At 43.0% G+C, this 72,089-nt stretch overlaps 1 protein-coding gene and 1 pseudogene across 1 annotated transcript; both read left to right on the plus strand.

The window, feature by feature from the left end:
* The first annotated feature begins 7,829 nt into the window (after positions 1–7,829).
* Positions 7,830–16,586, plus strand: LOC124964007 (importin subunit alpha-3-like; annotated as a pseudogene).
* Positions 16,587–23,164: 6,578 nt separating this feature from the next.
* On the plus strand, positions 23,165–28,927 carry LOC124964052 (L-amino-acid oxidase-like). Its single transcript, XM_047524001.1, has 7 exons — positions 23,165–23,363; positions 24,570–24,784; positions 25,113–25,225; positions 26,330–26,531; positions 27,103–27,171; positions 27,393–27,529; positions 28,075–28,927. The coding sequence occupies exons 1-7, from the start codon at positions 23,165–23,167 to the stop codon at positions 28,925–28,927; spliced, it is 1,788 nt and encodes a 595-aa protein (XP_047379957.1).
* Positions 28,928–72,089: the final 43,162 nt, after the last annotated feature.

Raw genomic sequence — 72,089 nt, forward strand, 5'->3', positions numbered from 1 at the left:
TCCAGACGCAAAATCCTAAAAATTTGCCACCTATACATTATTGTAAAACCTGAATATGATCATGAAGAAACATCAAAGAAACCCAGATTGAGGAACATCCCAAGATATAAATTGCTAGTTTTTAATACTGAAAACAGGGGTCAGGATTGTGGCTCAGTGGCCTACCATGTGTGAGGCACTGGGTTCAATCCTTAGCACCATATAAAAATAAATAAAATAAAGGTATTGTGTCCATCTATAACTAAAAAATTTTAAAAATATCAACAGTGAAAAACAGCAATTGAAGAAAAAAATAATTTTCTTTTTGTTACTTCTTTGAAAACAAGAAACAAAGAAATGCTAAGAATCTATAATAGATGCAAAGAGAATGAAAAAAATAATGAAACATATAATCCTGAAAAGGAGAGTTGCTATAAATTACATTAGTATGACAATTGATAGGACTGGAAAATCCCTTGGATATATATTATATTATATTAAAGTATCATTTCAAGGTTAAATTTCCTAAGTTTGATAAATCTTATATAAAAGAATATCCTTATTCTTGGGAAATAGTTGCTGAAGTACTAAGAGGTAAAGGAACATGATATTTACATATTATTCTCAAATGATTCCAAAAATTATAACTACAATAATATACTTAAGTAGAGAGAAAGAAAGATGAAGTGTATGTGACCAAATGTTTAAAATTAATAAATGCAAGCATGGAACACACAGAATTTCTTTGAATTATTTTTTTCAACTTTTCTATAAGTTAGAAATTATTTTGAAATAAAAAGTTTTTTAAATTAAAAATATTTTAAATGTTTAAAAACATCAAAAAGTGAGATAATTTAAAGGGAGTCATTCAGGCAGAAAGAAAATGAAGAAACAAAAATGCAAAGGGGAATGAAGAGAACCTCAAGGAAAGGGCAAATAAATGGAAAATATAAGTTATGAATGAACATAACACAGTCATGAGGTCTCATGAGATTTAAAACAAAGGAAAATTAAAGGTCTTAACAACACAAGAAATGGAGGAAGTAATGGAGTTAGTCTAAATATTTAGCATAATTGGAAAGGTGGTAAAGCTAATCATTTGTATTGAACTGTGAAAAGTCAAAGATTCATGTGTTAATATGTAGAGAAATCATTAAGAACAAATAATGGGTATCTTGCTAACAAGCTATAGTTTTTTTAAAAGGGACTGATAAAAATATCTTTAACCTAAAACAATGCTCTTTTGAGATAGAGAGGTAAAACATTTAAACAGAAAATGGAAAACTGCTAAATACGACTTAAGAAAGTATGTAAGACCAGGCATGGTGGCACATGCCTGTAATCCCAACCACTTGGGAGGCTGAGGCAGGAGGATTGCGAGACTGAGGCCAATCTCAGCAATTTAGTGAGGCTCTGAGCAACTTAGCTAGACCATGTTTCAAAATAAAAAAGAAGGGGTTGGTTTGTAGCTTAGTGGTAGAGCACTTGCCTAGCACATCGAACCTAGTGAGGCACTGGGTTCGATCCTCAGTACCACATAAAAATAAATAAATAAAATAAAGGTATTGTGTCCAACTACAACTAAAAAAAGTTTTAAAAATTTAAATAAATAAAAAATAATAAGGGCTGGGGATGCAGCTCAGTGGTTAAGCACTCCTGGGTTCAATTTCTGGTACCCAAAAAAAGTATGTAATTAATTTGAATGCAAGTTGACTAATATTTTAATTAAGACACATTTATTTTTAAAGTAAGTAAAATTTAAAAACTTATGATACTTACAAGAACCACTCCCCCCACCCCAATGTTGGGGATCAAGCCCAAGGCTCCATGCACACTAGAAGAATCTCCCTTTAATATAAGGACATAAACACACTAGGAGGACAGAAGGGAAGAAAAATATCATGAGAATACCAACCAAAAGAAATATTGGCTTCATGAAACATTTACCAAATGTGACCATATGCTCCATCATAAATATAAGCTCTAAAAAATACAAAGGATGGAAATCCTTTGGAGTATATTCTCTCATGACAGTGAAATTTTCTAGAAATCACTATTAAAATAAATAGGGATGTACCTAATTCCTTGAAAATGAGCAATATACTTCTAAATAATGTATGGGGCAAAGAAAAATAAAAATAGAATTAGTATACATTGAACCAAATGATGATGGAAATAATACATATTGATTGCTGCTTAGAAATTTATAGCCTTAAGTGCAGATGTTAGAATAGAAGTAAGGCTGTAAATTAAACCACTAAATGTCCATCTCAAAAAGCCAGAAATAGAACTGTAAATCATGTCCCAAAAGAAGTTAATAAAGGAAATAATGAAGATTGGAGCAGAAAACGAAATGGCAAACTTGCAATAGAGAAAGCTCAGCAAAACCAAAAACTGATTCTTTGAAACGATTAATAAATTGGTAAGTCTTTAGCAAGACTCATGAAGAAAAAGAAATAAAACACAATTTTCCAACACCAAGTACGAAAAAGGAAACATTACCATATAGTCATTTAAAGATAATTCAAATAATTACAAAAAATTTTTATATTAGCAAGTTTGTCCATTTAAATGAAGTAGACAAATGTCTTTTAAAAAAACACAAATTACCAAAACTGACACAAGAAGAATAAAAATCAGAAAAATCAAATATCTTTTTAAAAATTGACTCTATAAAACTTTTCTAGAAAGGAACCAGGTCAAAGGAGGAGGGGAAGAAAAGGAAAGATATTGGGGAACAATACTGACCAAATTATACGGTTATATTTGTGAATGTGTGAATATGTAACATTGAATTCCACTATTATGTATAATTATCCTGAAATAAACACTATAAAAAATAAATAAATAAAAGTTTTCTAAAAAGAAAATTCCCAGATTAAGTGGTGAATTTGTCCAATATTCAAGAGAAGAAAAATGCTACTCAAGACGAAAGTTCCCAAAGAACATTCAAAAAAGTGAAAATATCTCAGTCCATGAGATGAGTACAAGCTTGATATCAGAAAATAACAAGGAGATTACAGGAAAAAAAACTTACAGACTAGTCTCTCTCACGAGCATTGTGGCAGAACCACTAAATGAAGTATTAGCAAATTCATTTCTGCAATATACGAATTGCAGAAATGAAATCAAATTTCAAATTGGGTTTCTTCCAGGAGTTCAGAGTTGGTTAGCACTCAAAAATCAAATACTATGATTCACCATATAATATAAAAAGGAGAAAAATTATACAACTATCTCAATAGATATGGAGAAAAAGCAACTGATAAAATTCAATAATCACTTATGATCGGAAATAAAATAAATCTCTTATCAAACTAGAAAAACTTCCTAAGGTGATAACAGTTATCTCTCATAAAAGGGAAAAAAAACCCTACAGCAAGGTCATACCTAGTGGCAAAATACTGACAACTTACTCCGTGACACTGGGGTGAAACCACGCTTCCTGTTACCATCTATGCCATTGTCCTGGTGGTCTTAGCCAGTGAAATAAGTCAATCCAAAGAAATAAAAGGCCAAGCGATTGGAAAAGGAGAAATAAAGCTGCCCATATCAGCAGACTACAAAATCAGTCAGTAACAAATTTCAAAAGAATCCAGATTAATACACAAGTTCACACAGACAATAATAACGTATAATTACATTTTTAAAATAAAATGATTGAAATAAATCTAATGAAGTATATGTAGATGAACACTGTTTAGCGAAATGATTGAAGACCTAAGGAAGTGGAGGGATACACCATGACCAGGGGTTGAACGCAAGGATGCAAGATGACTTATTGATTCCATGTCATTCCAGTCAAAATCCCAGACCTTTTGCTTTAGCTTTTTGCAGAAATTGACACCCTGGTCATAAAATTTGTCTAAAAATTTTGAAGAATCTCGAAGAAGAAGAAGAAGAAGAAAAAAGCAAGGTTGGAGGGGCTATTAGATAGCAAGGATTACTATAAAGCTACAATAATTAAGCAAGCACAAAGTGGACACAAGAACGAATAAATAGATCAAAGCAACAAAACAAACTGAAATAGACCCAGGCCTATGCACTCACCTAATATATGACAAAGTGCAGCCTACAATGCAGTAAGGAAAAAGGTGGTCTTTTCCAGACATGTTGCTGGACATTTCATACAAGTAAAAAGATGTTTGTTTACTCCTACCTCACACCGCACAGGAAAATCAATTCCAGACACACTCTAAAGAGATAAGTGCAAACTTTCAGAATCAAACACAGGAAAATATCTTGATCCTCTTGGGGTGAGCAGAGATGTCTTCAACAGAACACACAAAAAAGTGCTAACCATACAGAGAAAAGTGATAAACCAGGATGTATTAAAGAGAAGCACTCAAAAGATTTATATTCAGTATGAAGAACTCCTACAAATCAACAAGAAAACAAACTACCCAGTAGAATAATGGGCAAAAGATTTTAAAAGCAAGTTCAGAAAAGAGGCTATCGAAATAACCTTTAATTAAGTGAAAAGGTGCTCAATATCACTACTCAGCCAAGAATCACAGGTGGACACATGGCGTGACCCCATTACACACACACCAGAGTGGCTGCAGTGAAGAGGCCTCGTGTGCCAGGTGCAGGGTGCACACCTGTCTCCCCCAAGACTCAGGAGGCTGAGGCAGGAGGATCATAAGTTTAAGGCCATCTGGGCAATTTAGGAAGACCCTGACTTAAAATTTTAAAAAATAAAAATAAATGGATCTGGGGATGCAGCTCAGTGGCAGAGGCCCTGAGTTCAATCCCCAGTGCAGGGGGGAAAGAAATTCCTAAATGATTGCTGCCTGAAGATTTCTTCAGCCTCAGCACCCGACTGTCTCCTCCCATCTCATCTCTTTCCACACTGTCACAAATCTCCAGGCAAGTCCTCCTGGTACCCTGTGCATCTCTCTATTCCTCTCCCATCTTCAGGCCCCTGAAGACTACTCAGCATGGCAGAGGATCACCACCTACAATCAGTCACCCACACTCTGTGGCTTGTCCGATCCTGTTCCCACATCCAGGAAGTCTTCCCTGACCTGTCCTCCTCCCACTCCCAAACCTGGACTAGATACAGCCTCAATTCCTTGCCTACTCACAAGTTATAATCATAAAAATCCTAGATGGTTCTGGTATCAATTTTGAGACTCATTGATCTGGCAAAACATTTTTCCTCTTCTGCTAACTGAAATCCAGATAACAGAGATGGAACAGCCACAATAAAGACGGATATGCAGGCAAATTCACAATGTCATTTTCAGTAACAATTATAGCTAATATTTCATGAGCAATTTACATGTGCCTGGCATTGTTACACTAACTTTAGCTCAACCTTATAACAACCCTTTAAGAGAAGTATTTTGCCAACACTTTTTAAGTATAGAAAACTGAGGCATAGAGAGAACAAGTGTCCCAGATCGCACACTTGGGATTTGAATGGAGTCCATCTGAGCCATTCAGAGCCTACTCTTAATCATTCCTTTTCCTATTTCCAGCAAACAGGCTGTTAAATGGGAGAGGTGAAGAATGTGAATTTCCCCCATCTGCACATCAATTTGAGCTTATTAAGGTTTAGCTTGGGGTACTATAGAATTATGGCCTATGTGGAATTCACCATACAAGACAGGACCTGAAATGTTCTAAGACAAAGGGTCAAAATGGCAGGCACAAACTATTTCTCATGATCAGGTTTCCTCCAGCTGCTCCCATACTTGACCTGGGAAGCCATGGTGTTGGATTGAAAAGTAGAGGGAATCAATGGAACATCACTGTCCCTGTATGGCTAAGTCTCTCAGCCTTACTCAAAGTTCCCTGAGCTCAGGACATTGTATGATTCACTTCCTTATTCCTAATGCCTAGAACATGGCTTGACACAGAGAAATGATCAGTAAAATTTTATTAACTGAATAAAGAAGGAAGGAGGAACTAGGAAAGAGAAATGAAGAAAGGGGGATTGAGATGAGAGGTGGTGAGAAAAGTACACGGTACAATGGGGAAGGGGCTAGAGGAGAGTTGGATGGATGCACAGAGAGGACCTGGGGATGGGTGACCCAGCCACTCCTGACCTCCAGCCCCACAGGTGCCTGGAATCCCTCCCACACCCGCAAGCCCAGAGACCATCTCACCCCTCATGAATCCACAGAAATGTGTCCCTGAGATGCTGCCCCTGGCTCTTAAGAGAAAGAGACTAAACGGGAAGGCCCCTGGGCAACTGAGTCCAGGGAGCCAAGATTCCAGGCAGCTGAGTCTCCAGAAAATCCTCAGGTTTCTGAGAGGTTGGGAGCTGAGCCCCAGGCCTTCTCTCTGTGGTGCAGTTCTCTGTACCTAGCCAGGCCAACCCTGGCTCCTGAAAACTTTGCCCTGATAGGTTCTGGAAAGCAGATGAAGCTTAGTCAGCTTGTCCGGTGGGACAAGCTGTTGACATTTTATGGTCCTGCCTCCTCAGCAGGCCCTTCTGGGAGAACTGGGGAAGGGCCATCCCTGCCCCCCAGGGGGGATGCCAAGATGGGGTTCCACGAATGTTGTCAACAAGAATCTTATAAGGAAGAGTCCCTTGGGTACAGAGCAGGAGGAAGCAACCCCCACAGGGGGAAAGGTAGTGACCTATTTCCTTCTTAGAGATATGAGCAGCTTGGTAGACACATCAAGGACTGAAGTCTTTATTTCTGATTCCTCTTTTACTCTCCAAACCCCTGAATCCTGACTTGTCAATTAAACCATGTTTGAGTAACACCCTTACTCCTTCCTTAGCTACCTGGGGCAGATCAACGTCCTCCTTCATTCTCTACCAGCACAATACCATGGACAAGCTTTCCAACCTCTATGATGATAAATAAGAGTTGACCATCTAAAAAGATGGGGAAAAAAACATCTCACTCACATGGATTGTGTAAACAAGCAGGGGTTTCCAACCTCATATCAGAAAAAGTGGACTTCAAGTCAAAGTTAATCAGAAGGGACAAAGAAGAACATTTCATACTGCTTAAGGGAGTTATACATCAGCAAGACATAACAATTGTAAATATTTATGCCCCAAACAATGGCCCATCTATATACATCAAACAAACCTTTCTCAATTTCAAGAATCAAATAGACCACAACACAATAATACTAGGTGACTTTAACACACTTCTCTCACTACTGGATAGACCTTCCAAACAAAAACTAAACAAACTATAGAACTAAATAATACAATCAATAATTTAGACTTAATGAATATGTACAGAATATTTCATCCACTAATAAGTAAATATACTTTCTTCTCAGCAGCACATGGATCTTTCTCTAAAACAGATCATATCTTATGCCACAAAGTAACTCTTAGCAAATACAAAAAGTAGAGATATTACCCTGCATTCTATCAGCTCATAATGGAAATAAATTAGAAATCAATGATAAAATTAAAAATAGAAGCTACTCTATCACCTGACTAAATAATACACTATTAAATGATGAATGGATAGCAGAAGAAATCAGGGATTAAATAAAAAAAATATTTAGAAGTAAATGAGAAAACCGATACAACATATCAAAATCTCTGGGACACTATCAAGGCAGTACTAAGAGGAAAGTTCATTGTATTGAGCTCATTCATTAAAAGAATAGAAAGTTAACAAATAAATGACTTAACATTACATGTAAAGCCCTAGAAAAAGAACAAATCAACACCAAAAGCAGCAGAAGACAGGAAATAACTAAAATCAGAGATGAAATCAATGAAATTGAAACAAAAAATGGAAAAAAAATCAACAAAACAAAAAGTTGGTTCTTTGAAAAAGTAAATAAAATTGATAAACCCTTAGCCATGCTAACAAAGAGAGAGAAAACTCAAATTACTAAAATTCCTTTATGAAAAAGGAAATATGACAGACACTACTGAAATACAGAAGATAATCAGAAACTATTTTGAAAATTTATACTCCAATAAAATAGAAAACCTAGAAGACGATGACAAATTTCTAGAGACACATTACCTACCCAAACTGAATCAGGATGACATACACAACTTAAACAGCTCAATTTCAAGCAATGAAATAGAAGACATTATCAAAAGCCTACCAACCAAGAAAAACCCAGGACCAGATGGATTCTCAGTCGAGTTCTACAAGACCATCAAAGAATTATCACCAATACTCCTCAAATTATTCCATGAAATAGAAAAGGAGGGAACACTTCCAAATTCATTCACCCTGATACCAAAACCAGAAAAAGACACATCAAGGAAAGAAAACTTTGGACCAATATCCCTGATGAACATAGATGCAAAAAATTCTCAATAAAATTCTGGTAAATCATATACAAAAACATATTAAGAAGATAGTGCAAAACAATCAAGTGGGGTTCATCCCTGGAATGCAAGGTTGGTTCAACATATGGAAATCAATAAATGTGACTCATAACATTAATAGACTTAAAGACAAGAATAATATGATTATCTCAGTAGATGCAAAAAAATCATTTGACAAAATACAGCATCCCTTCATGTTCAAAACACTAGAAAAACTAGGGATAGTAGGAACATAGCTCAACATTTTAAAAGCTATATATATGCTAAACCCAAGGCCAACATCATTCTAAATGGAGAAAAGTTGAAAGCATTCCTTTTAAAAACTGGAACAAAACAAGAATGCCCTCTTTCACCACTTCTATTCAACATCATCCTGGAAACTCCAGCCAGAGCAATCAGACAGATGAAAGAAATTAAAAGGATACAAATAGGAAAAGAAGAAATCAATCACTATTTGCCAAAGACATGATTCTATATTTATGAGATCCAAAAATTTCCACCAGAAAACTTCTAGAACTAATAAATGAATTCAGCAAAGTAGCAGGATATAAAATCAATACCCATAAATCAAATGTATTCCTATACATCCATGATGAATCCACCAAAAGAAAAATTAGGAAAACTAACCCCCCTAAAAAAAAAAAAAAACTGCCTCAAAAAAAAAAAAAACTTGGAAATCAATATAACAAAAGAGGTGAAAGGCCTCTACAATGAAAACTACAGAGCACTAAATAAAGAAATTGAAGAAGACCTTGGAAGATAGAGAGATCTCTCCCATGCTCTTGGATAGGCTGAATTAACAAGTCAAAATGGCCATACTACCAAAAGCACTATACAGATTTAATGCAATTCCTATTAAAACCCCAACTTTCTTCATAGAGAGAAAGCAATTGTGGACAGCAGTGACAGAGGATGGGAGAGCAGTGATTGAGATTGGGGGTCTCTGATGACCTCATGGCTGTGGCATGCCCGGTGCCTGGGAATGTTTCTGTGCAAGGGCACAGGATACTTAACTGCAGTGGCAATGCCCTGCATGAGTAGGCTCTGTGCAAGAGCCCTATCAGCTCTGACCTTGATCTCAGGCACACAGCTCCTGGGAAGGAAGGAACTCTTATGCTAGACAACCACAATGATTCACCAGCTCCACTTCTCCAGTTCCTGCCTGACTCATAGTAACTTTTAACAATGGACTTTCTTGAGAGCTAAGCAAAGCTCCTAACATTGCACTTTGCAACCATGGAAAAGCTACATAGGATGTCCTAGTTTCTGTAACTTCCCTGAATACAAAGAATAGTGGTTGCATAGTCTTTAACCTGATAACGAGACACACATAAATAAAGATTGCTGGCATAACTCTTTAGATCTGCATCTCCATCAAAGAGCAGAGCTCCACCTGATCCCAGTTTAATCTTCAAAATCTGTGTCTGTGAATCTTTATTTTCCAATCCCCCTTCACCCCTCACAGGACCCAAGAGTTTGGTCACACTGGTCGCAGCAAGCAACCATGAAATTCATTTGGAAAAATAAGAGACCCAGAATAGCCAAGGCAATCCTTAGCAAGAAGAGTGAAGCAGGAGGCATCACAATACCAGACCTTAAACTATATTACAGAGCGATAGTAACAAAAATGGTATGGTATTGGCACCAAAACAGATACATAGACCAATCATACAGGATAGAAGACACAGAGACAAACCCACATAAATACAGTTAACTCATACTAGAAAAGGGTGCCAAAAACACACTGGAGAAAAGATAGCCTTTTTAACCTATGGTGCTGGGAAAATTGGAAATTCATAAATAGCAAAATGAAATTAAACCCCTATCTCTCACCCTGCACAGAACTCAACTCAAAGTGGATCAAGGACTTAGGGCACTAAAATAGAGACCCTGCACCTAATAGAAGAAAAAGTAGGCCCAAATCTTCATCATGTCAGCTTAGGATCTGACTTCTTTAATAAGACACCTAAAGCCAAGAAGTAAAATGAAAAATCAATAAATGGGTTGCTTTGGCTATTCTGGGTCTCTTATTTTTCCAAATTAATGTCATGATTGCTTTTTCTATTTCTATGAAGAATGTCATAGGAATTGCATTAAATCTATATAACACTTTTGGTACTACGACCATTTTGACAATGTTAATTCTGCCTATCCAAGAGCATGGGAGATCTTTCCATCTTCTAAGATCTTCTTCAATTTCTTTCTTTAGTGTTCTGTAGTTCTCATTGTGGAGGTCTTTCACCTCTTTTGTTAGTTTGATTCCCAAATATTTTATTTTGGGGGGGTTATTTATGGTGAATGGGGTAGTTTTCCTAGCAGGAGGCATCATGATACCAGACCTTAAACTATATTACAGAGAGATAGTAACAAAAATGGCATGATATTGGCACCAAATCAGATATGTAAACCTACAGTGCAGGATAGAAGACACAGAGACAAACCCACATAAATACAGTCATCTGCACTAGACAAAGGTGCCAAAAATGTACAGTGGAGAAAAGATAGCCTCTTTGGCAAATGATGCTGGGAAAACTGGAAATCCCTATATAGCAAAATGAAATTGAACCCCTATCTCTCACCCTGCACAAAAAATCAACTCAAAGTGGAACAAGGATTTAAGCACTAGAACAGAGACCCTGCACCTAATAGAAGAAAAAGTAGACCCAATATTCACCATGTCAGCTCAGGACTCCATGACTCCTTTAACAAGATTCCTAAAGTGCAAGAAGTAATGAAGAATCAATAAATGGAATGGAATCAAACTAAAAATCTTCACAGCAAAACAATCAATAATGTGAAGAAAGAGCCCACAGAATGGGAGAACATCCTTACCACATGCACCTCAGATAAAAGCATTAATCTCCAGGATATATAAAGAACCCAAAAATTTTAACAAGAAAATAATAATAATAATAACCTAATCAATAAGTGGGCTAAGTAATTGAACAGACACTTCAGAGAAGAAGAAATATAATCGATCCATAAATATATGAAAAAATGTTCAACATCTCTAGCAATTAGAGAAATGCAAATCAAAACTACACTTTGATTCCATCTCACACCAATCAGGATGGCAATCATCAAGAATACAAGCAACAATACGTGTTTGTGAGGATGTGGGGAAAAGGTACATTCATACATTGCTGGTGGGACTGCAAACTGCTGCTACCACTCTGAAAAGCAGTATGGAGATTCCTCAGAAAACTTGGAATGGATTCACCATTTGACCCACCTACCCCACTCCTTGGTTTACACCCAAAGGACTTAAAATCAGCACACTCCAGGGATGCAGCCACATCAATGTTTATAGCAGCTCAACTCACAATAGCTAAACTATGGAACCAATCTAAGTGCCCTTAGACAGATGAATGAATAAAGAAACTGTGGTATGTATACACAATGGAATATTACTTAAATAAGAATGAAATTATGGCATTTGCAGGTAAGTGGATGGAGCTAGAGAATATCATGCTAAGCAAAATAAGCCAAGCCCAAAGAACCAAAGGTCAAATGTTTTCTCTGATATGCAGATGCTAATTCACAATGAGAGGGCGTGGAGAATATAGGTACCTTAGACAGAGGGGAATGAAAGGAGGGGAGGGGTTTGTGGGGTAGGAAGGATAGTAGAGCAAATTGGACATTATTACCCTACATGCACATATGATTACACAACCAATGTGATTCTACATCATTGTACAATCATAAGAATGAGAAGTTATAGACCATTTATGTATAATGTGTCAAAATGTATTCTACTGTCATGTAGAACAAATTTAAAAATAAAATAAATGATTTATACTAAAAAAAAAAAAAAAAAAAAAAAAAAAAAGGAGCTGACTATGGCACCTACCCTACCAGATCTTGAACCAGGTCCTGGCAAACAGCATCTGGAAATAAGTAGTGTCAACCCCATACCACACAGAAGGATGTGAAGGCCCAATGGAGTGAGGGAACATACCCAGCAGCTCACAGCTTATAGGTACAGAACCAGAATTTGGATCCAGATCTACCAAGTTCTAGTATCTGTTCTCTTAATCTTGCTGTTGTTCTCCCTCAGTTGTATCCCCTTAAAGTGCTAATACCAACCTCTTCCCTTCTAGAGTTGGTGGGAGAATTAAATGAGATTTTGTCAAAAATCTGGCCCAAGCCATGACTGTTAGTGGCTGTCCCTATCTTCTGTGTGGGCCTTGGTCTCCCAGCCATTCAAAAGGAGAAGATTGGACTGTGAGGTCTTTCCTAGTCAGCTCCAGGCCACCAGAGTCAATTGTTAAAGTATTGTGAGCTGATTGTTAAAGACAGTCATTTTTAAAAAGCTAAATTATGTAACCATAATTAAATAAATTACATTAAAAGCAAAGATAATAAGTGCTCAAAAGTGTTCACATCCTAATTATTTGGTGACGTTTTACTGCCCTCTGTGTTCTAGAGATTGCTTAATGACATGCTACTGTGCACACCCAAACCTAGTTCAGTGACATCATGTTTCTAGCTTGACATTGGCCCTGATGGGTATATCTACACCATTGAAATTGGTGAAGAATACAAATCAGAACTGTCCCCCACCTTGGCCCCTTCCAGAATGGAGTATTAAGCTTTTATATCACACTACTGTCACTGACCCTTACTTCAGCTCTGAAGAGGTAATCTACTTCAGATAGGGATTCATCTCCCCATAGAATGGATGAGGAAACTGAGGTCCAGGCAAGTGCAGTGAGGCTGACTTGCCTGAGATCAGAATCAATGTAGGGTCATAGATAAGGTGAAACATGGGCCACCCCAGTTTTTCAAATGAAAGAATTACTTAAAGACTACCAAGCATGGTTCTACCTGCCTCATTCCCAGACACATGAACTGTGACCAGGTGGATGTGAGGGACTGGGCCACAGTCATGCAGCTAGAACCCATACTGGGCACTTGCCTTTGGGCGTGTTGGAGATGAATCTGTAACATCATGTGCTTAAGTACCTGAGTCCAAAGGAACGGCGGCACCTCAACCCCCAACTGAAATCCCTCCTACTGCCCTGAGAGAGCTGGTCAAGATTACCAGTGGAGACGGGGCCAGCCCAGAGGTTGGCCTGAGGGAGAAGACAGACTCCAAAGCCTTAATTCTGAACCAGTCAGGCGGCAAGGAGAAGATGGTGGTCTAGTGAGAAGAGGGAAGCTAGGAGCTGGCCTAACCACCCGGGACTCCCTAATTAGCCCCAGACTCAGCATGCCTCTGGGAGGGACCTTATGAGTACTCAGCTCATTGGTAGGTACTCCAGAGAGTGTTATGGGTTCATGTCCGGAGAGGGAAGCAGAAGGCAGTATCAGGAGGAGGTGATGATACTAATGATGGAGAACATCTTAATGGTCCCTCTGGAGGTCCTTATGGAACTTTACAGATTACAGAGCACTTTCACATGTATTGTCTCACTGGATCCTCCCAGCACCCTGGGAAGGAAGCCCTGTGGTCCCCACTTTACAGAGATGACGCTGGTAGTGGCAACAAGGATCACAGATGCTTACTGAGGACTCACGCGCCAAGCCTGAGGAAGTCAATGACACAGGTGACACAGTCTTTGCCACTCTCTGAGCCTGAAGAGGCCTTTAAAGCCAACACACCCAGCTCCCTACTCTTTCACAGTCATGGAAATGAGAGGCAGTAAAAGAAAAGTAATTCTGAGCCGGTTGGGTTAGTGTGGGAGATCAGAACCCAGATGTCCCCATTGCCCTCCCATTGCCCCCCCGATTGCCCTCTTCTACTTTGCTCAGGGGTAAGTTGTAAAGGAGGTGTCCATCCGCCCAGCAAAAACTGGCCCATGGCCGGGATCTGACCCCGCAGCCCTCAGCTCCTTGAGTCCTGGACTTGAGTCCTGCCCCAGGCCCAAAAATCTTGTGTGAGCCAACAGAGGCACGCAAGGGTCAGACGAGCTGAGAAGACAGGCACCCCAAGGGTAACAGAAACAGCAAAGGCAAGGTGACCGAGGCGGCAGCTGCCTCCCCCGCTCCGCCTGCAGGACATTCCGCACCGTGGTCCTGCGCTGGGGTTAGGGCGAGGAGAGCAGGCCGCTTACCGGGAGGGAGTCCGATGCAAAGTGGTGGCTGGGGCGGATCCTGCGGCCACGGGCGGGGGGAAGGAGTCCCGGGCCCGCCCAGCAGTGGCCGTGGCACAACCAATGGCTCAAGAATTTCAGGAACGAAGGTCGCAACTTGGAGGAGTCCACTTCTCCGTTGGAAAAAACACCCCCGCGAGGGAGGCCATCCAGGTGATGCTAAGAGCGCCTGCTTTCTGGTGGCCGGCTGTAGGCTACATACAGCTCATTGAAGATGCGGCTCACTACCAGGCGGCTTCCCCCAAAATATGGCCATGCTAACTCTGGGAACACAGAAGCATCAAATAAAGTGCATGCTATGAGAAAGTCAAGGAAACGAAGTTGTAGTTAAGGAAAGATAAAAGAAAAAGTGAACATCTCTTGAAAAGAATGGACCATACAGAGATATCTGTGAGGACCATCCAGATGGCCACGATGGAGTGCAAAAGCTCTCTCTAGAAGCTCTTGTTCAAAGTGCTTCTCGGGATAACCCAGGAATTCAATTAAGTGCAGTACAAGCTGCTGGGAAGCTTTTGTCTAGTGGCGGAAATCCAGCAATTGATGGCTTAATAAAATCTGGAATATCGCCTGTCATCGTCCATTGTCTTGAAAGAGGTGACAATTCTTTACAGTTCAAAGCTATATGGGCTTTGACAAACACTGGAACGGTGGAACAAACTCAAGCCTTGGTTCAGTCCAGTGCTGTGCCATTTTTCCGGAGGCTTCTCTGTTCTCCTCATTAGAATGTCTGTGAGAGAACAGTGTGGGCATTGGGAAATACCTAGGTGATGGCCCCGGTGTAGAGATTATGTCATCAATCGTAGAGATGTGAAACCTTTACTTTCATTCATAGGTCCATCTATTCCTGTAACATTCTTAATGTTACTTGGGTTATAGTCAGTCTATGTCATCACAAGGACCCCTCATCCCCAGTGGAAACCATTTGGGAGGTTCTTCCAGCCCTTTGCCTTTAAATCATCCCACAGACATAAATATGTTGGCAGATACAATTTGGGTCCTCTCTTATTTCACCGATGCTGGCAACTAAAAATACAGATGGTAACAGACTCTGAAATAGTTTCTCATTTTGTTTCTCTACTCAGCCACCAGGAAGTTAAAGTTCAGACTGCTGCACTTGAAGCTATGGGCAACATTGTTATAGGAACTGATGAGCAAACACAAGTAGTTCTGTTTTCTGTTCGTCTCTTTGCTTTTTAGAGCTTCATAGTTATAGATAGTAGTTCTCTTCATCCTGACAAACTCATGCATGGAAATATATTTCAGTTCATGATCCCCCCTTTTCCCTCCCCTTTTTAATCTCCTATTTTCCCTCCCCACTCCCATTCTCCTTCCTCTGTTCTACTTGACTTCCTTTCACTCATCTATTAATTTCTATTTGGTTGCTTCTTTATGTTATCCTTTATGTTATCCTCCCCCTTTCCTTTATTTTACTCTAGCTTCCACATATGAGAGAAAACATTCAACCTTTGGGTTTCTGAATTTGACTTATTTCTCTTAGCATGATATTCTCCATTTCCATCTATTTATTAGCAAATGCCCATAATTTCATTCTTTCTTATGGCTCAGTAGAATTCTGTTGTGTATATATAGTATATATATATATATATATATCACAATTTCTTAATCCATTCATCTATTGATGGGTCTCTGGGTTGATTCCATAATTTAGCTATTGAAACACAAGTAGTTTTGAACTATGATGCTCTTTCATACTTCCTAGCACTTCTGACACATCTCAAGGAGAAAATTAATAAAGAAGCAATGTGGTTCCTCTCTAACATCACTGCAGGAAATCAGGAGCAGGTGCAGGCAGTAACTAATGCCAATCTTGTACCAATGATAATACATCTTTGGATAAGGGGGATTTGGGTATTCAGAAAAGAAGCTTCTTGAGCCATGAGTAACTTAAAAATTAGTGGAAGAAAAGATCAAGTGACGTACCTTATCCAACAAAATGTTATCCCACCTTTTTGCAACTTACTGACTATAAAAGATGCACAAGTCATGCATGTAGTATCCAATAGACTGAGTAATATATTAAAAATGACTAAAGATGAGGCAGAAAGCATAGCCAATCTTATAGAAAAAAATGTGGATGGCCGGGGAAAATTGAACAACTTCAAAATCATGAAAAGGAAGATATCTACAAATTGATAACAGTACTTCACTTGAGGGAAAATGAAGTATTGTCATCTTCAAGCCTTATAAGCATGAAAGAGAATAGAGTGCCCATCTAAGTCAAGGAATATGAGCCCAGGCATTGCTATAAAGCAATTTGTGAATAGACAAGGTTGAATGAATGTCTGGCTCAAGGATAGAGAGCCAGGTCCAGCCTTCAAATCTGGGGCTCTTCACTTACAGCAGACTCCCCGTCCGGAGTGACTTAGGAGAGTGTGGTTGTACTGCTATATGTGAACTCATACAAGCTTGATTGGCCTTCAGGGGGCTAATAACAAACCTAGCAAATCATCCAAGCGAGATCACAGGTGTTAATGAACACTGGACATGAAAACAAGGACTTGTTTAGCAGCAGACATTGGTTTACGCTGCAGCTTGTGTTTTCTATTTCTCCTCTACCCTTTTCCCTCCCCGCATCCTACCCCACCTGACCCCACTTTTTCTTCAGTTTTTATTTACTTTACCTAATATGGCTTTTTTAGTCGCTTCTCCCATCAGAAAACTTTTCAGGAAGGTTTCCATGTACATTTGTACCAGATGAATGTTTGATACTATGAAAAGTTTTCCATAGCATCAAAACAAATTTGTGTAGATTTTTGCACAGAAAAAAATCATAAATTCCCCTCACAATAGACAGTGTTGAAGTACACAAGTTGCCATAATAGTATAAGTAAAATGTGCTTCAGAGGTCATTCTTTTCATTTTCAGAGATAACATGAAGACCTTTACATGAGGTAAATCTACAGCATGGTTCATTTTTAGATTTCCGATGAGTCCTGTAAAAAAGAAAAAAAAAAGTTTCAGTTGTGACAGAATTCTGTGCTATCTCTAAATGTTACTTCTTTCTGAACTTTTTTTCTATGAAAATTATATGGAAACATCTAAAATGGAATTTGGTGCACATACACTGCTGAATAAAGACCAATGAAGAGGTTTGAGTGGGTGTACAAATCAAGTAATGGTTTTAACACCTTTAACAATAAGCCTAATCTGTTCAATTGTTCTCTCTATACATCTTGGTACTGCAGATTGAACCCAGGGGTGCATAATCATTGAGCCACATCCCCAGTCCTTTCTATTTTTTATTTTGAAACAGGGTCTCATTAAGTTACTTAGGGCCTCACTAAGTTGCTGAGATCAGCTTTGAACTTGCAGTTCTCCTGCCTCAGCCTCCTGAGCCACTGGGATTAGAGGCATGAGCCACCAAACCTGGCTTAGAATCTTTTTATCTTAGCTGTAAGCAGCCATGAACAATCTATTGTGAGCCATTTTAGGGAAAAAAAATTTATTTTTAAAATGTGCATAAAAGTCACACAAGTGGTTTTATGAAGTGAAATAGTGTCTCATTTTTGAGGTTATACACACTAAATTAAATGCGATATGAATTATTTGTACAAACAGAAGTCTTTGAAAGGTGGCTCATTGTAAGAAGTCCTGTGCCCTCCCCTTTGGGCACAAGCATTTCATGAACAACAGTTTGCCCTAAGAAACATACCAGAGTAGCCACCATTAACACCTATATCTACTTTGTGTTTAAAATTCAGCTGATAATTCTGAAGCACTATAGAATGAATAAAAATGACTTTGTGATTATAACTCTTTGTTGGATTATAGTATTTTTGCAACAGTCTTTATCATCAGAAACATGGTTGAAATTTCAAACTAGAAGCAGCAGAAAACTAGCTTGTAAAATTTATCCAGATAGAATGCAGGCTAGGCTGTCTTGAGGAAAGGAACATTAAAACTGAAGGCAATATTTTACATGGAGGAAAAAAACAACATAATGATGATGGTGATGATAATAACAATAGCAAAATTCTTGCAGGGTGTTGTTTACGATTGCTCATTTAATATTCAAAGCATCCCTATGAAATATGATGTAATCTTCATCATTTTGCAGGTGATGAAATTGAGTTATAGAGAGTTAGCAATGAATCAATGTCCTAGAACCATTACTTGGCAGTCTAAGATTTAACAAGTAGTGGCGTGATGCTTTCTCCAGAAAGAAAGGAGGCAAAAAAAGAATGAAATCAAGCCCTTTTCAGCCACATCAGTCAAAGTCCGTATTTCTGAGTCCAGGCATAACTGATGAAGAAGAGAAAACCCAGGCCTTTTTACAGGTGATCTATGTGATGTGCAGACAGCATCTGAAAGTGAACAGCTGGAGCACAGTAGCCCCTTCCTGTTGCCATTTTATCCTGAGCCTACCAGGCAATGAGAGGAATCGCCAGGGAAAGAGGCTGCCTGGTATCCACAGACAGGGTCATCCTATCCACTTGATTATTAAAGTCCTCTTCAGCTAAGGGCACCCTTTGGTATGCATCCACGTGGAACAAAAGTATCTTCCAATTATTTTCTAATTCAAAGATGGCTATCCACCTCTCTCTCCCCAGCCTCCTTCTCACCAATTTTTCAGTCATATGCATCCAAGTCCTTGACAATCTGGTCAACCACTGGCTGCAGTGCCTTAATCAATTTAGACTCTTACCTCTAAGTCACTTCTCCTTCCAGACAGAAGGATGGATTGATGGGTTTCTCTTCACCACTGTTTTCAACGAAAGGGGCTACTGTGCTCCAGCTGTTCACTTTCAGATGCTGTCTGCACATCACATAGATCACCTGTAAAAAGGCCTGGGTTTTCTCTTCTTCATCAGTTAGTCATAGGGTACTCCCCAGGAGACAGTAGGATCAGGTTATGAAGGGTAATATCCTAGGAGTAGGCCACTTGGGCCGCTTCTTCATGCAACCTACTTGTGCCTTCAGGGACTGTTAAAGGTCAATTGTGTATGCACCACTTCCATTGGTTGAGGAAGAGCTACTGTGCCTGCCAACTTCACAACCTGATAAGTCAGATAACACATATTTCATGATGAGAGTTCAGGTTTCATGGTAGTTTTGTGGCTCATGGTTCATGGATCAGACTTGATACTGTCAAGATGTCAGTTTACCCTAAATTGATACAATTCAAATCTGTCAGAATCCTAACTGACATTTTTACAGAAATTGACAAACTGATCCTAAAATTCAAGAGGAAGTTCAAGGGACCCAGATTAGGCAAGACAATTTTGAAACAGAAGATGTGGGAAAAAATATACCTCCCAGTTTCAAAACCTACTAAAAAAGCTATAGCAACCAAAACGGTGTGGCACTGGTATAAGGTTGGCATGCAATTTAATAGGCTAAAATTGACAGTCCAGACTCAAACCCTAAAACTCATCATCAACTCATTTTTTTATAAGAATTCCAAGATCTTTCAATGGGGAAAGGAGAGTCCTTTCAATAAATGTTGCTGGGACAAGTGGATATCCACATGCAAAAAGATGAAACTGGGCCCCTATCACACATCACATACAAAATCACTTCAGAATGGATCAACCCTAAATAAATAAAGCCTTTCAAATATAGCATAGGCATAAATTTTTATGAACTTAGATCAGGTGATGTCTTCTTAGACCTTAACCCAAAAGTAATAAGAGAAAAAAATAATAGATAAATTGTATTGCATCTGCACTAAAAAGAACACCATCCACTTCACAGAAGAAATAATCAATCCACAAATATATGAAAAAATGTTCAACATTTCTAGCAATTAGAGAAATGCAAATCAAAACTACACTGAGATTCTATCTCACTCCAGTCAGAATGTCAATCATCAAGAATATAAGCAGCAATAAATGTTGGTGAGGTTGTGGAAAAAAAGTACACTCATACCTTGCTGGTGAGACTGAAAATTGGCGCAACTACTATGGAAAGCAGTATGGAGATTCCTCAGAAAACTTAGAATGGAACCATCATTTGATCCGGTCATCCCACTCCTTGGTATATACCCAAAAGACTTAAAATCAGCATACTACAGTGATGCAGTCACATCAATGTTTATAGCTGCTCAACCCACAATACCTAAACTATGGAATCAACCAAGGTGCCCTTCAACTGATGAATGGATATAGAAATTGTGGCATATATATACAGTGGAATACTACTCAGCCTTAAATAAGAATGAAATTATGACATTTGCCAGCAAATGAATAGAACTGGAGACTATCATGCCAAGTGAAATAAGCCAAGCCCAAAGAACCAAAGGCCAAATGTTTTCTCTGATATGTGGATGCTAATTCACAATAAGGTGGGGCGGGGGAGATTACAGGTGCTTTGGACTAGACAGAGGGAAGTAAAGGGAGGAGAGGTGGCATGGGGGTAGGAATGATAGTAGAATGAATCAGACATTATTACCCTATTGCATATATGATTACATGACCTGTGTAACTCTACATCATGTACAAGTAGTTATATTCCATTTATGTATGATGTGTCAAAATGCATTCTACTGTCATGTGTAACAAATTAAAACAAATTAAAAAAAAAAAAGAATACCATCTAGAAAATACAGCCAGGCATGGTGGCACACACCTGTAATCCCAGCAGCTCAGGAGACTGAGGCCGGAGGATCACAAGTTCAAAGCCAGCCTCGGCAACTTAGCAAGGCCCTAAGCAACTTAACAAGACCTTGTTTCAAAATAAAATATAAAATTTTATATTTTTATAAAAATGTGGAATGTGGCTCAGTGGTTAAGTACCCCTGAGTTCAATCCCGGTACCAAAAACATAAATAAATAAAAATACAACTCATAAGAGACAATAGTCACAAAACATATATCTGATAAAGAACTTGCATCTGTAGCATATAAAATATTCTTTAACTCACTAACTAAGAGAGAAATCAACAGTTGAAAAAGTTGACAAAGGAGCTGAATAGACATTTCTCCAAAGAAAATATAGAAATGGCCAATAAGCACATGAAAAGATCTTCAACATCAACAGCCATCAGTGAAACACAAATCAAAACCACAGTGAGGTACATTTTCAAACTCACAAGGCTGTAATAGAAACAACAGATAATAGTAACTGTTGGTGAGCAGAAACAGAAACTGAAACTCTCATTCACTGCTGTGAGAATGCAAGATGGTGCAGACACTTTCAAAACCAGTTCTTCTAAAGGTTAAATATAGAGTTATATAACCCCACAATTCCATCCCAACTATATACCCAAGAGAAATGAAAGTCTATGTCCACATGAAATCTTTCATGGGCATATTCAGATCAGCATGGTCCATAATAGTCAAAAATACAGGAAAAAAATTACCATCAACTAACTAATGAATAAACAATGTGGTATATCCATAAAATGGAATAATAGTTAGCCATAAAAAGGAATGCACACTGATACATGCTGTGACCTAGATGAACCTTGAAGACATTGTACTAAGTGAATGGAGCCATTTACAAAAGATCATTTTTTACTATTTTATTTATAAGAAACTTTCAAAATAGGGAGAGCCATAAAGAGAAAATAGATTAGCCACAGCCTAGGGTTGGGGATGAGGTGGGAAGAATTTCTTTTTTGTTGTTGTTTTGTTTGTGGTTTTGTTTTTGTTTTTGTTGTTTGGATGCCAAGGACTGAACCTAGGGGTTTTTAACCACTGAGCCACATCCCCAGCCTCTTTTATTTTTTATTTTGAGATAGAGTCTTGCTAAGCTGCTCAGGGCCTCACTAAGTTGCTGAGGACGGCCTGGAACTTGCAATCCTCCTGCCTCAGCCTCCCATGTCGCCAGGATTATAGGTGTGCACCACCATGCCTGGCTCCCATATTTCTTTTTGGTGTGTTGAAAATGTTCTAAAATTGACTGTGGTAATGATTGCACAACTCATTAAATACACTAAAAATGTTGATTTTTTTCCCTTTAAATGGAGTTGTGTGGTATGTGAATTGTATCTCAATAAAGCTATTATAAAAGTAAAAGGAAGCTGGGCACAATGACACACACCTGTAATTCCAGGAACTCAGGAGGCTGAGGTAGGAGGATTACAAGTTCTAGGCCAGCCTCAGCAACTGAGACCCTGTCAAAAAAAAAAGTAAAAGGAAGTGGCAACAGAAAGACAGGGAGAAAGAATCCAGCCTTTGACCAAAGCCCTGCAGTTCACACAGGAGTCTCATGTGTTATTTCACTGGATCTTCTCAGAAGACCTGTAGTGGAAGCGTGACCTCCATTTCAAAGATAGGATGGCTTTACGCAGCCTGGTCCAACCCAAACAGGAAAGAAGGGCAGCTTAGACAACTACCAAGAGCAAAGTGCTGTGTCGGGCTCTTCATGCACATCATCTCAGTTCATCCTGAGAACACCCGAGAAGAAAGGATATTACTGGTGGTGTTCCATGTAAGAAACACAGACTCAGAGAGGTGTGGACATAAACCCTTTGTCCCAAAGCACACAGCTACGACAGGACAAAGCAGGGTCTGAATCCAGTTTCGTCAAATTCCAGCTCGTGTCCTTTCCTGTCTGCCGCTCCTGGTGCCAGGATCCAGGTCCTGGGCCCTAGCTCCTGAGTGCCCCTACCTGCTCCCCCCCGGCCCCTGCCCAGCCCATGCAGCTCACTTGGTGCATGCTTTCTGCCAACTTCTCTTGCCAGCCAGCCTGCTGCCACCCACACTGTGCACAGAGAACAAAAGGTAGACTTGGCATGATCAGCCGGCCCTCTTCCTTAGAGGAAGGAGTTTTGGTGCCAGAGAAGCCCACCTGTGCCTAAGAAAGACCCAGAGGACCCAGAGGAAGGGGCAAAGAACTCTCTCAAGTACAAATGGGCCAGAACGGATACCTCTGCCAGGGAGCCCCTGAGAAGGACGAGGAGGGCATGGTCCTGCTCCAGGAGCTCCTGACCAGAATCCCCACCCTGGACAAGCTCACAGCAGAGCACAAGGCAGGAACAGCGGTGGGAAGAGAGACGTTCTCTACTGGGAGCCCAGACCCTGGAGGCCTGCTCCAGCCTTCACCCCTTCGTAGGAGGTGATCACAGCACATTTGGGATGGCCTGTCTCTCCTCCACTGGCACCGGGAGCGAGGGTCTGAACCAAGAGAAGGAGCTTCCCCTGGAAGGGAGGACGGTCAGCAGGAATGCAGGGATGCAGCAGATGAGGCTGAGGCTGGGGTCCGTCGCCATGGCCATCCTACCTGACAGGCCGGGCTTCAAGGGCAGGACTTTCCTGCTTGGCCCAGCCAATTGGGACAAGGACAGGCTGGTGAGACAAAAGCCAATTATTGCTGGAGTGGAGCCAGCTCCTCATAAGAAGAGGGAGAGCTGCTCAAGATTCAGTCGAGCTGCAGGGCCCTGGCCACCATGAGCGGTGAGTGGGGTCCCTCCTCTAGGTCTGAGAGGAAAGCCTAAGGAAGGGGTGTTGGACATGAAAAGGGGAGAGGAACCGGATCAGGGAAGGGGTCCCGGAGCTTGATGAGGGTCTGAGGACAAGTCTGAGTACAGGGCTATGAAAGGGGAAGGAGGTTGGGGACTGAGACAGGAACAGAGCTTAGCCAGGGGCTGGGGAGGGGTTGAGGAGTGGAAGGTGAGTCAGTTGAATGAAAACAGGTCTGGAGAATGAGTTTGGGGTTGGGTCCATTTAAGGGAAGGACATGGGGACTGAGACAGAATGGCAAAAGCTCAGAGAGATGGGAAAACTTGTCAGGGGTGGAGAATGGACTACAGCAGGTGGAAAGAGGAGAGGAGGCTTGGAGAGTCTCTCCCCTGGGTTTGGTCACCTGTCTCCTCTTTCCTGAGTTGTCCCAGTGGAAGGTTCTCTTGGCATTGAGAAGGGTCTGCACTGAAAGCCAGCTGGGTCTCCCACCGTCTTCAGGGAGTGGCCCCTGAAGATCACCTTCCTTCTGGGAACTTTGGTTTTCCCACAAGTACAAAGATTGCACTAAGGGGGTTCTCACCTGCCAAAAACAAAAACAAAAAAACCTAGAGCTAGCAGAAGAAGTACATTCACAACCACACACTAATCACACAACCACCACGACTCAAGTTCACACATTCACCACCTGACACAGACAGTCACAAATGCACATATCTGTGGCCACACACTCACCAGACACTGCCCTGACCTGACACTCTGCATCCATTCATGCAGCCAGGCTCATCTTGAGCCAGGCGGGCAGGACTCACAGAGCCTGGGCCCCAGCCAGGCCACACAATCGCTCTCTTCCCCCAGGTATCGTGGTCCTGGGACTCCTGCTGGCTACCTCCAGCTGCCTCGCCTACTATGAGGACTTGGCCAAGTGCTTTCAGGATCCGAATTATGAGTCCTTCCTTGTCACAGCCCAGGATGGACTCCACACCTCCCCACGGCCCAAGCGCATTGTAGTAGTGGGAGCTGGCATGTCAGGCCTGACGGCAGCCAAGACCCTGCAGGATGCCGGCCATCAGGTGAGGAGGTCGTGAACAACTGCACATAACCCATTGGGTCCTGGAACCCGTAACCGTTAATCATGGCTGACTTTCATTTGCATTCCTGTGGAAACAAAACCGAAGAGCTGTGCTAGCAGCCGAGAAGTGCCCTGCCTCCGCCCCCGGGAGCGCCTCAGGTTCACTAGCATCACTCAGGACCCTGCTGGAAGAGATGCCCAGTGAGGCTGCCACGCACACTGGGAGACATGCTGGGGATTCCTGGCCAGAGTGTGCAGAAGTGGGCGTGGGGCCTGGGGAGAAGGGACAACACATGTCTGGGAATGACAGCAGCTTCTCCGGACCCCAGGTAACCATCTTGGAGGCCAGCGACCATGTCGGGGGCCGAGTGGTCACGTTCAGGAGCAAGGAGGAGGACTGGTACTATGAATTGGGGCCCATGAGAATCCCAAAATCCCACAGGTAAGTCCCAGGAGAGAAATGGAGCCAAGGACAAGTAGGAGAGAAAGGGAGAGGTAGGAGGGGCCCCACTGCTATCCTGCCAAAGCCCTTTCGGGTTCACTGTGTCATATAATTCACCTCTGTAAGTCAAGATCGATGCTTATCTCCCACTTACCACAGGAAGACCAAGGCTCAGAGCCCAGGGTCACACAGAAAGTGGAAGATCCCAAACTAATGGTTATAATGGTTGCCATCAACTCATCAGGTTGTATGCTTTTATATGGGCAGTTTCTTAAATGTCAATCCTATTACTTTAAGCTCTGAAATTATAATAGTTATTATTAGCAATAGCTATTATTTGTTAAGCACTTATTTTGTGTCAGGCCCTGTACTAAACATTGTATTTACATTATTTGATTGATCATTGCAACTCTATAAATTAAAACTCTTATTATATCCATTTATAAATCAAGAATCTGGGCTCTGAAATATTGAGCAACTCACCCAAGTTTCTCCCAAGAGAAGCAACAAAATTCATTATCAAAATCAAGGAGGTACCTGGCATAAAAGCAGATGCTTGACCCTTAAACTATATCTGACTCCTGAGGTTTTCAAAACACAAAAATGATCCCCAGCATGGTACCCCATATGCTTCCACAAATATGACTTATTTTTTGCCTTTAACAAAAATTAAACACAAATTAAGTTAACATAAATTAAAACCCAGGTTTCTCTCCAAACTACCAAAAGCAAAAAAACAACTGAAACAGCCCGAACCTGGAGTCATTAGATTTGGCTTCACACTACTTAGAAGAGGCAAATGGAATTCCAAACACCGTCTGAAACAAAAGGCCTCTGTCTCTACTTTTGTGTCTCATAAACTGGGATTTCTCTAAGGGCCCTAATTCAGTGAAGGGTGAACTTCCCATCTCCTATATCCCCCAGGACAAAACAGAAGAAGAAGAATGAATGCCCACAGCAAGAAAACCCAGAGATTAGAGTTGAGGAAACAGTCTGGGCTTCCCTGGGTTCAAGAAGAAACTGGTTTTTCCTGGAAGTGGTTTACTGTGGAGTCAGTCAGCAAGAACAAGGATGGGGGCCAATTTATTACTGTGTCTCCTCCAGGTTGATCCACGCCTATGTCAAGAAGCTTGGCTTGAAACTGAACAAGTTTATCCAATATGATGGCAACACCTGGTACCTCATCAATGGACAACGACATCGCAGCTGGGAGGTCAAGGCTAACCCAGAGCTCCTGGGTTATTCCGTGAACCCCACAGAGAAGGGCAAGAGTGCTATGACTCTCTTCCACCAGTCCATTACCAAGGTGCCAACTGCCTTATCCCAGCTAGGTTTGGGAAGGAAAAGGGTCTGACCTAAGGCCACTTGGCAAGTTGTTAGATGGACTCAGATCATCTGACTCCTACCTGGTGCTCTTTTGATGGGCCCACCTTCCTTCTAACACCTGCTAACAGTCTACCACTCCCAATCCACCCTCGCCTCCTTTCTTCTCCTGTCCTTGGGTGGTCCAACGGCCTATTACTTCAGTGGAAGTGGGAGGAAAGGGACTCCTAGATCAGCCAGTCCTGGGCAATGGATCAATCCTCCTGGGTCACAGTGAAGGCCTTTGCCTTAAACATTAGTCTCCAAAGGGTCTTTAAATGAGGGGAGATGCTTAAAGAAAGAGCAGCAGGAGTTCCTGGAACTACTCTTCCCCTGGTCCTTCTACCACTCCCACCTCCTTGTCCCCACCCTCTTCAAGGACAGCCAGAGAACCCAGAAGTCCTGCCTCTAATTTAAAGGAATGCAGAGGCATCTGCCCCAGACCCCAGAAGCATGATGTCCCTGGTGTCCTGGAGGCCCAGTTTGATGGTGGTATCTCTCCTCCCCTTCTGCAGCTCAAAGGAAGTCTGAAAACATTCAACTGCAGCCACCTGATGTCCTTCTATGATTCTTACTCCACCAAGGTGAGAGCAGCAAAGAAGTTCTAGGATGGAGATGGGGTGGTGGACTCTGCCCAGCCTAGCCTCCTGGGTTGTCATCTGCTGACCAGAATGCTCTCTTCCCATTGCCAAAGCCTTCCTCTTGCTGGAGTCCAGTCCCACACTGCTCTGGGCCCAGGTCCCTGCTGGGTCTATGCACTGGGCCCTCCACCCCACATTTCCATCTGCCGCTTACCTCCTCACAGGCTTATCTGATGAAGAAAGGGATGCTGAGTGAAGGAGCGGTTCAGATGATCGGGGATGTGATGAATGAAAATGCGGGATACTACAAGTCCCTTCTGGAGTCCCTGAGGAATGCTGACATCTTCTCCAAAAGTGATGAGTAAGGTGGATCTGGGGCCAGGAGGGGAGTCCTCCCCCTCTGATTTACTGGGTGTTTACATGTACCAGGCACTCTGCTAAGCACTTTCCAAGAACTGTCATATTTAATCCTTAAGAGCCCCTATAAAGTAGATGGATTATTCAGAGCTATTCTGTGGGTGAAGATGCTGAGACTAGGGAACTTAGCCAAGTTCACGCAGCTTAGGCAAGGGCTGAATGAAGTCAGACTCCAAACCCAGGTCTGAAGGTTTCCACCTGAGAAGTAGAATTTCAGGGTAGCTGAATATCCATGGGCTCCAGCCCTAGGTTGCCTATGTGATCTTGGGAAAGTCACTTTGGGGCGTCAGTTTTCCAAACTATCAAATTAAGCAACAATCCCTCCATGACCAAGTGCTGCATATTAACTAAGTGCTGTCTATGAAGTGTTGCATACAGCCTGCAGGGAGCTAGTTCCCTCTTTTTTTATACCAGGAATGCTGAGGACAAGGAAGCACTTGGGCCTGAGGGGGCCTCCCCTCTCAGTCTTGGCTCTTTTCTCCCCTGCAGCTTTTATGAAATCACTGGGGGATTTGACCAGCTTCCCAGAGCCCTCAGTGCCAGCCTAAAACCTGGCACCATCCATTTGGAGTCCAAGGTGGAGATGGTGGTGAGGGATGGGCCTGAGGTCCGGGTTTTGTACCGCGAAGGCGGGCCCACCTCTGACCTGCGCAACCTCACTGCTGACTACGTCATCATCTCAGCCTCTGCCAGAGCCACGCGCCTCATTGCCTTCCAGCCACCCCTGTCCCCAGACAAGACAAACGCCCTGCGCTCGGTGCATTACACCAGTGCTACCAAGGTGGTTTTGGCCTGTGATGAGCGCTTCTGGGAACGCGATGGCATCCGAGGCGGAGTCTCCATCACTGATAGGCCATCACGCTACATTCACTACCCCAGCCACACCCTCCCCAGCGGCAAGGGTGTCCTGCTGGCTTCCTACACTGTGGATGACGATTCCATCTTCTTCACCGCCATGAAGCATGAGCAGGTGGTGGATATCGTCCTAGATGACCTGGCAGCGGTGCACCGAATACCCAAGGAGGAGCTACGCCGCATGTGCCCATCATCCGTGGTCAAGCACTGGTCTCTGGATCCCCTCGCTATCGGAGCCTTTGCTGAGTTCACACCCTACCAATTTGCAGACTATTCACACCAGCTCTTCCAGCCAGAAGGCCGTGTCCACTTTGCAGGGGAACACACCTGCCTGCCCCATGGCTGGATGGACACTGCCATCAAGTCAGGCCTCCGGGCTGCCAGGAACATCCAGGCTGCTGTGGACAAGGAGGTCACTCAGGGAAAGGCGCCTCTGCAGCAGCCCTTTGCCCATATCCAGGATAGTTTCTCCAAGAGTAATCCCTAAGGGAGTCTGCAGGAGGAAGCTGGCAGGTGGGAAGAGGAGGCAGAGATGCAGGAGAGAAGTTACCATCAGTCTCCCCCTGGCCCACAAGAACCCAATAACGCCAGACCAAAAAAAAAAAAAAAGAAAAAAAAGAAAGAAAAACAAACATGATTCCCTTTCCTGTTTCTCTCCCCTGCCAGACCTACAGAGGGAAGCAGCAGAGTCTGGGTTATGGAGGGATAAGGGAAGAATCAAGAGGGGAGAATGCTAAAGTCAGTCCTTAGACTAAGGAAATCATCTCCTGCTGCATAATAGTAACAAGAAAAAAAAGAAAAGGTCCAACAATACCTAATTTCTGCCACCTACAACCAGAAGTCCCTGAAGAAACAGACAAGCCCCAAACCACAGTAACATTAAACCACAAACTGACCACACATACACAACCACAACACACACAAACTCCATCATTGCATGCCTGAACAAGAGCCCCATATCTTAGCCCAGTGTGGAGTCCAGCCGGACAGAAGAGGGAAAAATTATTTTCTACTCTTTTTAGTATGTACAAGCAGGATCCTGGCCTCCAGGAGATGCCTCCTGGCTCACAGACTTTTAGTCTCTAGCCTCACATCCACATTGCTAACCAGAATCCCCCACCTCCACCTGCCCAGCCCACACCTCTTCCTGGAGAGCTCAAGAGCCTTCCCCACTCTTCTCTCCAAAACCCAGCCTGTCTTTTCACACTCCACTTAAGTTATTCCCCCTCCACAAAACTTCCCTTAACAACGCCCCAGCTCCCAGGGGCCTCTCTTCTTTGAACCTCAGTTCTTCCCCTTTAGAATGCTAACCATGTGGACTGCAGATCCTATTTTTCTGTCATGCAATTGCTTCATGGTGGTGTCTTATCTCCCCACCTACACAGAGAACCCCCAAGGGCTGAGATCATATCTTTCATGCTTTTGCGCATTTTCTTTGATAGCCACTAAACACACACTATTTCCTTCAGCCTGTCAACATTTATCAAACCTCTACTGTATGTCTGGTGCTGTGTGAAGAACCAGAAATATAGAGAATGAGCAGCATTACTAAACTGAATCAACCCTCCACTCTTCTTTGTGTCTCCATGCATCCAAAGATCAACTCCCAAACTGGCTCAAAAATTTTTTTTTCTCAAATTCTTGGAGAACAAGAACCACTCTGGGTATTTGGGTGCAAGTGGACAAAAGGAAAAGTAGATTAAGTCATAAACCCTCTCCCTGGAGAAGATCCCCACCAGGGAGACCCTGGGGAACCCTGGAGACCAGCACAGTAAGTACTGATATGGAGTGTCCTGTGCCAAGACTGACTTATGGTATGGGGGGAAGGAATAGAGAGTTTTCTAGGAAGTTTTCCTAAGAAACATCTATTTTTTTTTTAATGCAAGTTGGTCTATTGTTAAAACCCTGGAATTCTCTTTTTTAGTTTTCTGTTCATCACTATATTTGACCTTAGATTTAGTTCCCAGTGACAGAAATCAAACTCAAACTGACTTAAGGAAAAAGGACATGTTTGGGCTCACATATCTAAGAAGTTCAGGATGAAGCTGGCTTCACTCAGAGTGAGTGGGTTCAGGACTGAAAAGGCATCATTAAGGTCCAAACTCTTCCCACCCCTTGGTTCTACTTTCCACATATAGCTTCTGCATTGGATTGAATAGTTTCCCAAAAATTCATGCCCACCCAGAACTGATGAATGAGACCTTATTTTTTAAATATAATCTTTGTTGGCATAATCAAGTTAAAATGACATCAACTTGGATTAGCAATGACTGGTGTCCTGATAAGTAGAGAGAAATTTGAGCCCATGGGGAAGACAGCCAAGAAATGTCAAATATTTCCAGAAGCCACCAAAAACTAGGAAAGAGGCATGGTATAGATTTTCCCTCAGAATCCCTTAAGGGACTCAACCCTGCCAACACCTTGATTTTGAACTTTTAGCCTAGAACTGCAAGCAAAAAAATTTCTATTGTTTAAGCCATCCAGTTTTGTGATAATTTGTTATAGCACAGCCCTAGAAAACCACATCAGCTCCCTTCTTTCTTCTGCTTTTCTTCTGGCAAAGAACTAGTCAGAAGTCATTCCAGAATATAACTAATAAATCTAATAAATTTAAAAAAATAATAATAAATTAAAAATTAAAATCTTTTTAAAAGAAGTTATTCCAGAGTTATGTTTTCATAGGTTACCATGCAAAAGAAAAGAAAGGATTCCTTTCTTCCAGAGTCTTCATATGTGTTTCCATCCTAGCCATCCTTCTGCTTATTCAGGGGCCTATCGCTTGGCCTAGAAAGTGTATCTTGTGGCTGGCAGCCACAAGAAGTGGAAAAGGGGACAGCACCATATATACACTACGACTCCTCTAGACCTCAGGGTTGGGCTAAGAAATACAGTTGAGTCACTCCAGGGCTTGGGAAGGCTAGCTTACAATGTACATGGTGAACCAGAAGCCAATTAAACTACACCCCAGAACATGGCTCCCTCAAGAGAGAAGAGGGAGGAGTCTTTTTCCAAACTCTCTCCTGGGCTGTTTAGATTTGGTAGCCCTCTTAGTGTCTTGACAAAGGCCATCTCTTCCTTAAGACTCTCAGGGCCAGCCTGGGAGGAATTCTGACCCAGCAAGGTCTAATCAGAGAAAGGAACAGAAGCAGAAGCAGAGGAGAGGAAGGGGCCTGGTGAAGAGCCTAATGGGAATCACCATGAATTCCCAAGAACAGGGTCCTAAAGAAACAAGTCAGGGAGGAGGCAAGGCAAGGAACTGGGCAGCAGATCTACCAGAAACAACACCGTGCTGGTCTCTACCCATGGAATTAAAGTGAGGGGCTCAGAGAGAGCAGGGGACTCTCTCTGGGGACACAGAACTGCCACATGGGGTTCTCAGTTACAAACAACAGAAACAAAACCTGAGTCACTTAATTTGAAGAGGAAATTGAGGAAGAATATTAAGAAGTTCACAAAATTGATAGGAAGGCTCAAATCCAGTCTTGGGAAGTGGGCTGAATCCAAAGTAGACCACATGGCCTGCACCACAGCCAAGGGTGAGCTATAGGAGCAGCCTGACAGATGGCACTGTGGTCACTGAGCACCACAGGCCAGAAGATGCCCCCACTGCTACCAGAACTAACAATGGTCCACTGCTTCTTTGTGTCACTTGCCCCAGATTCAAAGTCCCAGATAGAAGCATTCAGTTGACTAAGTCCAGGTCAGTGCCCATGCCCTGGCTTCCAGGAGTCAGGGAGAACAAGGAACCAACCAACAACATTCCTTGGCTTTTGAATTGGGAAATGAAGCAGCTTCCCCCAAACCTCAGAGTAGTGGCTGTCCCAGGTGTAGAAAACAGGTGTTGATGCTGGCGGACCAAGGCAAGTTCCCAAAGAGGCTACCCCTGCCCTATTAGCCACTTAACTCTTCTAAGCCTCAGTTTGTCATCTGGACAGTAAGAAAAACATCCCATCATTTCATAGCTGAGGGAATTAGAGATCATGCACAAAACACGCCTGGAGATTATATGCATATAAAGGATGCAGTAGGTCCTTGACCCCTAATGGTCTGAGAGAGGAATTACTCACATTTATACATGGAGATGCACAAGCTTGATGGGGTTGAGCGACTTCCTGAAGGTTTGACAGTGAGAACCAGAGGGAAGATGTGCAGCCAGTAATGTCTGACTCAAAAGTCTAGCTGTTAGACTTTTGAGAAGGAGGAGAAAGGGAGGAAAAGAAGACATACCTGGGATTGAAATGGAGCAAACTAAGTTATCTGCATTTATGAATATGTTAAAATGAATCCTACTCTTATGCATAACTTTAAGGCACTAGTTAAAAAAAAAAAGTCTAACTCTTTACACAGCATGATGCTGTTAGTATACTTGGAGAAATGACTAACTTGAAAGAGATGGTGCAAATTCCAAGCTGAGCAGATGCTGAGATACCCAATACAGAATCTATGTGGGAAAAGCAGAGCCAAGGGGTGGGAAGAGAAAGAAACTTAATGATGGCTTTTCAGTCCTGAACCCACTCACTCTGAGTGAAGCCAGCTTCATCCTGAACTTCTTAGATATGTGAGCCCAAACATGTCCTTTTTCCTTAAGTCAGTTTGAGTTTGATTTCTGTCACTGGGAACTAAATCTAAGGTCAAATATAGTGATGAACAGAAAACTAAAAAAGAGAATTCCAGGGTTTTAACAATAGACCAACTTGCATTAAAAAAAAAATAGATGTTTCTTAGGAAAACTTCCTAGAAAACTCTCTATTCCTTCCCCCCATACCATAAGTCAGTCTTGGCACAGGACACTCCATATCAGTACTTACTGTGCTGGTCTCCAGGGTTCCCCAGGGTCTCCCTGGTGGGGATCTTCTCCAGGGAGAGGGTTTATGACTTAATCTACTTTTCCTTTTGTCCACTTGCACCCAAATACCCAGAGTGGTTCTTGTTCTCCAAGAATTTGAGAAAAAAAAATTTTTGAGCCAGTTTGGGAGTTGATCTTTGGATGCATGGAGACACAAAGAAGAGTGGAGGGTTGATTCAGTTTAGTAATGCTGCTCATTCTCTATATTTCTGGTTCTTCACACAGCACCAGACATACAGTAGAGGTTTGATAAATGTTGACAGGCTGAAGGAAATAGTGTGTGTTTAGTGGCTATCAAAGAAAATGCACAAAAGCATGAAAGATATGATCTCAGCCCTTGGGGGTTCTCTGTGTAGGTGGGGAGATAAGACACCACCATGAAGCAATTGTATGACAGAAAAATAGGATCTGCAGTCCACATGGTTAGCATTCTAAAGGGGAAAAACTGAGGTTCAAAGAAGAGAGGCCCCTGGGAGCTGGGGCGTTGTTAAGGGAAGTTTTGTGGAGGGGGAATAACTTAAGTGGAATGTGGAAAGACAGTTTGGGTTTTGGAGAGAAGAGTGGGGAAGGCTCGAGCTGGGAGTCCTCCAGGAAGAGGTGTGGGCTGGGCAGGTGGAGGTGGGGGATTCTGATTGGAGATGGGGAGGTGTGAGTGGAGAGGTAAAGTCTACAGGCCAGGAAGAAGTAATTAGTAAATCAATAGAAAGATCTAAAGAAATTAGAGACAAGAGATATACACTATTTTTAAAAAAAAATTTTTTAAACCCAGGCTTGGTGGCACACACCTGTAATCCCAGTGACTTGGGAGACTGAGACAGAAGGACTGCACGTTCTAGGTCTGCTTCAGCAACCTAGTGAGACCCTAAGCAACTTAGGAAGACCCTGTGTCAAAACAAAAAAAACTTAAAAGGGCCAGGGATGTAGTTCTGTGGTTTAGCATTCCTGAGTTCAATCTCCAGGACTGCGAATATAAATAAATAGCCACATAGGATAAAGAAAGGGAGAACACCCAGCATAAATCTAATTTGACATGGCAGGGAAAGAATAGATCGAATGGGAGAAAAGCAATACTTTAAGCAACAATAATTAAGGATTAATGAAGGTCTGAGGGTGGCTGCAGGTAACCTGGGCTGCCTGCGCAACACCTGGGCGCCTCCTGAGAGATGACCATATTGGGCACTGGACAGAGAAGGGTGAGAGTTCCCACTGCAAGAGGAGACACCGCTGCCATGGGCCACCGGGAGCCAAGAGCCAACAACTTTGCTTGGGGGCTGTTTTCTCGCCAGATTACGAGCTCCTTGAAAGAAGGAATCACATCTTACTCATCTTCGTATCCCCAGTGTCTAGTGTAGTTCCCCATATATTGTTTAAGCTGAATTTTGGGCACATGGCCACTGCTTCACCAAGGTCTGGTATTAGTAATAACCCCAGTGGAAGGTTACAGTTAGAGGTAATTGTTTCTAGTGCCAAATTACAAAGAAAAATGAACTGCTTTGGAACAGCAACATATGCAGATATAGTTGTAGATGGAGAAATTTTTAAGAACAGAAAAATACAGTAGTTCTAATCCAGAATGGGATGGACAGCTAACTGTAAATGTGACCCCACAGAGTGCATTGGAATTTCAGGTTTGGAGCCATCACACTGTAAAAGCAGATGCTTTATTAGGAAGAGAAATGATAGATTTGAAACAAGCTCTGTCAATGCACAATAGAAACTTGGAAAGAGTAAAAGAACAAATAGAACTTTCCTTGGAAAGCAAGAAGGGCATAGTACAGACTGATGAGTTGACATTTGTGCCTGATGGATTGGTGAAGAAGCAAGAAAATCTAACAAACTGCACCTTGTGTTCAACTATAGAAATATAGCAGAATGGTGATGTCTTTCATGAAAATGGACAGCCTTCAGCAAGGACAACTACCAGGTTGGCTGTTGAAAGTAGTAATGGAATAGATAATCACGCACCTACAAACACTCTTGGCCAAAACTCACCCTGTTCATATGTAGTTAATGAAGACAATACACTTTCATCTCCATATCAGGTTGCTGCCAGACCCAAAAACTCATCAGCTCCAAAACCACTCACATCTAAGCCTACCAATGACACTGTCAATCGAGAATTATTCTCCCCTGTACCAACTAATAATGCTTCTGCCACAGGTACTCTATTAACTTCAAATTCCACTAGCACTACCATTGAAGATCCTCCTAATCAAGAGATACAGGAGCGACTGGCTTCCTCAGAACACAACAAATGTATTCCTCCTGTCAATGCAGAATTGGGATGTGAAGCTAGGACATATTAAACCCTGACTCCTCTAATTCTGGAAATAGTTCTGTTTTTGAAAAACTAAAGCAGGTGAGTGGAATCTGTACGTCAGCAGTCTGGAAATGCCAGCAGAATCTTTGCCATCAGGGTATGTGAATTTTTTTTTAATATTTGACTTCCATTTAAGTACTAACATTTTGATGATGTGTGACAACTGAAGCACCTGTGCCTCCCCAGTTGATCTTGTACTCCTTCGTCATTTTATTAAATCTGTATGTCCAAACCAGAGCTCTCTCTGAGTTTATTTTCGGTTGTTTTCTGGAGATTCCATCTTGTGTTTCCTGCAAATATTACTGACTGCACGTTATTTTCCACTTCCCTCACAAAAATCTCTTTTTGGGCAGGGACAGTGGGGCATGCCTGTAATACTAGCTGTTTGGGAGACTGAAGCAGGAGGATGGAAAGTTCAAAGCCAGTCTCAGTAACTGAGCAAGGCCCTAAGCAACTCAGCAAGACGTTGTCTCTAAATAAAGTATATTTTAAAAGGACTGGGGATGAGTGCCCCTGGGTTCAATCCCCAGTACCAAAAAAAAAAGTCTCATTTTGATGGTCATGGTGGTACATGCCTGTAATTGCAGCAATTTGGGAGGCTGAGGAATAAGGATCACAAGTTCAAAGCCAAACTCAGCAACTTAGCAAGGCCCTAAGTAAATTAGCGAGAACCTCTCCCAAAATAAAAGATGTAAAAGGGCTGGGGATTTGGCTCAGTGGTTAAGTGCCCCTGGGTTCAACACCCAGTACCAAAAAAAAACAAAAACAAAAACAAAAACAAAACTCTTTCCTGTGTCTTTCTCTTTGTAGTCATTTCTCATGTGCCAGTCACTGTGATGCAGACATACAAGAATATATTCTTATTGTCAAGAATCAGTGACTGAGGAAGCATGGTGGTAGGAATGATAGTAGAATGAATCAGACATTATTACCCTATGTGCGTATATGATTACACAACCTCTATAGCTCTATATCATGGACGACCAGAAGAATGAGACGTTATACTCCATTTATGTATGATGTGTCAAAATGCATTCTACTGTCATGAATAACTAATTAGAACAAATAAAAAATTTTAAAAAGAATCCGTGACTGTGTAGTGCATTTTAAAGCTATACTAGAGGTACTTTTAGGATGCTGTGGGCAGGAGCATATGTGAAATGGGGATGGGGGAGTAACTGATGCTGTTGAGGTCCGAGAATGCTTTCTGGAAGAGATGACACCTAAGTGGATTTCTGAAAGAAGAGTAAGAGTTAAGCAAACAAGTAATTCGTGGAAGCATAAAAGGTTTTATTCTCAGAAGAACCAACTGTGTATTTCAGATCTCTAGCATCCATGAAAATTCCTGGGTTCAGGAATTAGCATTTTCTTATAGTTTACATTTAGCATTTGAGGAAACAAGGAATCTGATGTTGAAGAATAAGCAGTTCTAAGAAGAATTTTGTATGTCTGCTAAGGGTTTAATAGTTTTTACTAAAAACTTTGAATAAGCATTAAAGAATTTCAGATTTCCATTTATTAAGATCATTCTTGCAGTGATTATGGACAGATTGGGAATTAAGAGGGCAAGTTAGTATAGCAGCCAGGTTGTTTTATAAATGAAGGAAGGAAGCATTCCAGTTCAAAACGATAAGTTCATAAACTTAATTCTGTGGGAGCCAAACAAATGCTTCAGTAGGCCCCTAGCTACCATTTGTGATCTTTGGATTAGGAGAATTTGCAGTAATTTAGATGAATTTCAGATTGTGGTTTGCGACCTATTAATAGGTCATGATCAATATTTTAACACACAACTAAATAAATTAATATACTCTGAATAAGAGATACTGAGCATAAGCATTGTTTCCTGAAAGTTTGCTTTTCTGATGTGCATGTGTATATGAAATCTGTGAATAAATAGCAGACTAGTATACACAGAGGTATTTATGTAAAATATATTTCTTACTCTGAAAGCTATGATCAAAAAAGTTTAAAAGCCACCAATCCAGGAAAGAACTTGAGATGAAGTAAATGCTAGTCTTCTAAGGTGGTCTTAAGATGGGTCTGGATAATGAGCCCTGAGGAAGTTCAAGGGTAGATAAAGAGTTGGGACCAGGTGGATTCTTCTGGCGTAGGCAGTACTTGACTGTGTAACCTCTGACATGGTAATTTTCTACTCCCCTTTTGCTTAAAAACCTTAGTTTTGGGGTTTCCTCTCTGGTAACTTACCAAGTTATTTAATTAGCTACACAATAGAATCACAGGCACTTAAGACTTAGTGATAATCATGTATAACCAGCATGGGAACTGCGGCTTCAGTTGCTTTTGTTAAATACTTCCTTACTCCCCACAGTCTTAATTTTGGTCCCCTTTATACAGGGGTATATAAATGAAGTGAAAATTTCCATGTTTCCAAATCGTATTTAAAGCATGGGTCTGGAAAAGCGGACTAGCATATTATCATTGGGTTGCTTCTTCAGAGATTAAAAATAGGCTCTGGATCTTTCCCTGCCCCTGAATAGTATTTAGGCAGCTGAGGGATGGTATACTTGACTGAAATAATGAATGCCACATTAGACTCGGGGCAGGAGAATGACAAGGCAGTGTTGTTTGTAGGGCATCCGGTTCTGTTACCACATGACAAACACCCGGAAGGTCTTCTGAAGAAGAGTATGCTAGCCGGGTGACGACATTTGAGTGTTTTGCCAGGCATGACTTTGCCCAAGAACCTCTGCATTTGCTCCCGCTATTGTTATTCCTCACAAATCTGCATGACTCACACTCAGGTCTCTGCCAAAACGCTACCTCATTCCACAGGCCTTTCCTGACTTCCGTCCAAATCAAGCCTTTCTTCCCCTGTCTCCTCACCTTGCCTCATTAGTCCCCAACATTTTCTGATGAAAATATACAAGCTTAGAGAGAAGTTAAGAATTTTACTGTGAAAACCCATATACTTACGACAAGATTCTACAACTGGTATTTTACCATACTTGCTTTATCTCTTAGCTCTTCATTTATCTAGCCAATTTTTTTTTTCTTTTCTTTCTTTCTTTTTTTTCTTTCTTTCTTTTTTTTTTTTTTTTTTTTTTTTGTGATATTAGGTATTGGATCCAGGACCTCACACATTCTAGGCAACTGCTCAACCACTGAGCTACATCCCAGTCCTTTCTATTTTTATTTTGAGACAGGGTCTCACTAAGTTGCCCAGGCTGGCCTCAGACCTGGAATTCCCCCGCTTCAGCCTCCCAAGGAGCTGGGACTACAGACCTGCACCACCAGACCCAGCATATCCATCTAGTTTTAAAATGCATTTCTATTAAATCATACATATCAGTATGGTTAACTCCTCAACAATTCAGCATGCATATCATTAACTCTAGAATTTGGCATTTGCTTAAAATCTTTAGGTAAAGTTTATGTGAAAGGATAAGCGCAACTTTCAAATGTATTGTTTTGATGAATTTTATAACTGTAAACTCTGTTAACTCAAACCCATATTAAGGTAGAGAATATTACCATCACTTCAGAAAGTTGTTCAAGCTCCCTTTTGAGACAATCACTATTTTATTTTTTCCCTTCCATTATTGGTTAGTTTTCCCTGTTCTCGAATTTATTATAAATGGAATCAGTATGAACTCCTTTGAGTAGGGTTCTTTTAATCAGTGTGCTATAATCTGTATTTTTTTAACTCTTAAAATTACTATGTGACATATCTTTATATGTTATTGACTATTTTCTCTCTGACTGAACTGAAAAGGGACCTGATTTTGTTTATTTCTGCATTCCTTGTGCTTGCAATTTTACTTACTATATTAGAAATTACTCAACAAATATTTAAGTAAGTGGGGAAAAAAAGAATAGAAGACATAAAACAACAGACAAAAGTACAACAAATTAAGAAGCTAGATCAACAAAAAGCAATCCACACCTAGACGCATCATTGTGAAAACTGATGAACATAGAAAAACAAGATCTTAAGGGCAACCACAAAGGAGAGATTACCTGTAAATGACTATTACCTCTCTATTATCTGTGAGAGCTGTCTATTACTTGTGAGGGCTGACTCCTCAATGACAATAATACAGGTCAGAAGAAATGGAATAATATTTGCAAATCCTGAGCAAAAACAACAGTCAGCCTAGAGTTGAAGACCCAGCAAAACTATCTTTCACAATAAGAATGAAACAAAGACATTTCCAGGCAAGAAAAATTGACAGGTTTAACTATGAACATGCCCTCACTAAGAAATCTTCTGAACGGTGGACTTCAGGAAGAATAAAATACTGGAAGGAAACGCTGAGACAGGAAAAGAAAAAGTGAGCAAATAATATTGTAAATGTGGTGAAGTCTATTCAAATGCCAATTTTGCAAAGCAATAATAATTATGACCAATTTTTAGTGTTAAGATAGTACGAGCTGGGCCCCGTGGCACACACCTGTAATCCCAGTGGCTCAGGAGGCTGAGGCAGGAGGATCAAGAGTTCAAAACCAGCCTCAGCAATGGCGAGCCACTAAGCAACTCAGTGAGACCCTGTTTCCAAATTAAATGCAAAATAGGGTTGGGTATGTGACTCAGTGGTCGATTAGCCCTGAGTTCAATCCCCGGTACCAAAAAAAAAAAAAATGTACGAAAGTCCTGAACAGAATGTCAGGAGGAAGGTCATTGATCATAAACCATTTTGTGTCTCGAGTATATATCTCAAAAGAAAATAAGAGTCACAGGAAAAGTAAGCAAAAATAAGTTTAAAAGGGAGTCATACCTATAGAAACAATAGAGTGTCTTCGAAATCACAAGAGAAAATTATGAACCACTTTATGGCAATGGATAATTTCAAATTGATGAAACGGACAATTCACATAAAAATACAATTTAGATGAATAGGGTGATTTTATATAAGAATATAATTCATCAAAACTGACTTTTAAGGAATTTTAACCTGCATTGATTAATAGTCTTTAAACACATAGAATTAACAGTTTGTAATAATCTACCTCTTCCTCCATAAAAAAAATGTCCTTAAAATTTTCAAAAGCAAGTTCTATCAAATGCTCAAATGACATACAATCCTAGTTTTATACCAAGTGTTCCAAATAACTGAAAACAGGGAATGTTCTCAAATTCATTTTAGGTGACCAGTATGATATAATACCAAAGCCAGAAGGAGAAAATTAAAGAAAGAAAACATAGACCAATTTGACTTATGAAAAAAGACATAAAGAGCCTTGATATATTAGCAAACAATATCCTGTATGCACCCAAAAAAAAACACAGGGAATTAAAAGAAACTTTCTTAAGCCAATAAAGGGTTATCTCCTCAAAACCTAGAGCAAACATCAAGCTTCAGAGTGAAGCATTAGATATACTTCCCTTAAAATCAGTAACAAAACAAAGATGCTCACAATTACCACTCTCTTCACACTGTACAGTTTTTTCCTAGCTTATGCAATAAGACAAGAAACACAAATAGGGTAAGAGTCGGTAAGGAGGAAAAGCTAATAAACATTCACAGATAATATCACTGCCTACATAGAAATCCCAAGAGAAAATACAAAATATGACGTAAATTCAAGCGAGAGTTCGTCAGTTTCATGAAAGAACAAGAATGTCTAAAAGAACCAAAACAGTTTTTAGAGACATTGACATTTATTTTTCAATTATGGTGAGTAACACTATGTAGTATTAGGTCAACGAAACAGAATAAAGAACCTACACACATGGAATAGCAACATGACAAAAGTAGGCACTGAAGACAGGTGGAGTGGCCCATGCCTCAAACCCCAGCAATTCAGGAGCTGAGGCAGGAGGGTCACAAGTTCGAGGCCAGACTCAGTAACTAAGTGATACCCTGTCTCAAAATAAAAAATTAAATCTTTAAAAATTGGACTGGGGATGGACTCAGTGGTAGAGTATCTGCTAAACATATGTGAGGTCCTGGGTTCCATCCCAGAACCTTGTACACACACACACACACACATACACACACACACACACAATGTTGAACAAAGAAAACAAATAGAAAAAAGTGAGACATACATGGTTATATATTGAATTTAAGAATGAAATAACACTGTATATTATTTTCATATATTCATATTTGATTTTTCAACATATAAACAACAGAACACACACGAACTTCAGAACAGTGTTTACTTCATGGGAAGAATGGGTTGAGACCCAAAGAACATTAAGTCACCAAGTGTTAAATCACCCTGCTGGGCACCAGAATGATGGTTATATTCAGTTCTGTATTTTTCAAAATTTTCAAACTAGTCCAGAAAAGTTTTTAATTAAACATATACCCGGCGCGGTGGGGGGAAGAACTGCACAAGTGAAGTGAGTCAACAAACTCACTTCCTGCCTCAAACTTTCCAAAATTTAATCCCACAGCCTGGGTCATATTTTTATCAAAATTCCTGGGGGAGGGCTGGGGAGATAGCTCAGTGGGTAAAGTGCTTGCCTTGCATGCACAAGGTCCTGGGTTTGATCCCCAGCACCGCAAAAAAAAAAATTCCTGGGGGAACTGAGTACAGAAGGCCCATCTAGGTTCTAGGAAATGTTACACAAAACAGCTGAGCCTTGTCCCCAGGAAACACATGAACAAGGAAGACGCTGGACAGTTCTCTAAACTAGCTAGTGATTAGATCAAGAAAAAAAACCACTCAAGGGAAACACTGGGTATTCAAACAGGCATCCTAGTACAAATAAGGAAATAGAAGGGAAAGAAAACTCCCATTCATTTAGCACAGAAGAGTCCACTGTCCAAACCCAGCCTGCTTTTCTCAGTACTCCACTTGCCATCAATGTCTTCAAGTTATGCTGCGTTATGAAGTTGAGCCTTGTCTCAGACTTCATTAGGACCCTGTTCTCTAAGCTGCCACAGCACAAATGGGTCCCCAGATCAAAAGCATGTAAAAGTATTTCTAGCAAGTAACATTTATTGAGAGGGTACTCTTTTCCAGTTACTCTTCTAAGTCCTTTATATACATATTAGTAATGTTCCCCGTACTTCTGAGAAGGAGATATTTATTTTACCCCTCATCTAGTTAATTAAGAAATTAAAGCACAGAAAAATGAAATAATTTTCCCAAGCTCACATAGCAAGAAATCTGGTGACGTTATCATTCAAAGCCAGGTAGTTAATTACAAAATCCAATCCAAATTGGATCATAGACCTAATTGTGAAATCTATAAAGATAAGCCTTTCAGATATTTTTTGGGGAGGGTGGGTACCAGGGATTGAACTCAGGGACACTCAACCACTAAGCCACGTCCCCAGCCCTATTTTCTATTTTATTTAGAGACAGGGTCTCATTGAGTTGCTTAGCGCCTCACTTTTGCTGAGGCTGACTTTGAACTTGCCATCCTCCTGCCTCAGCCTCCTGAGCCACCAGGATTACAGGAGTGCACCACCACATCCAGCCTTTCAGAATTTTTGACGGTAAAATGAACAGGATTAACAGAAACTCCAGACCCTCATTCCCTCCAGAAACATCAAGTAAAAAACAGCCTAATGAAATGACGTGGTGGGAGGTCTAGAAGCTCATCGGGGATCTGAAGCAACCAAATGAATCAAAAAAAAAAAAAAAAAAGCAGTATTTTTTAAAACAATAGTAAATTTCATGACATTTTTGCATGCCTTTACCTATTTCCTCCCCAGCAGAGCATGGTCAGAAGGAAATCATTCAATTCCCCATGCCTTCCTCAAGGCAGAAAGAAGAGAATGGAACGCGTCTGCAATACCCTGGCTCCCTGTCTGGGGGACCCGCTGTCGTCCCGTCCAACTCAGGGTCCAGACAGCAACAGTGGCATGGCCTGGATGTCCAAACGAAGGCTGCCGGAAGAGTGGCAGGTGCCCCGGAGACCCACGGGCATCCGAGGGGCCAGAGATCACAGGCAGATGAAGCAACAGAACATCCCTGAGAAAAAGCAGGGGTGAGACCCTGAACTGAATGGAAACACTTTAAAATAATGGTGAAAGACTTTTCCTCTACGATTAGGGAACAGACAAGGATGCCTGTTTTCACCAATTCAACATAGAACTAGAAGTCCTAGCCAGAACCATTAGGCAATAAAAAGGGATAAAAGGCAACTCAATTGGAAATGAAAAGATAAAATCATCTCTGTTCACCAATAACAAGATCTTATATATAGGAAATCCTAAAGAATCCACAAGCAATGGTTAGGTGTAATAATGAATTAAGCAAAGTGGCAGGATGCAAAATCAACACACACACAAATCATTTGTGCTTCTATGCACTAACAAGGAACAATCCAAAAAGAAAATTAAGAAAAAAATTCCACTTACAATAGAATCAAAAAGAAGAAAATGCACCATTTGACCCAGTTATCCCACTCCTCAGTTTATACCCAAAGGACTTAAAATCAGCATACTACAGTGATGCAGCCACATCCATGTTTACAGCAGCTCAAATCACAATAGCTAACTTATGGAACCAACCTAGGTGCCCTTCAACAGATGAATGGATAAAGAAAATGTGGAACATATATACAATGGAACATTACTCAGTCATAAAGAAGAATGAAATTATGGCATTTGCAGGTAAATGGATGGAACTAGAGCATATCGTGCTAAGTGAAATAAGCCAGTCCCCAAAAGCCAAAGGCCAAATGTTTTCTCTGATAAGTGGATGCCCATAGTGGGTTGGGGGCAGGGGAGTAGGGAAGAATGAAGGAGCTTAGAATTGTGCAGAGAGGAGTGAGGGGAGGGTTGGGGCGGTGGGGATGGGAAGGATGGTAGAATGAGACAGACATTATTACCCTATTACATACATGTCTGATTACACTACTGGTGTGACTCAGTACCATGTACAGCCAGAGGAATGAGAGCTTATGCTCCATTTGTGTACAATGTGTCAAAATGCATTTTACTATCATGTACAACCAATTAGAACAAATAAAAAGAAGAAAAAGAAAATGCTGTCAGGCGTGGTGGTGATGCCAGTAATCTCAGTAGAATTACAAGTTCAAAACCAGCCTCAGAGGGCTGGGGAGATAGCTCAGTCGGTAGAGTGCTTGCCTTGCAAGCACAAGGCCCTGGGTTCGATCCCCAGCACCGCAAAAAAAAAAAAAAAAAAAAAAAAAAAAACCAGCCTCAGCAACTTAGTGAGGCCCTAAGCAACTTAGCAGAACCCTGTTTCAAAATAAAACTAGGGCTGGGGATGTGACCCCTTCTGGGTTCAATCTCTAGTACTAAAAAAAAAAAAAAAATGTCAATACTACACAAAGCAATCTACAGATTGAATACAATACCTACTCAAGTCCCAATGATATTTTTACAGAAATAGGAAAATCTATCCCAGAGATAGCTGAAATCTCAAGGGGCCCTAAATAATCAAAATGACCTTGAAAACCAAAACCCAGGGTATCAAACTTCCTGATTTCAAAACTTACTACAAAACTACAGTTATCAAAACAGTTTGGTATTGGCAAAAACACAAACACACAGACCGTGGAATAGAACAGAGACACCAGATACACAGGGCTCCCCCTGCATATGTAATCCAGTGACTTTCAACAAGAGTACCAGAACCTTGCAATGGGTAAAGGACAACCCTTAACAAATGGTACCAAGATAATTGAATATCCAGGGGCGAAAGAATGAAGTTAGGTCTTACAGCATATACAGAAATTAACTCAAAACGGATCAAAGATCTAAACGTGAAACCTGGAATTATCAAATTCTTAGAACAAAACAGGGCAAAAGCATCACAACACTGGGTTTTTATGGGCCCCAGAACACAAGCAACGAAAGAAAAAAAACAGCTAAATTGGACTACCTCAAAATTGTAAATGTCTCTGCCTCAAATGGCACAATCAGCAAAGTGAAAAGGCAATCACGGAAGAAAAATAGATTTGTAAATCATATATCTGATAAGGTGTTATTATCCAGAATATGTAAAGATTTCCCACAATTCAACAACAACAAAAGATCCAATTTTAAAAATGGGTGAAGCCAGAGTTATTAACCATTGGAGGCTCATATATTTTAGTTTTAAACCCAAACCTCAACCATTAGCCTGCTATTAAGGTTGAATTTACTAGATTTAGACATTAGCATTTAAAATTTTTAGAAAGGGCACCTGAATTAAGTACAATACAATCATATTGCTTGCGAGCTAGCAGCACCTAACAATATGCTTTCTTTAAAAAGTAGAGATCATCAACAAACATATGAAAAAATGTTCACCATCTTTAGTAATAAGAGAAATGCAAATCAAAACTACCCTAAGATTCTATCTCACCCCAATTAGAATGGCAATTATCAAGAATACAAGCAACAATAGGTGTTGGCGAGGATGTGGGGAAAAAGGTGCACTCATACATTGCTGGTGGGGCTGCAAATTAGTGCAGCCACTCTGGAAAGCAGTGTGGAGATTCCTTAGAAAACTTGGAATGGACCCACCATTTGACCCAGCTATCCCACTCCTCGGCCTATACCCAAAGGACTTAAAATCAGCATATTACAGAGATACAGCCACATCAATGTTCATAGCTGCTCAATTTACAATAGCCAGACTGTGGAACCAACCTAGATGTCCTTCAATTGATGAATGGATAAAGAAACTGTGGTACATATATATACAATGGAATATTACTCAGCTATAAAGAATAATAAAATTATGGCATTTGCAGGCAAATGGATGAAATTGGAAATATCATGCTAAGTGAGATAAGCCAATCTCAAAAATCCAAAAGATGAATGATCTCACTGATAAACGGATGATGACGCATAATGGGGGGTCGGAGGGGGACAAGAATGGAGGAAGGAGGGACTGTATAGAGGGAAAAGAGGGGTGGGAGGGGTGGGGGGAAGGAAAAATAGTGGAATGAATCAAACATCATTACCCTATGCAAATGTATGATTATGCAAATAGTAGGCTGTTACTCCATGTACAAACAGAAACAACATGTATCCCATTTGTTTACAATAAAAAAAAGGTAGAGATCAACTTGCTTCTATGTATGAAACAATCCACAGCACATGGAGTAATACATGGATTTGGATTTATATGGAAGTGATATTTGAGCTTATGCAGATCAAGCTCTTGGTTTTATAGAAAAGAGATGCCAGCCCCAGGGAGGTTAAATGACTGCCCAAGGCCAGAGCTGAGGAGGCTTGACCATCCAGTCCAGTCAAAGTGCTTCCCTCCATCAGCTCACCTTTCCTGGGAAATCCTGACCGCCATTACAGAAGACAGCATACCTTTGGACTACTTTGAAATAACATCCGATCCTGCTAGAATTTCTCCTTATCTCAAAAATTTATTACTTTCCTTCTTCATCAGTTTAGGCATATTTACAAAGGGAAGTCAAATATTCCCAGTGAACATAGAATTATCTTTTCATTATAAAAAGAAAAGCAACATTTTGAAAGGTACCCTTTCTTAAATTTAGGGTGACGTTCAAATATTTATACTCAGCTGAACTTTCATTAGGAAAACAGAAATTCGACTGTGTTCAATTTGAATCTCATGCTTGGATCTTGAGCAAGAGGATGAGAGGTGGTATCACGTGGGCACACGCTTTAAGAAGAATTCACTCCATCAGACTATGCCCGGGAGCCCCCCCCCTCTCTGTAACTCAATGACTAGCACAAATGATTGGCAAGGACTACCAGCAGCAATAAAATTCCCTTGATTGTGCCTTGAAGACTTGCTTTGGAGGGAGTTGGAGACATTAAAGAATGAGATATGATTCATTTTATGTCTCATAGAAATCAGAGGAAGATAGACAATGACAAAGATATATTTAAATTGCTGAAGCTGGTCTCAAACTTGTGATCCTCCTGCCTCAGCCTCCAGAGTCACTGGAATTACAGGCATTATGTCACTATGACCAGCCACAAATATATATTTGAAATACAACATTTTCTTTTATTACATATATTTTAATATGGAAGAAAATTTCAGTTTGTCTTCCCTCAGCTTTGACGAAGGAGAAGGCCCATGATTATGAAATTTTCCATTACACTCTATTCATACAGAGTAAATGAACTTCCATACATGTGTTGGTATCGTTCTTAGAGTTTTATTTCCACATTTTTAAAAACCTCTTCAGGGTGCAAACATGACTTACCCTATAACATTTTTAATCAATACATTTTTCAAGTTCTTATAGTGATTTGATCATTAGTGGTCAGACTCGTCCTCTGTAGTGATTTGTCAGTGTAATGAAAGATGATGACTTCATGTAATTTTAAGATGTACATCTAAAGTCGGGCATGGTGGCTCACACCTGTAATCCCGGTGGTTTGGGAGGCTGAGGCAGGAGGATTCCAAACTCAAAGTCAGCCTCAGTTACTTAGCAAAGCCCTAAGCAATTCAGAGAACCTGTCTCTAAATAAAATATAAAAAGGACTGGAAATGTGGCTCAGGGGTTAAATTCCCCTGGGTTCAATCCCTGGTACCCACCCCCAAAAGAAGATGTACATCTAAAACAAAAGGTAACAATGTATTTAATTAAAGATAAAGAATCAGTGATAAAAATGGTGAAAGTTTTAGGTATACGTATCTTTCAATTTATGTCTCATTCCCTTCTTCTTATTTACCTTCAGTTACATAAAGTAATCAATGAATATTTACTGGGTACTTTGATGTTTTCAGAACTATCCTACACACTACCAGAGTCTCCAAAGGAATGAAGAACATAATCTCTGCTTTGGGAATGCAGCGCTTCTTACTGTCCAAGAAATAGCAAGGGTCTCTTCAGATAGCTGGAGAGGGTACGTAGGATGGTGTTCTCTAATCCAGGTTTTAGAAATGTGTCACACTAAAGCTTTACCCTAAACCTTCACCATTCCCATTTGGTGTCAGAGGTGTCTCAGAAATCCTGTGACAAAGAGGCCCAGTGAATCTAGGGCATCTCACTAGCTTGTGTTCTCTGGTTCAGAAGCAAGATGGCGCGAAAGCTGAAGCTGAAGCTGCCCCTACACTTCTGACACTCATGGGGCTTCTCTGGAGTGTGAAGGTCCTCATAGACAATCGGACTAGAACTCTGGCCACTGGTCTCCCCACACTCAGGGGACTTGGAAGTTTCTTCCCCCAAGTGTCCACTGATGAGTGTTGAGGCTGAGCTCTGGCTGAGGGACAGCCCAGAGGACACGTGTAGGACTTTTCTCCAGCCCGGCATCCAGTGAAGCTTGGGCTGTTACTGAGAGTCTCCCCACAGCTGGGTAATGAGAAGGTTTCTCTCCTGTGCGGAGCAGCTGATGCTTAATACGGTGAGAGTTCCCTGTGAAACCGCATGACCTTTAACCACTCTTTAATTTCTCATTCGATAGTCAAGTTTTTCTCGGATCATACAAAATAGAAGCCAAAACTGCAGCAGCCAGTGACAGTCTTAAAATGTGCTCTCTACTGTGTTGGTTTTTTTTTTTTTTTTTTTCCTCACTTTAGACCTCAGAACCTGACAGAAGGAACAGGGAACGCAATTATCTTATTTTTCATTATCTGAGGAAGATGAGGATTACATTAAGGGGTTCCAACAGTTTTATTATTAAGGATTTCTGCATTTGTGACACTTAATGATTTAGATATTATTTTTCAAAAACAAAACAGTGTGGTTTTATGATGATAAAAATATTATAGGCTTGTAAAGCATGCAGATGGTATCAATATAGATTCAGCTTATCTAAGCTATTTGATGATCTGCTTTTCCCCTCAACATATTATGGGCATCTCTAAATTGAGTGTGTGTGTGTGTGTGTGTGTGTGTGTGTGTGTGTATAAAATTATGTATATATAAACTATGTATATATACATATATATAAAACTATATATACATATAAAATTGTTTTCATTTGCTTCTTGGTTTTCTAGTACAGAGCACCAAATCAGAATCAAACCCCAATTCCACCATGTACTAGTGGTGGGGCCTTGGGCAAATTACCTAATCTCTCAGGTAGCCTTAGCTCTATTACCTGTGAAAGAGAGAGTATAACAGCTACCATAAATGCTGTGAGAATTACATAAAATAATGCCTAAAAAGAATTTTCAGGGTACATAGTAATAATAATAATAGGTGGATAGATAATTCACACTGTCTTTAGAAAAATCATATTTTCTTTAACTGATTACCCATCTCGATGGGCACATAAAATATTTCTAATTTTTCCTTTAAAAACAATGGCACAATAAATTCCTTTATTTCTTCCTTTTTTTTTTTTTCTTCACTACTAAGCTACATTCTTAGTCCTTTTTATTTTTCATTCTGAGACAGGTTCTCACTAAGTTCCTGAGATTGGTCTCCAATTTGCAATCCTGCCTCAGCCTCCTGAGTCAGGGGATTGCAGTTTTGTGCCACCCACCATACCCAGCTCAAGGCCTTTTGATGACACCTGGTGGTAGTTTACCTCCACTGCACAAATTTTTAAAGGCTCTTAAAATGTAAACTGCAGACCAGGGTGTGGTGGTGCATGTCTGTAATCCCAGAGACTCTGGAGACTGAGGCAGGAGGATCACAAGTTCAAGGCCAGTCTCAGCAACTTAGTAAGACCCTCAGCAAATTAGTGAGACCCTGTCTCGAAATGCAAAATTAAAAGGACTTGAATGTAGCTTGGTGGTAAAGTGCTCCTGGTTCAATCCCCAATACCAAAAGAAAAAGAAGAAGGACGAGGAGGAGGAAGAGGAGGAGGAGGAGGAGGAGGAGGAGGAGGAAGCCGCAAACCTAACAGTGGATACATCTCATGGTACATTTTGTCCAGAGACAGATATTGACTAACAATTTCAGAAAATTCAGTTACTAATTAAAGATAGAAATTTGAGAGCCAAACTTATCAAACAACTGCAGAAAGAACTGAAAGGGAAAATCAGTTATCTTTTGTCGCTGCTTACTTAACACATTCCCCGGGAGAAGCAGCTGAGAATTCATCCAGGAAAAGTTCTGATTGTTCTTGGACATAGTCATGAGGAAAGAGGATGGGAAATGTGGTTGAAGTGGGCTTTGTGATTTAATGCAAAAACTCTGGCACTACGAAGACCTGGATTTGATTCCTAGACTCATGATCAGTCACCAATCACAAGACCCAAAGCAAGCATCTCGCCTGGATTCGCTTTCTCGTTTGTAAAATCTGAGCAGCACCTACTTGGTAAGGTTACTAGGCGGACATGTAAATAATCTGGTCCAGAGCTTTGATGATACCCATCACCAACAGAACAGATAAAATCACACAAAACCATGAACTCCAGATAAACTTGGCCTGGAAGCTATTCCCTCTAAACCTCTTTGTTGCTCAAATGTTGTTAAAAAGGTTTTGACACTGACTCCTAGTTGTCAATCACTTCTCCAACACAGGACTTGAAGTTGCTTGTATCATCATAACAAGAAACAGTTAATAAAGTCAGGAGGTTACAAAGGAAGGATTCTTACACATGATTGCCTGACAGCATCACAAAAGACTCTTTCAAATCACAAGTTTTGCACGGAGGCCACTGCAACCTCATACAAAAAGTACTTATACAAGGATATCTGCCCAGCAACTGTCTGTTCAACCTCAGACTGACACCTCTCCTATTATTAGTCACTGTGGTGAAGGATTATTGTTTTAATGTATTTGGTATAATCCTCCTCTTTTGTCTTCAAAAATGTCCCCCATAGCTGGGCATGGTAGTGCATGCCTGTGATCCCAGCAACTCAGGAGGCTGAGACAGGAGGATCATGAGTTCAAAGCCAGCCTCAGCAACTTAGCAAAGCCCTAAGCAACTCAGCAAGACCACATCTTTAAATAAAATATAAAAAAGGGGAGCTGGGTTTGTAAACTCAGTTGCAGAGTGCTTGCTTAGCATGTGTGAAGCAGTGGGTTTGATCCTCAGCACCATATAAAAATAAATGAATAAAATAAAGGCATGGTGTCCATCTGCAACAACAACAACAAAAATTTAAAAAAAAAAAAAAAGGTTGGGGATGTGACTCAGCCCTCCTGGATTCAATTCCCCAGTGCTAAAAAAATAAAATAAAACCTTTTTTTTTTAAATCCCCCTTAGTTTGACTTTCTTGAATATACCCTTAATTTACCAGGACACCCATATTCTCTTTACAATGTTCTGCTATTCCCAGATGAATACCAGTATTCTTTGGAAAATCTGTTTTGTTATTTTGGTTGATTCCCTGAATCAGGCAGATGCAAGTCAATTATTAGTGAATAATCACTAATACTACTGATTATTCACTAATACCTGTTTTCTCATTCACTCTAACAGATTTAAGTAGTAGCTGAGGAAGTGGCTGTTAGAATAGTCTTCCCGTTTCCCTTGTAGATGTGGATACAGATCAATGAAATATACACAGCTCTTCAAGGTGGCCAGAAAGAAAACTTCCCTAAAAACCCACTTTACACCATCTCCCACCTTCCTTCACCCTTCCTCCATCCTGCTGCCTGAAGCAGACGTGGACTGGGATCTGTTATTCATGCTGTCATAGCACCCTATGACTGAGTAATCAGTGAGAAGGTTTGGGGCCTCCAGGACTTTGGGGGGACAAAGTCTTTTAATACCTACTGCTGGACACATGTAGGAAAGAAAAACATGCTAATCCACCTAAATCACTGTTATTTTGGCTTTCTATTACTTTCAGCAAAGTTCGTCTTAATGGATCCACGCAAGTAAAGCCAGCTCCGGGCAACTCCAGGCCTCCCCTTGGTGGCTTATCCCAGTTAAGATTCCCAGCATGGAAGAATGGACAGCCCCAAAGAGGAAAGATGGAGGAACCGAGCTATATAGCTTAACTTTTTTCCCAGACTCACCACGTTAGCCATGTTTTCTCTCCTGGAAGGAAAAAGTGAGGAAGTAAGAGGCTCTGTATTTAAAAGTCCCTTCATGTAGATACCACTAGGAATGGTCAGTGCCCTCAACTCCCTCCACTCTCTCTTCTCACCAGATAAGGGGTTGCAGACACTCCCTCCTAACAGCTCTTACATGGAGCCTCTTCTTTCTATCCCCTACTCTAATGCGTGCCACTAGAATAATACTATGTTACTGGTCCACAGCATGGGCTTTGAAATCAGGCAGGATTAGAAACCCAGTTCTGGAATCATAATCTGTGGCCTTGAGCAAATCGCCCACCTGATTTAAGCCTCAATTTCTTCACCTATAAAATGACTATAACACTGATATCATAAAAGGTTGTTGAGAGCAATAAACAAGACAATGTTCACAAGTAGCCAGATAATAACTGACAATAAAAGGCATCTACAGGTCTATACTTAATCTCTCTCCTGCTCTACTGAAAGAGCCCTCTAATTGACCTCTGTGTATCCACATTCACTTCCTACTTGATATTCCACACTATTACCAATGCCATGTTTCTAGAATATGTCACTTAAAAAGCCTGTGGACCCTCTCATAGGATAAGGTCAAATTTCCTAGTGGTGTATAAAACCTTTTACCATCTGACCCTGCTTACTTCACGTGACTGTTCTGCAGTGCTAAATGTGCGTGGGGTCAGATGGTGAAGAACTCGGATTTTTCCTGTGTTTGAGAGTCATTGACGAAAACCTCCCAGGGAGATAGTGCAACTTCACAAACACCTAAGCCAGAATTCTCAGCATCAAAGAATTCAACTATTCAAATCAAATTTGGGTTAGTTATTCCTATGTATTTTTGATATTATTATAAACATTTATAACTATGATTATGTTAACTTATTTATAAAAAGTTATCCTATTGGCTTGGTTTAATCAATACTAAAAAAAAAAAAAAAAAATCACATAGGAACCTGTAACCCAAGACCTAGCCATTGACCACACCATAAACACACAATATGCACAAATAGCACTTCTTTGACTATAACACAGACAATATGATTTTCCTCACCCTCCTTTATCATATTTTTTCTTAATATTGACTCTTTAGATACAGAATTTTCTAGATTTTTTTCTTAAGTTTGTGAATACCAGAATTTATTATAAAGAATAGTATCATTCCTTTTTTTTTTTTTTTTTTTTTTTTTTGTACTGGGGTTTGAACCCAAAGGCACTTAACCACTGGGCCACATCCCCTGCCCTTTTTTTTTATATTTTATTTAGAGACAGGATCTCACTGAGTTGCTTAGTACCTTGCTTTTGCTGAGACTGGCTTAGAACTCACTATCCTCCTGCTTCAACCTCCCCAGCCGCTAGGATTACAGGCGTGTGCCACCATGCCCAACTAATTCAAATTTAATTGTAACTCTAACCTAATATTTTTACTAGCAATGCTAATAATAATAATTAATGCTTGCACTGCTAGAAAAGAACATACAGAAATACCCTAACATATAGGCATAGGCAGTGACTTCTACAGGGCTCCTAAACTCAGGACATAATACCAAGAATCAATAAATGGGATGGCATCGAACTAAAACCCTTCTGCACAGCAAAGGAAACAACAGCACAAAAAGAGAATCTGCAGAACATTTTTTGGTTTGGGGTAGCAGGGATTGAACCCAGGGGTGCTAGACCACTTAACCACATTCTCAGTCCTATTTATTTTTTATTTTGAGACAGGGTCTTGCTAAGGTACTTAGGGCCTAAGTTGTTGAGGCTGGCTTTGAACTTGCCTTCCTCCTGCCTCAGGCTTCTGAGTTACTGGGATTATAGGTATGTACCACCATTCCAGGAAGAGCCTACAAAATAGAAGAAACATCTTTGCCAGTACTCTTTTGACAGAGGATTCATATCCAGCATATCTAAAGAAATCAAAAAAGCACCAATAAACATAAAACCCATTCCATGATGAGCAAATGAACTAAATGGATACTTCTTAAAAGAAGTACAGATAAATAAATAAACATGGGAAAGCATTACCAGCTGCAAAGGAAAATGAATGGTAATAACAATTATTTTTTTCTAGTGACTTGGAGACTGTATTGACCCCCCCACTTTTTTTAGAACAATTTGGCATCCTCTGTCAAGAAAATCCTGAAATATTATCATGTGCAAGGCCCCAAGATTGATCCACAGCTAGTCAATAAAAATAACAATCATAATGTAAAAGTTATCTGCACAAAGATGTTTCATGCTCAGTCTCTGACACAAGAAGTTGAAAGCCACCTAGATGAACAACTGCAAAGAAATTTCCATTCAGAAGAATATGAAGCAGTAACTAAAATTAAAATTTAATACTATGCATAACATGAAAGACTATTATGATGCATTAAATTGTCAAATAAACATACAAGACTTGAGGTGTAGCTCAATGTAGAACGCTTACCTAGCATGTGCAAGGCTCTAGGGTCAATCCCCAGCACCACAAAAAAAGAAAAGAAAAATAAAATATTGAGTTAAAAAAAATGCATTTAAACTGGACATGGTGGTGCATCCCTGTAATCCCAGCTACTCTAAGGCAGGAGGATTGCAAGTTCAAGGCCAGCCTGGGCAACTTAGGGAGAGCCTGTCTCAAAACAAAAAGTATTGAATATGTAGCTCAGTGGTACAAAGATGTGAGACACTGGATTTGATCCCCATTACTAAAAAAATAAAAAATAAAGGGTTGGGGAAATAGCTCAGTTGGTAGAGTGCTTGCTTACTTTGCATGCACAAGGCCCTGGGTTCAATCACCAGCACCACCAAGAAAAAACAAACAAAAGAAAGGACCTAAAAAGTAAAAAATAAATAAGTAAACACACACACACACACACACACACACACACACACATACGTGCTCACGCACACACACAGATATGTGTATTTCCTTCTTCTCCTCCTCCTCCCTCTCTCTTCCCCCTCCAGCTCCTTGAAGGGCAGTTTTTGCATCTGGCATCTCTGATCACACCTATTACAAAGAGAGAAACAGTACTTTTGGACTTGGGAGGTAACAGCTCCTTAGGCATGTGACAAAGGCCTATTTACTGAGTAACTCATAAGGCTGCCACAGGGGGGCAGTATGATCCCTCGGAAAGTTCCCTGGTTTCAAGCAGGCCAGGGGTGACCTTGAGCCTATTTTCTTATATGCAAAATAATAATAAATACCTTCCTCAGGATACATGACTACAAAATGAACTCACAGGTGAGACAGTCTTCAAAACACACATCTTCAGGAGTTAACTGCAGCACTCTGCAATCTGATGCCATTTCCAATAACAAAATTTGTACCAGCCTTAAGAAAAATCACCCCTCAAGGATTGCCAAAAATTCTATCATTTTTTTTTTAGTTGTATCCTAGCACAGAAGTACATATGTAGGACTACTGTAGAGCTTCAAAAATAATTACAATGCAAAACTCACCTAACTAGCTCTTGAGTCAGAAACAGAAGGTTGGCAAAGTGGCCACCAACCCTGCCTGAACCAAGAGAAGGAGTAAGTGGGACCTGAAATCCATCTGCCCAGAGCTGTTGCTAAGATATTTCACTAATGGGCCCTGAACCCCCTGACTCTTAAAGGACGAACTGGGGTTATTCTGAGCTCATCCCAGCTCCCTTCTCTACTGGAACAGACACTCCTCCCTTCTGGGACATGGCACACAGAACACCAGAGGGTGGCAACTCCTCACAGATGACAGTGCCACGGAGGACAACTACGCCTCGGGTGAAGTGGGCCAACCCCCAGCTCTCCTCTTCTCCCTCTCTCTCCTCCTCAGGGCTGAGAACAGTGTGGTGCAAAACCCACGGCTTTGGTGAGGGGGAGACCTGTGCTTGCACTGGTACTCCACCACACACCACCTTCGACCTTGAAGAAGTGAGTTCATCTCTCTTTCCAGATAAAGAGCTATGTTTTCCTTATCTGGAAAGCTAGAGCACGAAAATAGAACCCACACCACCGGCTGGTAGAAGGAGGAAGTGACATAATGTGGATGAACAGCAAAACATTTTCCAAATATTAGTTGTTCTTCGGCATCAGAATAATGAATCTAACTTTATCCTCACCAGTGCCGACAGATAGGAGAGAGAAACACGATTCCCACTTAAACGGAAGCACAAAGAAGTTCCAGGAGATTTGCAGAGCCATGACAGAAGAGCAGTTTCATTTTCTTAGTCTTTCCCTCAACACTTCACAGTGATGGCCACTGACCTTGAGAAAGTCATTGGTCACCCTTTTGAGATTCTGGGATCTCAAGACCCAGAGAGGGCATATACTTCACCCACTCACAGTCACACAACAAGTCAGTGGTCAGCTCCAGGATCTGAAAAACCCACTGTCCAGCAGTCTACCCACTGCCCCCACTGCCTCACTATGCTGCTCTTAACTGCTTGCCCTTGGATCCCCTCTGAAAATCCTGTATCCCCAGCCAGACTGACAGCTAAAAGAGCAGGAGAATTCTCAAGGAATATTTACTATGGAAAGCATTTGTAATATGTTTCTAAATGAAACAAGAGATTTACAAAGCAGCAGGTACAACATGATCCCAATGTGTATTTATATATATTGGCAGGGGAAAAGTAGAAGCTCATGACCCACAATGGTAAAAAGTACTTATCTCTAGCTGGACACAGTGGTGTGCACTTGTAATACCGGCAGCTCAGGAGGCTGAGGCCAGAGGATCGCATGTTCAAGGCCAGCCTCAGCAAATTAGCTAGACCCTGTCTCAAAGTTTTAAAAAGCAGGAGGAGGCGGGGTGGTGCTGAAGATGTAGGTCAGTGGTAGTGCACCCCTGGGTTTGAACCCTAGTACCACACACACATAAAGCTTTTCTCTGTGTGGGGAAACTGTAGGTGAATTTTTTCTGTTTTTTCCTTACACTTTTATGTGTTTCTAGATATCTCCAATGACATGTTTCGCTTATATGATCACAACAAATAACCCAAGAGTATGAGGGTTTTTGTGGGTCCCCTTTACCTCGGCCAAGTTTCTGAACTGTCCTGGGATGTGCTTCTACCTCACTACCCCATCCCATTAATGAGGCCCCACCTGGTCGCAGTTTGGGTTTTGCCCCTCTTATGTAACCTGAATTCCACAAAGGTCACTGATGGCCTCTTTCCTCGGTCTCCCTCTCGTTCCTTCCTCTCCCTTGCAGCCCTCAGCATGGGGATTTCTGAGTGTTCCCTCCTTTTAGTACACTCTCCCCTGGCCCTCCCAGGTCACAGCTCACCTCGGTTTCCTCAGCCCTGCTGACTGCTACTTCTCCAGGGCTCTGGCTTTGTAGAAGGGGTTCCAGGACCTTTCTTCTCTCTTTAGGTTCACCTGGATGACCTCACCCAGACAGAGAACTTCCAGAACCAAAAGCATAAGAGTGGCTCAAATGTTCCTCTGGAGCCTCAGGCCTGTTAGGAATCTGGACCAGGCCCTACAGTGAGAGAATCAGTCCTGGCCCACTTCCTACCAATTTTCCTCCAGTGTTTGCTCCAAACATGGCTTCCCAGGGCCAAAGCATGGTCCAAGGCCAAAACTCATGGCCATTCAGTAAGAAGGTCCTACCTACCTTTTTGCAGTACCAATTCCTTCCGAAGACTCCCCCAACTCCCTTACTCACCTAGGAGATATCATCATGGACCTCCTGACCTCTCAGGACTCCTCACTGGTCTCCCTGACTTTGCTCCTTCCCTCTGGACTACCATAAAATATAGTTTGCATTGGCGGGATGAGCATAGCAATGTGTCAGCCACAGAGGGCTCTACCTAGATCCTCACTTACTCATTTATTTCTCACAACCATCATGTAAGGGAAGTACTATTCCTAGCTCCATGTCAAAGCTAAGAAAACTGAGATGGAGAGAGTTTAAGTGACTCAATGAGGGTTATACAGTTAATTATACAGTTACCATGGTCTAGGAGCTAGAATTTGCAGAGTCTGCTCCGACTCCAGGACACCTGCTTCGCTACACTGCTATTTCACTTCTTTTAGCAGAATTTCTTGGAGGATAAAGTCCCCACCATTCCACCTGACCTCTGATGACCCTCATTTATAGCTCATTTTCACATTTTCAGTCCTATCATCCATTGTGCCCCGCTGGTGCCCTCCCACCTCTCCATCCTGACCACATACCTCACCTGCCACTGCCACACCTTAACCCATGCCACCTGTCAACTCAACTCCACCTCTGTATGTCAGAATGCTCTGATCCTTCAAGCCACCTCAAATGCTTCTTCCTTCACATGGAGAAGGCCGTGCTAAAAAGAATCCGTGGTGGAGACAGGCCTGCAACTAGGAGACGCACGCCTGGTTCCCTGCCCTTCTGGAAAGTGATTGGGGCTTGGGATACCTCACTCTGGGCCTCAATTTTCCCATTGCAAGATGGAGTAGGTAGGACCATCTTATCTGTAAGAGTCCTTCTTGCTCATGCATTTTCATGAGGCCCTGAAATGGAGGTGAATTGCCCTTTTTCCGCATCCCTTTAACATTCATAGAATGAAGAGAATGTCAGGCCTGGGAAGGACTTCAGAGAATAATAATCCCACCCACTCCCTTTTCCCCCAGGGATGTCGGCTTCCAGGGAGGAGCAGAGAACCATCCTGAGAGTGGTAGGAGGAGGCCCTGCTCCCTGCCTAGTGGAGAACCCATCTCAGCAGGTCCCCAACCCCCGCAGAGAAGAGTAGGAGGAGCCTGGAAGGGCAAAAGCTAAGGGCCTGGCTCTGGGCCGGGCTTGGCCTGCTCAGCTCAGAGACCTCAGTAGTTTTCCATAACCAGCAGGCCAGCAGCCCAGGACATGTGCTACCCTCTCCCCTGGCCCTCCACATTCCTCTGCACATTCAGGCAGCAAAGCAGCATCCAGAGCTCTGTTGGGGGCTGGAGAAGAAAGGGGAATAGGGGCAGAGACCCAGATACGCATAAATCTCCAGATAAGGGTACAGATAAGCAACAAACACAGACCCAGAGAGATAACACAGATCCCAGAGAGATAACACAGATCCTGATAAGATGAAGGTTCCCAGGCACAAATGACACAGATCCAGTACACCCACCCCCTCCAGAGATATCACAGACCCATCTTCAAAGGCACGTGCAAACAAGACCATCGCCCGGACCATCGTCCCATGCAGAGACACACAGGCACATTCACATCCCAGGTTCCACTTATCCCCAGCAGACCACCGTGGGACCCCTGCCATCCTCCCTCCTGCCCCTGAATTCCTGTACTCACTGTCTGCTTCAAACATTGGTCAAGTCTGGCGCTGGCCCTGTCCTGGGAGGCAGGAGCTGGACAAGACCCAGGAGCCAGCCAGGCTCCTGCTCTCCTGAGGAGGTGCCATTTTTTTACTTCTGAAGAATTCACTGGACAAGCCTCACTCTTCCCAGGAGGCCAGATCCTGGCACACCCCACCCTTCACAGACTTTCTCTAGGCCCTGGTATTCCAACTCTGTCCCCAACTTGTATGGGCAGAGCAGAGGGGCATTTACAAAGTCATTTCTTTGACCCCTCCAATCCCCTCTCCACCCCACCTGGGCCCTCCACCCTCCAGCCATCACTCCTTCAGCCTTTCAAGTGTCCTCTAAGAGTTTGACCAAACATATTTACTGGATCCACCACACTGAAAAAAACAAGCATTAGACCTTGAGCAGAGGGAACCTGTGGCTTAAGCAGTGAGCACCTGGTGGTAGGTAGGTCTAGCCAGGTGACTGCATGCACAGGGCTCCAGTCCCAGCCTCCCTCCCTCTGTGCAAAGGCACAGGTAGCTTCAACTCTTTGAGCCTGGGTTCTCTCCTTTACAAACCGGGAATAATAATGCCATCTACTCTCAACAATACATCCGTAAAGAGTTCATCACAAGGCCTAATTTAGAAACCTGGCTTCACAAGCAATGCGCTGTTACGATTTCAGCTGGTGCGTTGGTCTTTACTAGTCTCAGTTTCCCCATAATACAACCTCGGGACGGTGAAACACCCTGTCCAGAGCAGATGGCGTTTAGCGGGGTCTCCTGCCAATGGGCTCCCCGGCTCCACGCTCACCTCGCCCCCAGCCCCACCACCCGTTCCCACGCTGCCAGCCCCAAACTGCGGGGCTGTCAGCCGGAAGGGATTTGCAGCCCGAGGGGGATCAGCTGGGTAGGCACAGAGGCTGCCTTGTCCCGGTGGGGCCCCGCGGTCACGTTGCTGGGCGGGCGGCGGCGGTGCCAGCGCCCACTCCACCCCGCCCGCCCCGGCAGCTTCTAGGGCGGGCGCCGGATTTCCTGGCCCCGCGCCCAGCGACCCGCGGGCTGTTTGGGGGCGCAGGCGTGGGGACTGCAGGGCCTGCGAGAGCGAGCAGTTTCCGCCCCGGATCCTCCTCCGTGCCCGCTGCCACCCCAGAGCCCCTAGGATGTACCGCCCCCTCACCCCAAAGGGTAGAGTCCTGGCCCCTTCCCTCATCCTGGGCATCCTGATGGATGACAGAAGTTTTCTCCATAAAAAGCCTTGGAACTTAGGAAACCTCTGAACATGAGCTCCTATGAGGATAGGTGGGAGTGAGGCAGGCCCAGGGTGTCCATTCGCTGTGTTAATCGCCTCTGGGTGTTCGGGGTCAGGTGGCAGCAATCCAATTAGGGTATTCTGGGTCTGACTTGGAAGCCAATGCAGGTGTATCTGGCGCAGGTGTTAGGATCTTCTCTCAGGATTCAGGCTGGGGGCTTGGCTATTCTCATCTGGATGTTGGGTTCTTCACTGAGTTCTGGATCCAGTTACAGGGATCCACTACTAGATTTGCAATGGGAGCCCATCTAAATGTCCAGGTGTTGCCATCTTTTCTCCGTGTCCAGAGTATAGGAGTTGTGCACTTTTCTGGGCCAAATTTTTGGGGCTTTCTGTAGGATGGATGTTGGAGCCCAGCCAGTGTGCATCGTCCAGTATTGGGATCTTCTCTAGGTGTCCAGAGTACGGATTTGGGATCTGTGCTGGTAGATCAGGTTCAGGTGTAAGCAGCCACTCAGCAATGTTTGGGATCCGTGCACAGGGATGTAGTATCCGACCTCAGTCCCTACCATTGACCTGAAGACAGATATCACTGCTAAGCCCCTGTCCTAGCTCACCAAGACCCATCAGGGATCAGTAAAAGGAGTGCCCTTGGCGGCTCACTTGACACTCCTCTTCATACCAGGAACTGGGGAGACCATGACTGGGAATCAGTCATGACCTCACTTAGAGCAGCAACACATCCCTTCCCTCTTCTAGCCTCAGTTTCCTCATCAATAAAATGGAAGGGTTGGATTTTATCTTCACCAAGGTTCCTACAGCTCTCTCTTCCTGGTACACACACTACTCCTTCCACCCTTCCCACTTTTGCCCACAAATGTCCTTGTGCCTCCTCTCCCTTCCCAGTCTCCACCAGTCCTTGCTCAAACTCCTCACCCTTCTCCAGCCCAGGGCTTGAGCTGTTCCTGCCCTGAGACCACATGCAGCCACAGATTCAGCCTGACTTTCCTGGTTTTATCCATCTGGTTGGGAGCTCTCTGAGGTCAGGGCCCTGTCTTCCCCTGGCTCCCACTCAGAGGCCTCATTCTGGATGGGCACGGGGTCCCAAGCTTGGCTCAGCCACCCCTCCATGCTGGCAGGTGACCCTTTAAGAAGAAGAATCTCTTTAGTCTCTAATACCCCGGATGGTGGGGTGGGCACTAATCGGATTTGGGAGCCTGTCTCCTGGCCACACCAATCCTCCTTTCCAGGCTGCTGCACTTGCCCATGTGACGGCAAGTCTGGGGTAGCAGGAGTCCTCAGGACCCACGTGGGCCAGGCGGGTGGCTGGGAGACTGTCTGCCCGATATTCCCTCTCGTAGTATCCAGCACAGACAGAAATCAGAAGCCCCCACAGGCAGGAATGATCTAGAGCAGTCACCCTGTTCTATAGATCTCACTGCACAAACAAGTGAACATGAGTGCCAACATACACATGGATACACGTGTGCACACGCACACACGCGCCTCTCACAGAGAGGGAACGAATCCAGATTCTGGGTTGGGCACTTTACAAACCCTCAAAGCAGCCGTGTAGAAATCATTAGCCACATCTGACAAAAAAAGGAAACTAAGGCTCAAAGAGAGGAAGGAGCTAATGTAAGACCACACCACTGTTAAGTGTGGAATCAGAATTCAAATTCATGCCCTGTTGCTCACACATGGGCACATGCACAAGGGCACGCACAACTTTCACACACTTATGCTCCATTCCTAAACCCATCATTGAATATCCAAGTTGGAAGGGGACTTAAGAGATGACCTCATCCTGTTCATTCAATTTTACAGAAAGAGAGAGGGGAAGGGATTTATTTAAGTTTTCAGCAGTTTCAAAGTGGTAGAACCAAAGCTAGCATTCATATATCCATGTGAATTTGTCGCTGTTGCCACGTGTGTACTCACCCACATACCACAGTTCACCCACAGACTTAAAAAGAACCTGCAAGCACCCGCGTACACTTGCACCTATAGGCAGTCATTCATACGTCACACATCCCCGCTTGCTTTTGTGTGCTGCACACATGTCACTGCACACATACTATGGGCACAAACATATACATGGGCTCACGTATTCATACATAATGCCCATTTATGTACGCTCATTCACACACAGTCCTAGCACTCATGTACCTCCTCTCACACACATGCATAGCACACCCATGTTCCCTATGGTCACACTCTCACATACCCCTCTCCTGAAGCAGAAGAGATAAGCTGATCTTAATCAGGGACCCTGCATGGTTAACGCCAGACCCAGTGTAGAAGGCTACACACTGAGCCTTTAAGAGGGGGTGGCTTAGGACTGGCATGGCATTGCGTGGGTACACCCCAGTATTGCCAGCAGTTCCCCACAGGCCCAGGCAACTTGCCTCACATTGTCTTGGCCAAGCCCAGCAGGTAGCCCCAGAAAGTGCCAAGTCATGGGCCATGGGTGGCCAGGCCAGGATGGCAGCAGGGCTGGCCCCAGCTTGTTCACTCTTTGTCTTCTGCCTGAAGCCCTGATGGGGACTCTCCTCCCTCAACGGGCCAGACCCTGAGTCATGAGACTTCTTCCTACACCCACTGAAGATGAAGGTCAAGGTGCCAGGATTTGAGGGCCAAGCACCCAGAGCAGCCAACAGGACTTACTGAAGTTGGCGAGCCAGCTAACTCAGGCTTCTGAAAGACACCGTGAGATGGGTCAGTAGTTTTTTGCAGTGACACTATGTATATATCAAATACAAATTAATCTCAAAACCTAGCCCTTGAATGGCGACAGCTGTCAGACTTTCAACAGATGAACTCAGGGGCAAAGAACAGCCACGCTGGATTAGAGGTGGGGCAGCTTGACCTTGGTTTTGAGTAGTGAGTGGCTTTCTAGGCACAGGGAAAATCATTCCAGGGAACAGCTGTGTGGCCTGAAGTAGAAGGAGGCCAGTGGAGTTTGCCATCCAACCAACACTGTCGGGTATATACGAAGCTAGATTATGACACAGAAAATACCCAAGCCTGTCTCTCAAGGGGCTCAGGTTCAAGGGTCTCAAATTCAAGTGCTTCAGGTGCCAGGCAGGTGTGGATGAGTGAAGAGGGAGGGTGCCAACCAATAGAGTTCTATGTCTAATGGGAGATTCCCTGCCCTGTCTAAAGCTTTTGTGTTCAAGAATATTTGTCAGTCCCATGGCAGTCAAGAAATCCCTTCACCTGGGACTGGGTTCAGATTGAAGACCCTGATTTTGCAACCCAGGTTCTGGACTCCAGAACAAGACTCTAGAATCTGGAGGAAGCCAGATTGCATATGGCCCTAAAGAGTTTGGGCCTGACTCTGTAGGTGTTCTTAAGACCCAGGGAAAGTTCCTGCCATGACTGGACATTGGTCACAGAGGCTTCCCAGGAGAAAGCTCTCAAACTGTGGTCATTGGACATGATGGTACTTTTCCTAGCCCCATCACAACTGTTTCTGGCAAGAGCCACTGTGTCTTCACACAATTTCTCATCTTTACCCCCTTCTCCTGCCCCTGCCCACCCCCTAGATTCTCCTTTTTCTACCCACATGTTGGATATAAAAGCTGACTAGACTGGGCCCACACACACACCCACATTTCCCTCTGATCTAAGGCTTGCATAAAAGGACATCTCATACACGTACGCACACACACTTCTGTCTGGGGGAGATAAAGAGAGGCTCTTTCAGCCTCTCTTCCTTGCAAGGCCCTTCCAGGTTTAGACCCTAGGGAAGCCTCCATTCAGCAGAGATGGGTGACTTGGCAGGGACAGAGTGACCAGGTCATAGCAGTGGAGGCCACAAAATGTACAACTTTGCAATTTGCTCATGTTTATGCAGTTCCATACTGGACTAACTGTGTGCTTGGACTCTGGAACTTTGGATTCTAATCCTGGTCCAGCCTCCATTTTGCTGGATGAGCTTAGGGAACTCCCCATTCCTCTCTTCTCTTAGGGGAGAAACAGTTTCAGTTTCTCCTCTAAGGGGAGGGAGTTAGACTAGTTGGTCAGGAATGATTCTCTGTGTGTTCTGGTCTTGTGGAAATGTCGGAAAAGCCTTAGATATCAACTCCTGGTTCCCCTGAAGATCCTTCGAACTTCTGGGGTCTAGATTGGTTCCAGGTCGGGTGTAGCCCCCCTGGGTTCAGACAAGTTCTTCCTTTGTGTGGGGCCGGAGGAAATCACAGCCAGGCACCCAGCACAGCCAACCTTCTTCCCTCCCCAGCCCATATACAGCCCCAGATGCTGGCCTCTGGAGCCTGGGAGCTGCCCTGGGCACAAACTGGCACCCCTTTCCACCCCCAGACAGCCACAGCCTCCCTCTTGGATCCTCATTAAATTATTCTGCCCCACTGGTCTCGGGCTCAGGCTGCCTTTGATGTATGCCCATCTAGCTTCTGAGGCCAAGACCAGGCCCCTCACACCAAGCCGGGCTGATGGACTCTGACAGTTTCCTGGGGCCCTGTGGTGGCAGGAATACCAAGGCTCACAGAGGCACAGGGACACATGCTCAAGGCTGTGCACAGCCAAAGACTCACACACATGCGCGCACACCCTCACCCAGTCTCACCACACACATGGGTGGTATGCTGTAGCACGGACAGTGCACCCCGGCACGCTCACATGCACTCACGCATACCCCTGCTCACACTCATAAAGCGCTGGCAGCACACGCACCCCCAAGCACCCTCAGGCTCTCACGCGCTTACTCCCTGGCAGCCAGTCCCTTACATGGAGCCTCCTGTTCCCTTTTCCCTTGGTTTTCCACTCCAGGAACTTTTAAGGTCTTCTGAGTTGTGACCCCTGACCTCCTCACCTTCCTTGTCTTTTGGCGGTCACAGCTTTGTGATTATGAACCCAGGCAGCCTGATTCGGTTCTAGGGTCCCTCATTTATAAGATGCATGGCTCTGTGCAGGTTACTAACCTCTCCTGGACTCTGTGACCTGGCCTGTAGGATGGAATTGATGGGACCCTCCAAGGGTTGTTGTGTGACTTAAAAGAGGTTCTGTACTGAGGGACACAGAACAGCTCCTGGCACCTGCTAAAATCTCAACAAATGCTAGCTGTGCTCTGTCGCCCCTTCCCTTTCACACCCTTCACTTCAGCCATGGCAAAACCTACACACGCTGATCTGCTACGTGCCTCTGACCTTTTGCGTCTGGTGTGCCTTCTTTTTGAAGCATCGTTTCCCCATTTCTTCCTCTGCTAACCAGCTATGAGTTCCTATTCATCTTTTAAAACCCTGCTCAGATGGCTTTACCCAGAGGAAACCTTACCTTGCCCCCTACCAGCAGAACCGGTCACTGCCTCTTTCGTGTCCCATCCCGTCCTGAATTGTCTATTTCCGTAGACTGTGAGCTCATCCAGCACATGAGCTTTGTAAAAATCTATCTGTTGAATTCTGCACCCACCCCTGGACACAGATCACAGTGAGCATCAGTGGTCTGTGAAGTAATGAAATTGTGCTGATCACGGTGGGGTACAAAGTGCTAGTAAAAACAATAATACTATACCAGTAATGCCAGGAGACTATTGAATGGGAACTTTGGGCAGGCTCAGAATTACAGTCTCTGTGTAATGCCCTCGGTAATTCCATCAGGCTGTGGTGGCGATGGTCCATCACTTGGGGAAACGAATGTGTGAATCATGTTGGATGCTCCCAATAAAACGCTGTGCAGCAGCAGTCAGGAACAGATCGATCCACACACAGCAACAGGGATGATCTGAAAACCACAATGTTGAGTAAGGAAAGTATGGACTAGAAAGGCTTCCAGCATAATCCCATTTTTATTAATTAACTCCCACAGGCATATTTGATAAAGACAAACACATTTTAAGAACATGTTTAAAAACATATCAGAGTGGATTCCTAGAGTGAGCAGATGGGAAGAAGAAACAGGGAAGAAGAGGAAAATGGCATTAGCAGAGAGGAATATGAGTGTCTCAGCTCTGCAGCCGAAATCCAAACAAGGGGAAACAAACCTGACCAAATTTATGGAAGCGTTTCATTTTGATCTCTTTTACAGTTGAGGACATCAGCTAGTTTATATAGTCTCTTGTTTAGATGTTGGTTTTATGGCATCTAAACAGCATCATGGCACATGGCTGTCCTTAATGCAAAGACAAGTTGAATTTTCATTTGATGTGGCCCCAGCCTCTCTGTAGTACTTGTGCACAATCACTCAGGGAAACCCGATTGAACCCTGAACTCTGGGCTCCCTGAGACTGGGAATCTAGAAGCTTCACCCAGGCAGACCCCATGATTTTTGTGTCCTTAGAGGAATAAATGAATGAGTAAACAAAGAAAGGAAGAAAGGGAATGAAAGAGGGAGCTGGGGACCTAGGAATGGGACCAAAAAAGGACTCCCCAGAAATGGCCTTCTTTTCTCTATACCTGTTCAGTTCAGGTTGGGACAGAGGGGAGAGAGTAAGGGGCTGGAACCAGGACTGCTGGTGTCAAATCCTCCTACTCACGAGGAGTCGCCTTATTATCAAGGGGCAGCAAGTGCTGCCACAAGATCCTGGACTCATGAGATAGCAGCATGCTGTGGACCCAGACCCTTGTATGGCACATGAGCCTCCCGCTCTGCGAAGGACACAGGGCTGGCCCTCATGCCAAAAACAGGGATAGTAACAGCTAATGCGTTACTTGGTATAGGGAGATTTTACCCATTTTGTCTCTTTTAACTCTCATATCCAGTGTTCACATGAAGAATCATCCACACTTTATTGGTGAGAAAACTGAGGCTCAGAGAGCTTAAGAGTTGCACTTATTCAACTCTCAGCAGTAACCAGATTTGATCCCAGCACTTTTCAAAGGTCTGCTCCATGCCAGACCCTCTTCAAGTGCCTCGTATGCCTTCACTCATCTAGCCTCACAGCTACCCATGAGCAGCACGGTCACGGCCCCCATCTCACCGATGAAGACCCCATCTCACTGATGAAGACCCAAGGTCAGAGTTGCACAGCTCACATGTGGGAGACCCGGAAACCGGTTCAACAGTCTCACTAGAGTTCACGCTCTCCATCCCAGGGATATGCTGCCTTTTACAAAGCAGAGGCCGAATGTGAATGCAGGGTAAGCCATCCATGCGGAATGGCTTTGGAGGGTAGGGCAGCTACAATCCTCTGATTCTTGGGAACCCCACTGAGAATGAGTTCAAGGATACACAGGACACACAGGGTTGGTCACTGGCCCTACTGGGATCCCATGGTCTGCCTACAAGCTTCCCCAAGGACCCCTAAGCCTGGGGAGATAGAAGAGGCCTCCTCCCTCCCCCTTTTCCCAGCCAGAGCTGTGTGAGCTAATCCAGGGGAGAAGACACATTAGTCCAAGAGAATTGGTCCCAGCCTGCTCTGCTGAGTCAGCAGGAAGTACAGCCCTTGCTCTGCCAGCTACGTGAGCCCCTGCACGCCACCATCCCTGCGACCCAGCGCAGGCCCCCACCATCAACATGCCCTCACGTGCCTCTTTGCTGCCGACCTGCCCCCAGCAGCACTCTCCAACCCAACAATCCAGAGCCTCCCTCCCTCTCTGCTTTCCCAGGCACTGGCCTGCTTCTCAGCACCATCGCCGCTGACCCCTAGAAAACAGACATCTCCTTCTGCACAGAAAACTAATCCTGGCCAGAATCACAAGTGGAGCAGAGGACTTGGAGGAATGTCATGGCACACTCTGAATTCCAGAGAGCAGAGCCTGGAATCCTCATGGATTCCAGGAGTCTCTGCCACTAGCACGGGCCATGTAAACGCCACTATCCTGAGCACCATCCCTGTCTTCACCAGCACGACCACCACTGACATCCTACCACCACCCTCCCTATTACTGCTGCTATTGCTATGACCAACACCATTGTCACCACAACCATCAGCCACACTAGCAAGGCTACTAAAAAGTTCACTCTTGACACCAGCACCCACACAGCGACCACTTCAATCAATGTCACTTAGTTGATTTTCTGTTGCTGTAACAAAATACCTGAGACTGGGTAATTACCAAGGATAAAAGTTTATTTGTTTCACATTCTGGAGGCTGGGAAGTCCAGGAGCATGGCACTGAGATCTGCTTGGCACCTGGTGAGGAACTTCCTGTTGCATCATAACATGGCCGAAGGTATCACATGGCAGAGCGGAGTAAGTGCACTAGTTCAGGTCTCTAATCCTCTTCTTAATAAGCCACGATGACATAATGGGACCCCACCCTCATAACCTCATCTAATCCTCATTACTTCCTAAAGGTCCCAGCTCCAAATACCATGAACATAAGACTTTGAGGATTAAAAAGTCCAACATATGAACTTTTGAGGGTCATATCTAAACCATAGCAGTCACAGCTAAGACAGGCAGGTGTCATCAACACCATCAAAAGCATCTTCACTGGCACCCACACCATCACTTCCAAGACAAAGCCACATGAAGCCCATTCGGGTCAACGTCTGCCTATACCATTCTTATCCCAACCCCACCATCCTTGCCTCCACCATCCAAGATAATTGTCATTCTATCACCCCAAATGACCACCATTTATAACACCAACACTACCATCACCGTTACCACTATCGCCAACACCAATTTTTATGCCCACCACCTTCACCATCACCATTACCACCCCCGGAATCAATACCGCCAACAGCGTCACACTATCCCACCACCTTCATGGCTTCCATGCTTACCATTGCCATAATCAACACCTCTACACCAACATTGATGCCACCATAGGTGTCACTACCACCATGTCTGTAACCGATACTAATGTCATCTTAACTCCAATCAACGCAAGCATCACTATAACCACCACCAAGTTGTCACCAATTCCTCCACCGCCACAAACTCGCCATCACCCCCACAGTGTCTCTTCATATGAGGATGAGAAACTTTTGCCGTCTACCTGTGTCTGTCACTATACCAGGCAGAATGTGAAACAACAGCTGGAGAAAAGCAAAGTTCTTCTAACAAATTGTTCTGACTGTACCATGAGATGCCCACTCACTTCCCATTAATGTCCTCTTCTGAACAGACGTGATTAGCCATTCACGGAGGAATAGCCATGCATGCCTAGAAAACATGGGAGTGGTCATGGGAGTCACCCCCTGTGACCTGTGACATCAAGAAGCCCAGCTTCCAGTACTCCCTTCCACCTCCCTCCAGACATTCTGGGTTCCTGCAGATCTATCTGCCTCTATAATGTGTATCTTCTTCCTTTTACTCCCCCAACTTTCACCTCCTCTAGAGCGGAACTGGAAGTAGGAGCGCTAGTCTGAGAGTCAGCCCTGGATCCTAGCCTTGTTCCACCACCAATGCTGTGTGGCCTTGGGAAACTCACTTTCTTTTCTCCACCTGTTTCCCCGCCTATAATGGAGAGGTAACCTTCTGACTTTGGTGCTTTAAAGGTTTTTGAAGCTGAGACACACCCAGGACAGGTCTGAGATCTTTTACCAGAAGGTCCTTTTGAGTGGGAAAACAGAATGTTGTCGCTGGATGGCCCCCCGCTCCTATCAGCCTTGACTCCCCTGGTCAGCCTGTCCTGGGATCTCAGGGAGAGACCTCCTTGAGTCCCGAGATGCTGCTGCTGCAGGGGCAGAGTGGAGTCCAAAGGGTTAAGCCAGTCAGGGCTGTATGGGACCAAATATGTCAGATGAAAGGTTGGTCAGAGAGAGAACGCCATGTGGCTGTTGTGGTTGGCAGGTCAGGGGCAGTGGGACCAGGCTAGGTCCCGAAGGAAACCCCCTCCTGGTCTCACCAGAACAAAGTGGTGTTTTGCAAAAATGCCATTGTTCTTGGGCAAGTCTTTCCCATCTCAACATAAACCAGGAAACAGTGCTTCCTTTCTTGGGCGAGACCCCAAGGTCCCTGCACCGGTGGGAGTGGGGGGAGAAGAACAGAGTTTTTCCTGACTTGAATGATTTGCCACAAAGTTCTAGCTGAAGAGCAGCAGCCCCTACCTGGCTGAATCCAAGGCTCCCAATGCTGGTGTGTGTGTGTCTTTCCTACAGAGGTAGCAGAAACAGAGCGTCACCTAATCCAGTCTCTTGCCTCCACAGAGGATTCTTATCCCTAAGCTAGGATGTGAAAGATGTCACCACCCATTCATCTTCTTGCCCCTGTGCTGTTCGTGGGCCTCTGCCCCTCAAACACAGTGTGGTTTTGCCTAGGGAGGTGAACATGCTGGAACTTTCTTCAGCCCTTCACATATGGTCTCCTCCTTGTCATTTCAGTCTCTGTTCTAACACAGGTAAAGCACCAACTGTTGAATTGCTTGTTCAGCGTCTGACCTTCCTGACATTCTGACAACTCGAGGAAAGCAAAGGCTAACAGCTATGTCTGTCTCTCCTTGCTGTATCTCCAACACCTGGCGCGGGCACCAAACAGCTCCTGTGTGTGTGTGCTCATGCACGTGTGTTACCCACCTCACATCCCAGAAGAAAACAGGTCACAGTCTCTAAGGAAAGAAAGCCATTGCCTTTCCAAGCCCAGAAATTCAGAGCAGTCTCAGACCTTGAGAGGATCCTATCCAGCCAATCCATTTTCCTGAAGGGGAAACTGAGGCTTACACCCTGGAAGGTGCTGAGGAGGGGCCCATGGCTGGTCAGTGGAAGAGCTGAGATAGATGTAAGTGTCTCGGCGCCAGCGCCACCAGACAAGACCTATCACTGAGTTTCCAAGCTTAGGCACAGGCTTGCTCTAAATCCCTCACCTCTTCAGATAAAAGACCCAGCACATTCACACTCCTGCCTCTGACAGATTCCAAAATTCTCCTAAGCCATTTCATCCACCTGCTGGAGAGCTGACTCAGTGAAGATCCAAGGAAAGAAGCACTTCCCGTGGCATGTGGGGCTGAGGTTAGCAGCTGCCTCCTCCTCACCAGCACCTCAGCACTTTTCTGCTACCATCTGTCACTTCATCCCACCTCCCAGACAAAGAGGGCAACGAAATAACTCTGGGTCATGCCTGGTGGACCAAGGAGTCGTGTCCAGCTGCCCTCCCCTTAAACTTTATCTTTTCTTTCTGGCAGTCTCCACGTCTAGTTTTGTTTCTATAGCTTTTACTTAAACCAGGAAGGTTCGTTTGCTTAAATGGTTGTGGATGTGAGAGAAGAGATAATAATTCCTCCCCACAGGGGTTGTTGGGAGGATTCAATGAGATACTACCTGTGACACAAGTAGATGCTTAATTAATGCTAGGTCCCTTGAAAAAGTATCGAGTGCTGTGTGAACACAAGATGCTGTTATTTTC

Source organism: Sciurus carolinensis, chromosome 1, assembly GCF_902686445.1.
Source record: "Sciurus carolinensis chromosome 1, mSciCar1.2, whole genome shotgun sequence".
In the NCBI taxonomy this organism is placed as follows: domain Eukaryota; kingdom Metazoa; phylum Chordata; class Mammalia; order Rodentia; family Sciuridae; genus Sciurus; species Sciurus carolinensis.

Bases quoted from the DNA above. Each gene is read 5' to 3' on its own strand.
- LOC124964052 (XM_047524001.1), top strand. From the start codon at position 23,165: ATGGGCCAGAACGGATACCTCTGCCAGGGAGCCCCTGAGAAGGACGAG. The intron at 23,364-24,569 runs GTAGGAGGTGAT...CTCTTCCCCCAG, and splicing joins GCTCCAGCCTTCACCCCTTC to GTATCGTGGTCCTGGGACTC. The intron at 24,785-25,112 runs GTGAGGAGGTCG...TCCGGACCCCAG, and splicing joins TGCAGGATGCCGGCCATCAG to GTAACCATCTTGGAGGCCAG.